Raw genomic sequence first — 72,089 nt, forward strand, 5'->3', positions numbered from 1 at the left:
AAGTCAAGGCTGTCCGTGGCAGGCAACTTTTTGAAGCTTACCAACACTTTGGCCTCCCCTTGGGAAAATCAAAAAAAAAAAGCAAAAAGAAAATGGTAAAGAGCAAAGTGTGGGACAGAAGTGAAGAAAAATGAAAGGAAGGAAAGCTAGAGAAAAGGACATACTACTACTAGCAAGTACATAATTTGAGCATTTAATGAAACCCGCTGCACTTCTATGTAGCAAAATCTCATTTTATTTTCCTCTGTTTCTTGTTAGCTTTGTTCTGGGCCAATTCTTTTCCGCATTTCGCCACTGCTGGCTTTCGTCGGACGTGGACAGTAATTATAAGGCCATTAGCAGGGCGTCGGCAGAGGGTTTTGCGAGGGGGCTCCAACTGGGAGGGGGGGCTGCCAGCGGGAACGCATGGTTATTGTGTAAACGCATTAAGCTTAATGTTCAGCACAAAATTAAACAAGTGGCCAAGAACGTTTCAACGGAATCGGCAGTCGCCACAAAGTGGCCAAATAAATGGAAATGAACAAGAAAAATTAAGGGGTTTGGATAAATTCAGAATGCACTGTCAATTTAAATGATAAACTGCATAAGCGTGCAATTAACATTTATGTTTTCAAAGGTCCTAAAATCAGTGTTATTTTGACTGCAATGGAGTAAAATAAACAAATGTCTTCGTAGTATTCCCATAAGAAACCCATTACAGCTGTCATAAGATCTAAAAGTCTATGTAATTTATGTCATATGTATCTTTTGCTTTATCTTTTAACTTTTTAGTAAGCAATTTTTACCCGCAAAACCTCATTAAGCTCGAGGACAGCTCTAAACTTTCCTTAAATCCTTGCACATCAAATTTCAGCTGTCATTAAATGTGCCATAAAAGAGCGAAAACTGCTGGAAAAAATAATGCAAAGTTTAGGAAAGAAACGGTGGCGGTGTTCATGTTCATGCTGATACACAGATAATCATTAAGCAAAAAGATTTTTTGCAGCTACACTCGAAGAAAAGTTTTGTATGCAAAAGTCAGTAAGCCATCAGAATAAGTACAGTTCAAATGAAATATATATATTTATAATTTTCAAGTTAATGCATATTTATAGATATATCATAAATGTGTTCAACAGTGAATTATTATAAAAATGTAATAGCTTATGCGTTGATTTAGATTTTTGAAGAAATGTGTATCATCTTATATTAATATATATTATATATTTATATGTATAAATTCGTTATTTTAAATTGTTTTTCTAAGTGTGAAATTCGACCTTATGCACATGAGACGCACTGTCGGTTGTTGGGGACAACAGTCATGTGAGATAGACTTTTCGAGCGGATCCCTGGAATAGAAGACTTTATATAATGACCGCATTAAGCGAACAGCGCGTGGGTAGCAACGAAAAAGGAAGTCTGGGGTCCTGTGTCCTGTGTCCTGGCCTTGGGTGGCTGCCATTGAATTTTGCCTGGAAGCGGAAACCTGCGCTTAATTATAGTTTTATCAGCGCATAAGTTTTGGCTTTGTTCTCAATTAAAACGATAGCAAGCACACATGCACGCATAATTAACACATATCTTTAATGTAATGGCGGAGATAGTAAGTGTTGAGTTATCAGGCGAACATTAGATTTGTTCCGCCCATTTCAGTTCAAAGCCCATTTCTTGTATTCATATTGCCAAGAGTTTCTCAAAAGTTTATTTTTTGTGCAATGAGTGTGGGTTTTAGCTGGAAATTAAAAGAAGCTAAGAAAAATCAGGTTATTTTATACAGATTGAAATTAGGTAAGCGTTTCAGTTATTTTAGATAGCAATGTTATCCCTCTGCATTTTCCAACAATTTTCTTCTACTTGGCCATAACGCACCCCTACTCCTTTGTTGTCAGCTGTTTTTTTATTTCTTTTTTGCCAATTTATGCTGCATCATTGAACAGGAGCTCAATAAAATTTGTCGCATCCGATTGCGGGCTCATCTTTAAGGGTCCACCACTCGCTTTAATAGTTATCCCGATTGCCTGTCACGGGTTGCCTCTCCCATATATATATATATATATATTCGAGTGTATGTATGTATGGGTACATATCTGCTCCTTGGGCGTGTGCTTGTGTGTGTGTTTGCAGCAGGTTGATTTATGCGTCGGGCCCGGACAGGAGGCAAAAATAACACAGTCAAGTGCATGGCAAACACTTGGCCCTAGACGGCGTCTCTGCGGCTTGGCCACTTTCCCGCCGTTCCCGATGCACTCTGACCCCCTTTTGGCCCTACACTGCGGCCACTACTTGCTGGCTTTTTGTAATTTTTCACATAGGCAGCCGGGCAAATGCATAAAAAGCCAGACAGCTGAGCATAAAATATTGTTGTTATATGAAAAGCAGCCCAGGCACAAAGGAGCCCGAATGCACGAGGGGGGAGAAGTGCAAGAGTAAGGTGGGAAGATGCTCCTTGGACTGGCAGGACATTCAGATACCCTTAAGTGCGCCATGGACTCCAGTTCTATATTTAGGTTTATGTTAGGTCTAAAACTTAATTTGTTTTAATATTAATATACCAATAAAGCTTCCAATGATCACTGATTAATGCAGAGCTTATGTGACATACTGCAAGCAGCTAGGATTTTTAGGGCTTTAATAATTTAGTTTAGTATAGAGTATTTAAAGTAATAAGGATACAATCAGCTACAGCAGCTGCATTGCGCTGACTGCGTCTGTTGCTTTGTATGAATGAAAAATGAAGTGAAACTGAACTCCAACCGAACTTGGTGAACCCAAGTGAAGGAAAGTGTCGCTTCCCAGCCAGTTAGGCTCTGTTTCGCCACGTCATAGTCGAAGGGTTGAGGAAAAACTGTGGGAAAATGCATTACTCCATAAGAATAAATTGATGAAAAGTGCAAGAAAAGAATAATTAAGACTGTATATGTTATAAAAATCAGATCATATTTAACGCTAAGTTTCTTCTGTAAGCGCTTTTAAGTTTTAAAATCATTTTACCACAGAAATGTAACTGTTGGGATATTTTTGTTTTAGGTGTAAGGAAGAACTAACGCGTTGTGGAAATTCCTTTACAACATCTTTGGCTGCCATAGAAACTTACCAACTGGCTGTGAATGTTTGATAAGAAGCATCCATTGATGGAACCGGACAAAAGTTGTTGCGATACTTTGGCGAAAAAGTACACAGACTGGCAAAAAAAAAGTAGAGGGGAAACTTCCCTATGCAAGGTGTTCGTTCAAGTATTCAATGCTTGGCGCTGCATTTTGTCAATCATTTCAATGAACTCGCATCCATTCAGATTTACTGGCTTGCAAACGATATGGGGTGAAAAATGAAGTGATACGGATATTTATGGGAGCATGTGCATGTTTATTTTTGAAATCAATATGGTGCACACAAACTCTTATTTCAATGAGAATGTTGTTGAATTAATTCAGATTTTATTCGATTTTATTTAGGGATTAATGTTATTTGTCGTGTCTAATTTGAAAATCATAGGTCATTTTCTAGGTAGAACCAGCAGTGATTTAATAATATTTTCTGTTTTGAAAAGCATTTAGATTTTTTCATCGTACGAATTTTTGTTGTCAGGAAAATAAGTGAAAATATCGACTAAGCCGCAAAAACTTATTTCAGCTGAAAACCAAATTGCCCAGCAGCTGCTGATGGATGAAGGTATGTCATATCCCAGCTCTAAATTGACACGCGCCACTATTTAAGGTTTTCGCTCATGATGGGCGTGGGAAAGCCGAGAGTGGGAGGCGGTCGGAAAATTGGGCGGAAAAGCCCGTACAGGAGTAGCAATGAGCTCATTGTTATGGCGGCGAATGCGACTATAGCCGACTGCTGACGCTGCAAATGAGCGGCATAACTCAATGAAAAGCCATTGTTGCCGCTGCTCCCGCTGCTCCTGCTGTTGCTGCTCCTGGTGATCCAGGCAACCGTGCACATATTAAATAAGCAATATAAACAGCCCGAATCCGTATCCGTGTCCGGATCCGCAGTCCCCCGGCGCTGAAAAGGTAAAACGGGTCAGGATCCGGAGGCAACTGGGGGTTTACCGCAACATAAATTATGGCAGTCGGTTGGCTGCCTCATCACTCAGGCATCGCGTAGTTTGTTGCGTATTTTATTGGCCGCGTATGCGCGTCGACAGCCAGTGGCATAATTTCGCAGCAAATAGCTCGAAAAATTTGCATACGCAAATATGTGCGAGTGTGTGATTGGGTGCGGAATTAATTTCGCCAAGGAGGTGGGAAAAGTCGAAAATTTTACGAAAGGCTGGTTGTAATCTCAAGGCGAAGCACACTGCGCCTAATTGGAAATTTGTGGCTGCCAAAGCTGAGACAATTAGAAGCAGCTGAAGATTTGGCAGTAGTGTGCCCTTAACGCAGATTACTCTGCAACACAATCAAGGGCTTAATGAAAACCATTAAAAAAATGTCTATAATAATGCAAATATGTTAGACCTTTTACTAAGAATAGGGGTAACTATACCACATGTTTAGATTTTAAATTGCAATGGAACTCGGCCCGCCCACATGAAAGAGCTTTGGAGAAGTATAAAGCGTTCGGTGTTATTTCAACCCTATCTAGATTGCCAAGCAGTTGCAGAATTTTCCATTTACATTTCATTAACTGCCTAGATGCGAGTGCTTGCAGAGGAAATTAAATAATTGAAAAATAGTGCGAAAATAAATTACACGTCATGCTGAAGCGGAGACAAAGAATCCTTGTGGATGATTTGAGGCAAAAGGAAGGGAACGAAGATTTAGAGGGCTGTAAATCTCTGGATAACTGTCAAAAGGCCCAGAGATGTGTTGACAAAAAATGGGTTACAAAACTGAAATAACAGAAGTAAGTTAAGTCAAGTGTACTTCAGCAGTTTATTAGGTAGGTCGCTTTAATCATAAGCAAATGGTTGCGTAAAAAGAAAAAACCAGTGCAAGATGTTTAACACTCTGACAGTTCAATCAGCCACTCGAAATGTTTATACAGTATCTAGTATATAAACGCAAACCAATTCGAATGTCGAGCTACTGGGAATTTTTGGGTCAACTAAACAAAGGATTTTCCGAGTCTCACGTGCATGCCAGAGAAGCTTTCTGGAATATCAAATTTTATGGTAAACTTTTGAATACACAATAAAAAAATATTGCTTCTTTCATATCTTATATATACGTGTTTCCATTAATTGCAGAGTTCTTACATAGATTTTCTATTTTATTCTTTATCAGTATGTCTGATAGTAATAATTATTGTTCTATTGAGCTTAAAATAGTTGGAAAGATCTTGTCTCAACTTTTATTGGGAAAGCAAGTTGTAAATTGAATACATTTGCGCTTTTTCCGCCTGCATTAGTGCGTTGCGGACCTCTCGGTTTGTTTTCTTTTGCGGCCTTCCCTGGTTCGAAGGACATTAGCATAAAAGCGTTACTAATACACGGATACGGAGAGGCCAACAAGAAACACTTAATGAAGCAATTTTTAGCAGGCTGCAGTAGCAGTAGCAGAAGCAGAATCAACTGCTGCAGATGCTGCATAAAAAGCAACATTTTCCAGCTAAAGCCAGAAAGCTCTCAACATGTGTGGTACCCTCTGGCATCCTGCCGCTCTGCCCCATCCTCGATGCCATCCGGGCTCCCATTCTGCGCGTGGGAGTAGCAGGCTGTGCTGTTTGCTTGTGCAAAAGTGTGTACAGGTGACTTAATCAACATGCAACTCATTTTGTTTTCCATGCAGGTGCATGGACTATGCGACCATGTGAGTGGGCGGGTGGTTCCATGTGGCTTGTTTGCTTAGGCATCCAATGCCGAGTGGGCGAGCAGCTGGAGGAGCAGGGGCAACGGGCGGAGGAACAGGAGGTGGCTCCAGTGGCAGGTATTTAGCTAAAGCTCTGCCTAGTTGCAGGCGAACTGTGCAGCAGCAACAACTCAGGTCGCATGTATAAGACACTAAATTGTGTTGATATCAACAATGAGCCCGAAACACTGCCACTACACGAGGAAAGGTCCTGAATGGGTCGGGTCAGGACAAGGACTCGGAAGTCTCACAGGATGCTTTCGGTAGCCAAGACCAAGATACCCATCCATCCACACTGGGAAAAAAGGAAAAACCGATAATACACATAACCAATATGTGTCTAATTATTTAAAGACAAGGCAAAACCATTTTAAATATAGATTAGAAGCTTTTATTTAATATTTTTCCTTAAAGGATTCCCAAGGACACTGAAACTTCAATATAATAGTTGTAAGGATTTTTTTTCTGTTTCACAATGCATTGTAGATCTGCGAATGGGCTTAGAACCGGGCTCAGTTAGGCAAATGCATACAAATGGCATCTCCATATGCCTTCGGATCGCGCATAAGCTTTCCTCCATTTCCGCCCACAGTTTCCCAACGACCTGTGGAAATTATGCACATGGAAAATAAGGTGTGAGCAGTGTGTCCTCTGTGTAACCCTGGCAATAGATACTTTTTGGGTGTGGACAACATATTGATGATGGTCTGCAACCCAAGTTGGAAGTTGACACCCAATCCCAATCCACACCCCACTCATCGAGGCGCTGGTTGGTTCTGGTAAATTGTTGCGGGGTCCTGGGGAAGGACTCCAAGTGCAGAAGTCACTTAAAGGTGGCCCTCGTGGGATTTCAGCAAATTGTCGATTGCATTTCGGCACTGAGTTGCCTTCAATTAATTGAAGCTGGCCAAGAATGGCTCTTCTTGTGTGTTTTTAGGTGGGCTAAACGGCACATGAATACTTGTCACATTTGATTAGGTTTGGGTGTGGAATTTTAATTATTTCATAGAAGGTGGAAATGTGAAAAGAGTGAGTTATATTTAATGATTAATATTTATTTACTATTCCTTCTATAAAATTGCTGTTTTTCGTTTGTTGAATCTCACCAGTTTGTTTTCCTAGCAAATAATAAATCCTCACTGGCCAAGCCATTTGTAGTCCTTCCAGTTATCCAGTTTGCAGAGGAGCTCCATCAAATAACTCGGCATATTAAAACACTAAAATTGCAATGGCAGCAGGGGAATTGCTAGCAGAAAAAAAAAAGAAATAGAAAACAGAGTCAACGAGCTCGGCTTGGGGTCAAGTGTGACATGGCACATTCTGATTCTGGCTCGTTGCCGGCTGTCTCACCTGTCAGGTGCAACACTTTGGCTATTAGAACGCAAAATTTAACAATGTCGCCTGGGCAACCTCACCGGTGTTACCTCCAGCCCCCGCAGCCGGGGGATCCCCCAGAATAGCTGCTCTGCAGGTGTATCTCGGTGTAAGTGTAGCGCCACAGGTCATAAATTCAATTTGGCTAACAAACACGTTGCACTCACACAAAGACAGTGGCAAGTTGGCTGCAACATGTGCGAAGTTGTTTGCCAGAGCCATTTTTCATTCCAGCAAATGGCTGCTGGAGATGTTAGTCTTACATTTCTCCATCTTGATACCCTGCAAAGGCTTAAAGTGACTTTAGAGAAATTAGATCGCTTAATATTCATTTCGTTTTTATTTAAGTAATAAAGATTCTGCTTTCGCTGTTGTTTTATAGGTTGTTAGTATAACTATACTTTTATTATACATTTTTATGTACCCTCTAAGAACTCGAAAAGGTATATGCTATGTCGATCCATGATTTTATGTACATTCCATTCTTGTTTTTTGTTGAATTTTCCGGTTTCACGTTGTTCCGTTTCGGTGAAATCAGAACCGTAAACTAATTAAGATGATTAAAATCTTTTGTTTTGCTCTGAACGCCAGTACTGGCAAAGGAAAAAAATTGCGGAGGGCATATATGCTGCCCACAAAAAGCAACGTAAATTTGATTTTCACAAATTTCCCATTTAGTTTTTCCTGTCAAATGGAATCTGTAATAATCTATACAAAAAACACTTGGATGGGAGAGAAAAACTTAAATAATATGAAACTGGCAAACGGAAGCTGGAACGGCAACAAACATCCGATTAAATTATGCTCAAAGTCAAAAGCGCAGACAGAACTGGCCAACAAACCACTTTTGGCCAAGTTGGGATGGGGTCTGGTTGCATGAAATAAGAAAACTTTTCGGCACACTCTATCTCCATGGGCCCCTTCTGCAGTCAGCATTCTCCGCTTCTCTCCAAAAATAAATCAAATAATTCAATTTTAAGCTAAACTTATTTTCGTATTAAAAATGAAAATCAAATAGAAGATAAAAAAGGATCAAGCTGTGCTACGAAATGCTCTTATGTCGGGCTCCACCCCCCTCCGCCCCCCTGTGACAGTGGGCGTGGTCGGCAGTCATGCCGACGCACAAAGCTGCAACCGCATGTGAGGCAGCATTATGTACATATATATACGTGCATACATACCTATATTCCGATGTGTGGGGATGTCCTATCTGAAAGTGTTCTTGCATGACACTCCCTACTTTTGGAATTAGGCTTTAATTCTAACTCTGCTCTAAGAATCTGAATAGCCCGGGAGGAATTATAATAGCTAGCAATTTTGATGATTAATATTTAAAATTAAAAAAACTTAAGCGGCCAGCGCTGCCATGGCTATAAAATCTATGACTAATATTGCTATTACGAAGAATCCATTATTAATATTATTTAATAATATAATTCCTTTACTGAACTCCTTTTGGGTCTGTGTAAAATCCCTGCTCTATTCGAGTGTTTGTAAGTCATATCCTTTTGCAATTTTCGTCGCTGTTGGCCACTAACCGCACTCATATACCAAAGTCCAGGGATATGTGCGAGTGTGTTGCCTGCGGCCAGGACAATAAAATTGTTTGTCGTTCAAAAGGACCTCACTGGCTATCTCCCGCTCCGTAGCATGAGCTTAGATTTATGCGGACCAAAAAGTATCCGACTTCTCCCACTCTATTTTTATGTTTCTGCCTGCCTGAAAATTGCACGAAAGTTAAGCAGTTCAGTTCGGTGGCCAAGAGCTAATCCTGCGCCCCACTGCACAAAAGCCACAATAATCCGATGGACTGGCATGAAGGTATCTATATTGTACAAAGGCTAAAGGATCGCAGGACGACTTGGAAACTACGACGGAGCGAGAGACAAAATCAATTAACAGTTTTCGACTAACCGCAGGCGTTCTTTAAAGTTTTTCCCACCCTAGCACCGCATTTGCCAATCACCCCACGCAATTTGCTTGTTGCACTGGACCATTTTCACCCAGGCCATTGTCCTTTGTCTGCGGGTTATAAATAATAAATAAATGTTTGAATGCACCTACAACCAACAGAAAAACCACAAGGCAGGGTGGCAGAATTTGGAAAAAGGCAAAGAGGGAAAAAATTGGAAATAAAATTTTTCATAATCGAAAACGTGACTGTAATTTTTGAGCTGCCTAGCCAAACTGCCATTCGAATGACGGACGTTCTGAAAACCGTATTCTTTTCAAAATCTCAATATTCAACCAACAGTGCGAAAGAAATTACAAAATAATATATTTGTTATTTAGAATAACAACTTTAATAATAGATGGTTTTTCTTATTAGTCAATTAATTTTAAAGAATTGTTTTGCAGTATTATGACTTTTACTCGTTTTTGGAATGTCCTTTTTTTCTATAAGGGGATCTGCTTTCATTTTCGATTTCTGGTTGGTCGGCTTTTGTACGAATGAAAATGCGATTTGCGCTTTTTATGATTGGCATGTGTTAATAAATTTTCAGGGCTCATGGCGATGAGTGGCACGTCACGTTGTCCATGATCCTCTTCCTAGCCCCTCCTCCCATTTTTCTTAACTCCGCCGAAGGATGCGCGCTTGTGTGAGAGCTAACACATGTTTTGTGCCCAGGCATCTATGGCATTCTGTAAATTAGCTGAACACTAATTTTGTGCTTCGGTGAGCAAAAGTATTTTTCAAGAAGTGAGTGAAACGGGGCGTTGAGTTATGAAGGACTTCTGCGTTTGATGCGATGACAGGATATGTTTTTTATCAATCACATAAATAATTCAAGTCAAATGTCAATGGCTCAATTTTTGTACCTGCCAAAAAGGCTAGAACCTACAAATATATATGTATAAAATGAATTCCTGGTTTATTGCTATCGCCGAAAACTTCATGGCAAATTAACTTAAAACGTTTTTTGCATACGCAAATAAACACGATGTGTGGCAGTGGCGGATTGCAAACATTTCCCTGATCTATTTATGCTATGAAAATATCTAAAAAACACAAGCCAAATAATACCAAATGGAGCGGGAATTCTAGAATATCCACACCAACACACGGAAATAAATATAAATAAATTTTCATTTCGTTTCGCATTCATCAAACATTTTGACAATTTTATCTCAATGGGCGTTCGAGTGTCCTTTATTTTTCTACGTTTTTCCCATCTAAGCGTTGCCCGTTGGGCGGCCAAAAAGTAAATTTATGTTATGTTTTCGGGCCCCCGAGCCAAATTCTCACTCCCGAAACTCTTGGTCATTTCGACTGGACATTGCCATGCAGGAAATGCGTGTTTAGCAAATGTTTTTAAATTGTATAACGAGAATTTATGACGAGTGCTCGTGGGTGCGGGGTATCGCAAGGTACCTAATAGGTCAACTTCAGCAGAAAAAGCAAAAATTGCATGATTCGAATTCGTTTAGCATTCGGTTTTATTATTTTTTGTACGTTAAAAGAGACGACCATTTGAATATGTGTATTTTAAGCTTTTCGGGTAAATTTAGAACAGGAAGTTTATGTTGAATAAGGAAACAAATTTTGTAAAATCAACAGATAAAAAGTACAAAATAATGCAAAAAACATATGAATATTATATTGTTTGGTAATAAAAAGTTGGTTTGACATTGGACACGTCGCCCTAAAATGTATGCTACAATATTGTTTTGTAAAAGATACTCAACATTATTGGTATTGGCCGAGGCATCTTGGCATCCCAACTGAAACAACCTTATCCTTTCGAATCATCACTGAGCAGCAAAATGATATGCCGCCCCCCATTCCATCGATGCCCTCTTTTCCCACGATTGCCATTTATTTGAGGCTCGTGGCACTTGGGCCTGTTTGGTTTGTGCAGCATTTCAATGAGCAAATGCAAATAAATTATAAACAAAAAGGGAGACAGAATTCAAATAAAAATATTGATGCTGCTGCTGGATGCCGGAGAACGTGACGAAATGTGTTTTGTGTTTGTTGTTTCTATTTGTCGAGCACTTAAAAGAAATAACCGCCACGTTCTATAAATTAGATGGCGTTTCTCGCTTTCAGGTTCTGGGGTTGCCTGGCTAACGAGGCGTATGCGCCATGTCCTGACAAGTGAAAAATGTCCCGCACACGCATATCCTTGCCACTTCTTAGCCTGACATGTGTGTGTGTGTGTGTGTGTGTGTGTACGTGTGCGCACTAGGGGCGTTGGGCGTGCGGGGGCGTGGCAAAGAAGCCTCGCAAGTGCGAGTGAGTGGTTGCGGTCGGCTGGAGCTGCTTCTTAATCCTGGCAGCGCCAACCGCTTAATTATTCATTGAAGCCAATGCATTGGAATGCCGAAAGCCGCAGGCTTATAAATAGCATGCGAACAGCGGAACCTCACAATTCTGCGGCCACCTCACTCAACATTAATCAGTTTACGGTCGCAGCTAAATTGATTCGAACAAATATTCCACAGCGTTCTCTCTCTGGGGAATTTCTTTTTGAATTCGCACAGTGCCATAACTTAGGTCAGCAAATCGTTTTCGCACCATCAAATAGGCGTTAATTTCACTATTAAATGGAGTTTCAGGCAGCTATAAGCAAGGAATTCCTTGATAGCAAAAATGAAATAAAAGCTGAGATACCTGGAAAATACTTGGAAATAGATTTAAAAAATACTCCATTTTTAGATAAGAAAAGAAAATATGAAAACTGTGTAAAAATATTTCTGCAAACATCTACTTGAAATATTCAATGTGTGTGTGTAGCAGACATATTCGAAATTAACGAAAGTAAAATAAATATTTAAAAATCTATTCTATGGATATAAAAATATTCCAAGCTTGCTGAAATTTTTATGCTAAGATCCGTAGTGATTCTGGCATTTTTTGAAGCCTGCTTGGCAAACATTTCACACCCATCAAACACACATGCATGCATGCAATTGTGGGTGCCTCCTGTGCGTGCTTCCTAGTCCTTTTGCCGCATTCCTATTTTTTCTGCTTTTATTTTTCCGTCTGCTCCCTTTTTGTGCAGCATTTAGCAGCATGGGGCGTGCTTTCGACTGCGTTTTGTGCACCAAATGACCGAGTTCTTTGTTATAGTTACTACTTCTGATTCTGCTGCCTTTGCTGGTGGTTGTAAATGCATTGTATTCATGTGTGTGCCACTGTGTTTTTGCGGCCGCATTTATGAGTTTGCATGTCGTGTTTGCAGCACCCCCTCCAAAGCCTCCCTTATCATCACTGCGCACAGCTGCCAACACTTTCAATTGTTTTCAACACTAAAAATCCTCGACAATGAGCCTGAAGTCGCTTTTTGCTATATGCGAACGAGGGTTTACTTTTTCTTCGCCTAAATTGTGTTTTTCCGGCGGCAAATAGTTGGTGGAAGCGAACTTTTTTTCTTGAGTTCCTTCATTCGGCAGGTTCTTAATTACTCTGGCTATATAGTGAAGTATTAAAAATTAAATACGCCTAATTGCATACGGCTGTGTAAATTTAAGTGAATTTTTTAGTGCCATAAGAGCCATACAACGCCAAGGGAAATTGAAGTATTAATATCCAGCGTATATAAAATAAAAAACAACACTTTAAGCCCGCATTCTGGTAACCGCCATCAAGGCTAAATGCTTCATTTGCATGCGACATAAAAGACAATTAGAGATTGAAAGATCCAAGAAAAGATTCATCCCGTAATCAAATGTAACATTTGCGAAATTATTTTCCAGTCTACCCCGCACTGGCATCATAAACATAAAGAAAATCCATTTGTATGCAAACAAGATACTGCCTCCGACTAAAACTGAGACTCTAGCGAGAGACTCAACTATTTGGCACTGACTCGCATTTACATGCTAAATAGCCTTTTGCTCGTCCTTGGCAGAAGGACCCTCGACTCCCCTACTCACATGACACTCCCCGATTTCGAATCGGACTAGGACTGAGACTCAGTCTCGTCGCCGTGTAATTGAAACGTTAAATAATAAAGCCGCCTGTGGAGTGTAAGAGATTCAATCAGTCCATGACGAAGACAATTAGGGACTGGATTTGCCTGACAAAGGGACGAACTTAACAGGATCTAGAAGGAGAGAAAGGACCCGGAGCATACCGCAAAGGACAGGTCTACTCACCTACACTGAATTTCAAGCAATCAAATTTATGCAATTTGCACAGTTACACACAAAAACAAAATAAAAGATACATGACGAAATTAAACAAACGATGTTACCAAGTAAGTGTGAGGACAAATTGACACCCTTTATATCTCGTCAAGATCTGCCTTGAAAATATAGAGAACTTGTTACGAACAATTACGGCATACTACCAACTTTTTCGTAAGTATACTTACTACTTCGAATACTTAGAAAAATGTTTTAGAAAATTACAACTATGTATGAAATGATCAAATGAATTTGCCTACTGGAAGGTCAAACTTATGTCTGGAACTTATATACTTTCTTATAAAAACTCCAGAGAGCAGAAACAACTTGAAACAAAGCAAGTTGCAGAAAAAGTTGACGCAATCAGTAACAGTATTTCTATCTTTCCTTATCTCTCAATGTCTCTATGCCACCATCGCTTTTTTCCATCCATTCGAGGAAAAGGAAGCGAAATTAGTTGGCTGCAACCTGCAAAAGAAAAGTTTTACGCTTAAGTAAAAGTGCAAATGCTTGCCATTCTTTCTTCGCCCATCAGCCGTCCCTTTCGCATAGGGTCTCCCCATCTCTTTCCCCATTCATTGGCTATATCTGTATGTCCCTCTCTCTTTGCCATTGCCTTTGGTGTTTCCGACGCCTTTCTTCGCGCAAATTGCGCACAAATTAGTTCAAGTTGAGGCGCATTTCAGCGTTATGACTGTCAATGAGCCGATGCCGGCAGATGCACTGTGAGAAATTATAGTGCAAATTTTAGAAAATAAGCTCAAAGTTCATTTTTAGCAACAGACGGAACATTTTGAATATATTTTTATTTTGTATCCAATTGTTGTTTCGTTTAGAAAATATTTGTTGTTTGTAATATATATTTTCTTCACAGTGTAGAAACTAGAAGAGGCGAGTGAAAGCCGAAGATAGAGGGAGGACTAGAAAGTGGAGAACTCCTAGCTGTTGGCTCAACTTCAAATTGCCAGCGGGGCATGTGCAGCACAAAAAAAAAGTTGGAGCCCCTTGAGCTAGGGTTACGATGGTCTAGAAATGATGTGAGCGGTGGGTTAGGGGATAGACGCTTCGGGATAGGGGTTTTCGAGCACGAAATTGGGGGAGTGGCAGGCTCCTCGCCCGATTTGCTTGCTGGCATTGTGCCCCAGTCAGCAGTTTTTGTTTGGGCTAATGATGCGGAGGATGATGTCGATGTTATTGGTATTTTCTATTGATGCCTCACTGGGCAAGGATCTGTGTTGCTTGTCCTACTTCTCCAACTTCCTCTTGTTCTGCTCCTTGTTCTTCCACTTGTTTCTATTGTTTTCGTTGTTTACCAATGTTGTGTGCGTATCAAAGAAAATGCTGTTGGTGCAGGCTCTGCGAGGACTTAACTAGGCATTTGACGAACAACATCTCCGGGTTTATTTGGACGGGTATTTGAGCGAAGAAAGTTCTACTAATTTGCAGTATTTGTGATGGGATCTTAGGCAGTGACCAAGAATTAAATAAACGCGTCGAACGCCCAAGTAAATATAACAAAAATTTTTTCGTAAACGTATTACAACTATGTCGCGAAATGCCATCTCTAGATTGTCATGTCATATATATTGAATAATAAAATATGTTAAGACAATTGTACGAAAAGATTGATTAATGTATTTTATTTAGTTAAAACATTTTACAAAAATTTAGAATAAGAATTAGAAAAATTAATTTTGGCTTAAATTTGAATTTTGTTGTGCTACTGTTAAAATTGTGCTGACATAATAATTTCCCACTATTTCTGCTAACCAAGCAATAGCATCCATAATGTTAACTGGGCTAACATAGCTGTTGAATTACATCGTGGAATGTGGAATTGAAACAAACCAATCTCTCCCGCTTTCTCTTACCTTCTTTCCGAAGAAAAAGTGAGAGCTCTCTCTCTCGCTCGGGACTTCGCAACCTCAGACAATGCGAACCAGTTTGTGCGTTCTGGTCGCTTTTTATCCTGATATCCGGTCGTCGTTTTCCAGTTCGGGAATTGGCTCGTGTGTGTGTTCTCGAGTGTGCGGGGGTGTGCGTGCTGGGCGCCAAGTAAAAACCAGGTAATAAGGAGAGCGAAGCTTTTAGTCTTGGTCGGTTATTGGTGCTGTGTGGTTGGCGAAGGCGACACAAGTCCGTGTGGCGGCAAAATTCTCGATTCTCGATTCTCCGTTCTCGATTCTCCGTTCTCCACTCCAATTTGCTCCAGTCCCCGAGTCCTGAAAATCGCGATAAAACCGAGGACACTCGTGCGTACGTGCGATTGTGTGAGTGCCTCATTTGCGAGGGTGTGTGTGCTTGTGCTGCAGTGAAATGGCAAATTATGAATAAAATGTAAGCGAAAGTAAGGAAAAACAAACTAAAACCACTGCAGTTGGGCGAAAGAAAAAGAAAACTAATCTTCCCCCAGTTGAAATCCACGAATTTATTCTCATCAGCGAGTGGAACTTCCCCATCTTTTCCTACTTAGTTTGACAAATTAAAATGCATAAATTATGAATGAAAGTACCGTTACGTGCGTGACAACCAATCATTTGTTATTATTATGCACGTGGGCCAGCGAAAACAAAAAACGGTGTGAGAGCGAAAGGTAAACTTGGCTAAAACACTGTCGCCACCCCAAACACCCCAACAAAATCGACATCCCACTGGAGTTCTTTAAAGTTCTCTGGAAAAATAGAGCTAAGCCAAAAACAAAAGAAAGGCATCGCCGACAATAAGTGAGTATTATGCGACATAGAATTTTGCTCATATTTCTTCAGGGATTTTCCAGGGCAGATGGAGAGCGAAACACACCAACATAGCAACACACAAATTGTAACTTAAAGTTTTATTAACTTGGCGCGGAACTTGGGGCCAGTTCAATTTGTGCACACGCCTCAGGTGTCAACATAAATTATTATAATTATGAAATTCTATAGCCGGATACGGGCCAACAGCAATATACTACAGGCAAGGGACAGCCAAGGACATAATAATATCGACTAACCAGAAGTTGTTGCTAAACTGTAAACTTGGCTTACTATACTATATAGGTTAACGGCTTCCTGGAGTTTTTATTTTATATTTTTTTAAATCCTAAAACCTTATTTAATTATAAATACAGAAGAGACTTATTATGAACACACTACTTAAAGAATCTCATTAATTAAATTGACTGGTCAGATACAAATTTCTTTTCGATTAAAGGTAATCAAGTTAAAACCTATTACCAAGAATATACCTCGCATTAGACTTCATAGACCCTATAATTTTGACCACTGACGTGTGGACACCTCCATTTTCCGCCATATATATATGAAATGCCCGTACAATGCCAATTAATTTGAGTCGCCGAGCTGGGGCATTCTCTGTCCGGTCTTTGAGTTATGGCCTTTCATTAGTCTCATTTAGTTGAGGGTGAGTCGGGGGGAGAATTCATGGAAGCGGGGACAAAAGTCCTACCAGCACATTCTTAAATTGCGAAACTCTGGCAGAGGTCAGTTCCATGGCTCGCTGACCTTTATGGCCTTATCAATTGACACTTAAAACTCAAATATCACGATAAATAAAAAGATTACCACCCTCTTTATTGAGGGGAACATATTTTTCAGTTTCATGTGATTTATCTCACCCGCTCTGGATTTAATGGTTCAGATCTTGGAAAATACTTTTCTTATTTATAATGATGACAAGAAAATGATACCATATTTTTGGATCGTATTACACGCTTGATTGCTGGCTAAATATTTGTATTTACATTGATTTCTAATGCTATATTGGTTTTATATTAAATTAAAAATATATATTTATTTATGCTTGCTTATGTTTTAATGGCATAGCACACTCGTGCCTTAAATTTTAAAGCCGAACTCTGGTCCACAGCCCAAACGTCAAGGGCTGTTCAAGGCACCAGAACTCGCACACACACCAAAGCAATACCCACAATGGGTAACACACACACTAGCACGCAGAGGGCAATGCCAGTCATTCAGTCAGTGAGGCATTTCACGTATGGCCATTCAGTCAATTCTTCATTCGGCATTCAGAGAGCTCTCGTAGGAGGCGCTTAAGCCCCTATTTCCCCCTTCTTCTTCATTGCCCCCAAAATGTGTGTTTGTGTGTGTTGCAACAAGCTATTGGACATGGCCTTATAGGCAAATCTTTTTAAAGCGTTGGGCAAAAGAGCTCTTCCCAAATGGGCTACCAACCAAAATGAATTTAAGAAGGGAAAATCTAGTAGCTATGATTTTATAGATGTGAGTGACCTGCGGTGTCTAAGCCCGCTTAGACCTTGCTCTCCGAATATTTGCATATTTAACAAGCCAGTACCATGCTTGCCACATAATTAATTATGCAAAAGACTCGGCTCAGGAGCCAACATCAAGTATACGCAGCGTGTGTGCGCTCAGGGTCCGACTCGACTATTTTGCATAAGCCACTCACCGTTCGACATGTGACTCAGTGTATGCGTGTCTCTTAAAATAGATGACAACAAGGTGCTAAAATTATTCATGGCCTCTAATTACAAAACATGATTTCTGAAAATTTTCTGCCCAAAAGGCTTTCACAGATTTTTCCCCCAAGTGCTTTGGTTGCTTGCCGAGAGTTTTTGGTTTTAATTGATTTTATGCAAATTTAATTCTGCCTACCCGAGAACAATTACACATTTTCGGGCCATACAATGGTATTGTTAATTTATGCCTTTGCTCAATGATTTTTGCGTCTGAGCTGTGGGCTTTGCCTTTGGGCTTTTGCTTCGGAGGGCATTTAATTCAAATTAACAGTTATTGGCCATAAATTGTATGATTAATTCATTTGGTTTCTTGTTTTTGTGAAATGACAATTGCAATCGACTGTCTTTGTTGACTTCAGGACATTGGCGACTGGAATGTTGAGCTATGGAGAAGACTTAGGCAGTTCCGAAATGAGAATTTCAACAAGTCCATGGAATATTCAGACAACAACAAAATAACTTACATCTGAAGACGGACAAGTTTCGTTTTAAATGAAAGATGTTTTATGGGATTCGAAGTTAACAATGATCTATTATAATTGACTTGGATAAATTTTCTAAATGTATGAAACGAGAAACTATTCTCGATACAGAGAAACAATCTCCAAATATGTATAAATATATACGAGTTAAGTTAGTTTTGCACAAATAATAATAATAATAATTTGTAAATATAATCACTTCCGTTTCAATAAAAATTTGTGTTGACCAAGCATAAATATTTTATGCAGTTCAGAGGTCTACAAAGTCAAGTGCCAACACAGGTCCAAGTGGGCATTAAAATAGCATTGGGCTTCCAAAAATATGAACTTTATGTAGCAAAAACTGGATACCGCTCGCATTAATTGGTAGCCAAAAATAGGACCAGAGAAAATGACAAATGACTTTTTCTGCTACCAATAAAGGCTATTATACGCAAATCAAACACTTAGGCCAATGATTAAATAATAATAATAGAAAAACTTAATTGGATGACAAAACCAAGCTTTAACCAAGATAAATATTCAACATTGTATTATACTTTCAGATTGTCTTAGGAAAGTTTTGCTGATATTTCAATTAAATTCGGTGCGTTGGGAGACACAAAAAATAACGAAACCGGAAGCTAAACCGAAAAAGGAAGCGAGACTGGGCGCCAAATACAAATAGTTGCAGGATATAACATGTAAATGTGACTGGCCATAGATGTGTCTGTGTGGGCGAATGCTTAATAGGAAAAGCAAATAGCAACGAGCTCATGGAAAATAAATATAAATAAGCCAACGACAGCGACAAGCAAAACAACAAGAAAAGCAATTGGTTGACGCTTTCCCTCGTTGGCGGTCAAGGAAAATTTATTGCATTGCACAAATGAGACAAGAAGAAAACGCAAACGAAGCAAAGGCAAACATAGAAAAGCGCGAGCATGGACAAGAAAAATAACCAAAAATTCCGCAACAAATTGAAAAATTAAAGTTTCAGCAAAAGAAAAACTAGCAGGAAAACGCAGAACATAAAAAGCAAGCTCAGCATGGATCCTGCAACAAGCTGTCGATATTCATTAGCCTATGGCGCCCTCTTCATTTTGCTGCTCCAACTGTGTTTCGGTAAGTTTAAGTTTAACAAATCCAAGAAAATTACACATCTGTTGCCTCTAAAAATGTGATTCATAAGCACTTGTTTCACTGTGAGATAACTTATTTGAAATTCATTTAATAATCGATACTCGAAAGCTTGTCAAGACTTTGTTAAGTTCAGAAAGTCAGGCGCAAAGTCAAGGCTGTCAGGTCGTGGGGATAAATCCTTCCTGGAAATCCCTTCAGCTCTCAAGACTTCGCAAAGGCATTAATAAACAGCAAGTTTGCTGCTGCCACCACCGCCTCTTATTTATTTTTAATTAAGTTCAACAAACTGCTGAGCAAAAACTAAACAAAATTAACTGGCGAACAAGCGAAAGTTGCGGTTCGCCACAAGAAGGGAGAAAGAGTGTTGATTTTCGGGAATAATGAAGATGTCGATTGGGGCTTACTTAAGGCCCTAAATATCATCTTCAAGTGATAAAGGGGTTAGAATGAACGAATATATTATACAATGCAGCAGAATATCTGCACTACTTTTATTACTGACCACAATTTATAACAACTAATTCTTTCCGCTGAAGCGGAAAATCGTTCTAGTTTTTGCTGAAAAAGAATATCAGTTTGAATGACTCCCAATTATTACAGCTAATGAAACTTGCGGATGACTGAACCATAAATTGAATTCACTTACTTGCACATCCTTTATAGGCGCCCACCGCAATTAATATATTTTATTAATATTAATTTTTTGTGTGTGTGTGTGAAAACCTTCAACTTAATTAGCTTGATTGCCGCGTGGCAGAGCAAAAAACAAAAAATATATATATGTATGTATAGAAAACACCAGTGAAACTTTTCTGCTGCCGCATTTAATTAAATAAATAAACATGCTCAAGTTTTTTCGCCATTTCCGTTTCCGTTTCCCTTTGCGGCAGGGTTGTCAAAGCAAAAAAGTTTCTGCGGCAGATCCGTGTTTACTATTTAACTTAGCTTTCCTACCACGCTCAATTGCGACAGCAGAGCGTAGTAATAATAATGACTGACAAATACAATTTCTGTCTAGACAAACGGGAGAAACTGAAATGATTATTATTTGCGGGCACTTAGCCGACTTGGGTTTGGGCGAGCGCTGCCTGAATTATAGATAGAAATCTTATTTTCCTATTATGGGGTCACGTACGCATGCCGCACAAGGGGAAAAATTGGGGAAAACTGGAAGCGAGCAACAAATAATGAAATTAAGTTAACGTGGCGCACACTTCTGGCCAAATTGTAACTAACAAAGAGCGAGCACCGATGTCCGTTGGAAGTACACATTTATTGGCAGCACATGAAACTAATGCTGAGCGACACGCACTCCACTCTCTCCACACTACCAATATTTTCCGATATCCCCTTTGATTCAGTTAATGAAAGTTCCAGCAGACGCCAAACACTTGAGGTTCCTTCGAGTGGAGTTTATTAAAGATTTCGCTCGGCTTGCTGGGGCATCATAAATACCTATAAGGATTATTAAGTGCCTTTTCCAGCGATTAGGCTGAGTTAAAGTGTTCTTGAGGGCCCATTGAAGGGTCCGATGTGGGGAGGTGCGAACAGATTGTCGGCTTACGTGTCGGCTTATTGGCCATCAGTATGAATAGTAAAAAGGTTAGGCCTACACCTATGAGTTTCCCTAATACATAGATCTATGAATAATTATATTACAAACATAGGAGTGAGACAATTAGATATTTTATTATTTGTAAATTAATGATTTTTTGGCAATAGGTACTATAATTTATGATTAAAGTTTCTGTGTTTATTTAGATGTATGCATATGAGGGATAATTGACGACTTATGCACTGACATCTTAGACGTTATTTCGCTTGTCAGGCGAAGTGAACTTTAATTATATTATTCCAGCTGTGACTGGGCGGAGTAATTTAATTGATTTTCTAATTAAAGAAAATAATGTGCATTATGCATGTCCCTTTGATGGACAACCTAACATGACCTGATTAATTTTACGCAGTAGTTATTTCGGTTTGATTACTAACTCAATTTGAGGTAATTATATGGAATAATATAACCCCTGCATAATGAATGGATCTGTTGACACACGAATGTCGAATGATTAAGTTTGTAATCCATACAGCAGTCGCCTTTTGCGCATTTCACCAAGCTGACAAATGACAGTTATAAGTCTTGTCACAAAATTCTTTCAAATCAAATCGATATCGCAACTTTTGACTTTATGCGCGCTGCGATTAACCATCTAACAAGAAACAGACTCAATGGGATTCGATCGATTGTTGCCACGTTTTTAGCATCTCTCATCTTTCCCCTTACTTTATGCCATATATTTTTTGTTTTTCCCTCGTATTTTCCTTCTTTTTGCGAAATATGCAAATGAAAGTGCGCCTGCAATGCAGCAAAAACTAAACTGAACTGAGCTGAGCTGAGCTGACAACTGGGAGCTGTTGGCTTTGGCGGCTAGAAGGGGTTAAGGGGGCGTTGGGCCGCCCAGGGGGAGTGGCAGACGTGCTCCCGTTTCCCCACTGCAATGACAACGACCAGGACAACGAGGATGCACTAGTCGTCAAAGGGAAGTGGAAGACGTTAAGCGCAACGAAGAATTTTATACTCTTGAGATATTTCAAAATAGAAAAGGATCGGTTAAAAATTATCTGCTTTCGAGTTTTAAAGTCCAAATATATAACAAATATAACATATAAGTGGTATAAAATGAGTGCAAATAAATCATAAGTAATAAAATAATGCACTCGATTTATGAAGTTAATAATAAATGTATCTGAATTAAACCAAAATGTTTAGTAAGAGCAACCTTCCTATGAAATGTAAGTCCATGGCTGTTATATTTTAATTTGGATATAAAGTTTGGCAAAATTTTTTTTTTATGGAAAATCACTTTCTAAGAGGCTCAAATTACAATACCCTTTCTGAGGGTATCGCATCGAGTCTGAGGGTGCAACTGAAATAAAGAGGGGACCGGACTCTAAACTAGACTGAAAGACAGACGGACGATGGGAGGAGCAGGCTTAAGAGGAGGGGGGAGACCAACTTCCGCCTCTGATTGCAGATTAAGCACGTTCTAGGCGTCTTCTCTTGGCTGGGAGGAGTGGTTACGGTGGATCTGCGGAGGATGCAGGCGGGGATTGATGCGTATTGACGCTGCTGGCGTCTGCGAAACATTGGAAAAACATCTTTATTTGCTCAAGGCTCCGTATCCGGATACGGACCCGCAACGCCGCCCACAACCCCTGAAAACCCATGAGTAAGCTCTCGAACCCAGCCGCATCATAATTTCCTTGCCTCCTCTCTCCGGCTGTCTGGAAAAATTTGCATTGTAAGTGAAGCCTTGGCCGGGCCGTAAATTCTTGCCTTGACAACCTTCAGCACAATGGCCTCCCTTTTGTGGGCCGATTTTTCAATGAGCTTTCAATGGACTCTAATAAAATTAATTGCATTTTGCATTTGCCTGTGCAGTTTTATTGATAGGAGGAGAGAAATATGGGAGTAGAGGCCAAGCTGAGCCGAGTTGAGCTCATGTGACAGTTAGATGTGAATTGAAAATTGCAATTGTTTTGCCCAGCATTTTCCGGACTTATTTTCCGGATGATCAGGGGGAAAAAAGTGCCGAGATTGATACACAATGTTTGCATTGTGTAACCAATCCGCTTGAGTGAGTTACTATCCTCGTCATTTGACTGCAAAATGGCTTCGATGCCAAATTTGTATATTCAAACAAAATTCCACATAGCGTTAAGTATTTGTGACAGAAATAGGAGCATATCAAAAAATTCTATTTCAAATTTTGTATCATACCTCTTCATATAATTGGTTATTTGTTTGTTCAATAGGAAACTGTCAATTAAAAAAAATTTATTTGTGCATACAGATGAATATATATGGTATAGCTTTCTGCATATTCATCAACCGCCCCAGATCAATTTTCCAACTAGTTCGCTCTTTAAAATCGACCGCCCTCAAACTGTGAAAAGTTCATTAGTTACTTATGAAGAGCACCCCCCTGGCACAATATTTAGGCGACTAAGGACATTGCTCACCCCATCATAAAGCCATAATGATATGCAAAGCTAAACTTTGCCAGTAAAGTTCTGCACTTGACACCCATCCCCAGCAATTTTCGTCTCCCCCTAACATTGAATTAGATTTCGAGCACAACTAAACCCCAAAAAGAAACTCATTTTGGTGAATGGAGGCGGATAACTTTTGTCTGCGGTTGACATTTGTTGCCCTCGGGTGGCAAATGAAATCATTTAAAAATCAACAATAATTAAGTAGCAAACTTTTGTCTGTGACGGTTCGTTTTAAGGTGAGCCAAAGAAAGTGCTGAGTGATCCCTTTTCGACCATAACTATGACGTTTACACGACATCAAATGGAAAACTTTCCGGCTCTGTCAGGCTCACAATCCTGCCTTGGCTTTCTGGAATTGGCTTTTCTTAATTAAGCCCAGGTTAAATGACAAAACTTTCCAATTTCTGTCTTATTAATTAGCTGTTGAAAGACCGGCCTCTGCTGGCGGCAGCTACAATTGCGCACTTGAAAATTTTCAAGAGCAATATACAGTTTTGGGGATATAAATAATCAAACACAAGCGCCTCTTAACGAGCTAAAAACTAGTGACGATCGCACCTGACAAACAACAAACGTGTTGGTATCAACTTTTGTGACGAAAAATACTTTTTTTTATTTAACTAAGATTAAAATATATACAATTCTCTTTGACTTCGAACACACTCCTGGTGCGCTTCGTCACTAAGTGAACTGCCGTTGATAGTTAAATAAAGACACTTGGACGACCGAATAGAATTAATTTAAAAAATTATAATTTTCGATAATTATTTTAGTATTTACTACGGATATTATATTAAAGCATCCTCAAAAGTTTTGCCTCCTAAATATTTGTGGTAAGGGCACCGTTTTTTATCCTTTCGACACGGTCCGCTTGTAAATGTTTCCAAAGCTGAAAATTCATATAACAAATACATATTGAGTAATTTTTATATTTTTACATTTCACCCACGCGCATGGTTTTTATTATATGTAAACTTTTTATGCAAGTCTAATAAACATTTGCTATGCAGTGTGAAACCGCAATCCTCAAGTACAACACAAATTGGATTGTAATCAAGAACGCAATTTGCTATATCACTCTCAGCAATTGTCCCACTGAAAACTGCAAAAAAATAAATTATTGAGACCTAATTAAATTATGAAAGCCAACCAAATAGAAGAATTAAATAGCAAGCCTTCATCTCTAAACATTTAAAAATAGAACAAAACTGAGAAATTGGTAACGGGGTAATCGGAAATCGTGTAATTTAATTAAGGCGTGGGATTAGAAGAGTTATGGTTGATTTTGAAAGTTAAGCTATAATTACATTTATTGAAATATTATGGTACTACGAAAATAATTCTTTTTAAATTTCATAGTAACTCTGAAATGGGCTTAAAAATGTATAGCAAATTAAAATTCGATAAAGTCACCGGCCGGCTAAAGCTCCTTAGAACTTTGTTGTGCCTCAAGGATGTTTTCATAGTGGTTCCTTAAAAATTCTCTTACTTGGCGAAGAAAAAGAAGCACAGAGGAGTCTTCCAGTGGCAGCGGTCCTTTGTGCGATGGAAACCTTTTGGCAACGCACTTTGTTTGTCTACCGCCAACGGAGCAGCAGTAAACAAACTACTGGAGAGTGCAAAATGCTAAATTATACTTAAGCCGCACATACACAGGCGAAATACACTCGTAGATTGCACAAAGTGTCCGCCAAAGCGGAGCCACGCACCGGCCGGAAAAAAAAGGAACTCAAACGACGCCGCCGCCGCAAAGCGGAAATGCACTCAAAGGGGCAAAGCCCACGGAAGGGCGTGGCACCGGCTCCACGCCCACTTCCCGGTAGACCAACATTTGCCCCATCATCATCTACATCGTCATCGGCTTCAATGGCGGCGGTTCTCTTTTTTCTGGCTTTGTGCATTGTGCTTTCTGTTTGCTTGTTTGTCGCTACGTTGGTTTAACGACCACAAAAAGCATGGAATCGGAAAACTGGACAGGCTCAAAACATTTGGTACCCTGTTAAGACACCATTTAATATTTTATTGCCCACAAAAAGGATGAATTAGTTCAAAAACGGATAGAATCGATATAATCTCTTCAAGTGCCAAACAAAAACAAAGAAGTGTACTATTTTAAAAAATTATTAAAGGTACTTTTAATAACTTTTATCTTAAAATCCAAAAATCAAACCCATATGCATTTTCTTTTTTGCAACTTTGAAACATTAATTGTTTAACATTTATATTTCACCAAAGTGCAAAAAAGAAATCCTGGAAAAATACCATATTACCTCATCCTTTTGGGAAATTAAATTGTGCACTTATATTTAGGCACACGTTGTTTTTGTCCTCTGACCCGGCAACAATTGTATTTTTAAACATTATTGCTTTGTTATTTGTGAGCCCTTCCAAAAATAAACTCCAAAGCTGTTGACGGACTTAAGGTTAAGTGTGGGATTTTCTTTGAGTTCTATTTCTGATTTGAGAGCGAGAATATATTTGTACCTCGGCTTTGATTGGACTCCAACGTGGCGTTGAAAGTTGTATAGTATTGTATAAATTGGTTCGGGAATTACATTAGTATGAGTGGTGAATTAGTAAAGGCCTTAGTTAATTTACCCTTTTGACTTCTGTGACGCAAGACATGCAAATTGAGATTGAGTAGAGTAAAGCCTATGAAAATGGGAAATAATTTCGATTTGATGAATGGAGGGCTTTTCGGTAAATGACATGTTATGAAATGGCTCTCGTATGAATGCGCGTTTGGTTTAAATACCCTACATTTAAACACGTTTTCTCGTGGCATAGGAATGCCAGTTATATTTTAATAAATATTTACTAGGTTGATTAGAATGCTAAAAATTCACCTGAAGGATGAACTTATTAAATAAAATAAATACAGATAAATAAATCATTTTTCAGTCCTTTGCCTATGTTTCTAAACTTTTTAATGAGCATTTCAACCCGTATAGATATGCAGTTCTGTGCAGAATCAGGCACATCCTTTATTTCCCCTGGGATGGCTTAAGCATCACAATCCACTTTTCTCCCGCGGATTGCCCCACTTTCCGACTGCTCATTTCAGGCCTGCAATATTAATTTCATATCTCGATTTGCGTGACCCAAATTGCCCTCCCAGCTGTGAGCGCGCGAACTACACACAGTTTTCCGTCATTGTCTTGGGCTGTTAAATAAGTTGGCAACTTTTCATTTCTCTGCAGCATTGTCTCGAGTACTGAGTCATATTTTGCCGAGACCCAAGAGCTTTTCCACCGCCAACACCCAGGCAGCATCTTTGCGTGGGAAAGAACTTCCAAACCAGGACACGTTGCTCAAGTTAGTCGTGTTCACTTTCTCTCCCAGCCAACTAACCATTGTGTTGGCAAAACAAAAGCGCATTGTTCTAGTCTGGGGACGGGGCGGGGCGGCCTTTCCTTCGATTTCCTTGACTTTTATGCACTTGCTGCAAGTTATTTATGTCCTGCTACTGGCATTGAAACCGCTAAGCCAGCCCACGACTAAGGACCTATTAAAGTGGCACATACTACGTCTGAATTTCTAGCAAATAACTCTTTGTCTTTCCTCCGCTTTTTGTCTACCAGAATCCGTGGAATGCCTGACAATGACCGAAATCAAAATCCCCAAGCACATTATGCGCCACGAGGATGCCGTGCTCGGCTGCAAGTTCGATCTGGACGGGGAGTCACTGTACTCGGTCAAGTGGTACAAGGATGGCTTCGAGTTCTACCGCTATGTGCCCAGGGACATGCCGCCCGGCCAGGTTTTCCCGCTGCCAGGAGTGGATGTTGAGGTAAGTGATTTCACATGATTTATAAATTATGACTAAAATAGTAAAATCAATATCACATATAATAATTATTATATATTATATCAAAAAGTATATATAATCGATTAACCAGTTTGTTTATGCTAGGTAAGATAATATTTTCAGATTCAACCCTCAATTTTTATAGAATCATCACCCATAGAAATTGTTGTTAGGTTTAAAACTTTGGAATTCATAATTTTCGAAAAGGAAATTATTTGATTAGATTTTGGCAGGGTTTGAAATGAGCAACAAGAAATCAAAATTGGTGCAATCACTGGAGGAGTCGACGCCGCCCATCGATGAAGAGGACGTCATCCGCTTGATTGCTGACCAAATTCGCCAGCCTACGAGCGATCCAGTAGATATTAATTTAAGCAACAAGGAGAATCTAAGCATTCTGCATCTCGAGGATGCCTTTAAATTCCAAAATTCGATGCGGAGCTTTCACGTGTCGCCCACTGCAGAATCTTTAAACGAAGTCATGCCCGTGAAAGACGAGGATCTGGGCGAGATGCTGGATGCCCTGACCGAGGTGATCCTTGGTGAGGATGACGATGAGGACGATGGCGATGATGATGAATATGAAGAAGAAGAGGAAGACGGTGACGACGAAGAGAATGAATTCGATGAAAAGGACGCGGATGATGTCGACGAAAATGCTCCAAAAACGAACTTAAATTCAGGCTGGATATTTTAAAAAACTGATTTTCAGATGCAAAAAAATAATTAAATTTTCCGTTTAATATTATTCACAGTATATTACTGGTTATATCTGCAATAAACATTTTTGTTTTACCTATTCTAGAATTATTGTCAACGGTTGCATATAATTTTACATTTTTTTTACAAATATATTCCAACAGTTTTATTTAATTAATTAAACATTCATAGATTGCAATATAACATTAGACTAATAACGCCCCGTAATCGTTATGTGAAGGAGCATATATGTTTCATTAAATGAGATTCTAGAGACGCCGAGTATCTCCAAGTTGGTATATCAAAGCCCGCAAATATGATATCAACGCCCTGTAAAAACATTTACTTAAAAAGCTATCTTTTAGTTGACGGAATCAACTATGGTTATGTTTTAAGCGACACTATAATTTAATTGTTTTATTATTATGTAAGGTACTTAGGAATTGCAAACTGTTTCTGTTTGTTTACGCGCTTTCACTTTTGTCCCTGCGCTTAGTGACCCTATTTTCCTTGCGTTTTTCTTGCAGTTACAAAACTCGACGGACGTGGTCGTTGTCCTGCGCTCAGTTAGCCTTCAGTCAACTGGCCGATATCGCTGCGAGGTGTCCGGCGAGGCGCCTTCGTTTCAGACGGTTTCCGGTCATGAGGACATGATTGTTGTGGGTAAGTGAAAGTGGCCAAAAAAAAACTTACACAGAGAAAGAGAGGACGGAATATGGCGAAAACGGAATGGATACATTTAAGGGAGAGAGAAAGGGACAGCTAGAACTTGGCGGAAGAAACGCGCCAAGATTAATTGCAGCTTGGGAACTAAGCGACGAAAAGTAATCTGTTATTGTGCAACAATAGCTATCTCTTTCTCTCACATACCCCGCCTGTCTCTCTCACTTTCCAACACCCTGTCCCTCTCTGACCCTCTACGAAAATGTATAAAATATTTCACATTTATTTAGTTTATGCCCGGCATTGTTTCTCGCTGCGATTTACAAATTCTCGAGGAGAAAACCTGTGCCAAAAAAGCCAGCGGGCTCAGGGAAGCGGAGATAGGGATGGCGGGGTAAGAGGAGAGGAAGGATTTCGGCCATCCTTTTTCCTGGTCGACACAGAGCTTTAATGTGTGTGTGTGTGTATGTGTGTTCTTTGTATTGTATGTATTCCACTGGCAAATTGCCCATGTACGTGATGCAATTCTGTTGCTCACTACAGCTTGGGATTTTTCCACAGCGCCAGACTCGGTCTGCATCTCTCTCTCTCTCGCTCGCCATCTTCCCTCTCTTTCGCCCAGTCTGCAACTTAATTTGAAATTTTTGCGCAATCCAACCAAACATGGCGTAAAAATATGGCCGAACGCAATATGAAAAACTGCTGCGGATGAAAACTTAGAATAAATGCGGAAAACGAGCTGGATTCTTTACCGAGGTCTTTAAGATAAGCTTTAATTGGAAAGGGGCAGACAAAAACGAAGTAGAAAGTGTTTAAACTGATAAAGTAACTAATCTTTAAATAACGAACATTATTATTATCAAATCATAAACAAACATAGCGGGCTAAACCAACCAAAATCATCCTTCTATCCTGAAAGAGGATTATATGCGTATCGACACATTTGACCCAAATATCCCAATGGTAAGCCCCCTTTTCGATAACTATGTTTAACAACAACCCTGAAGCTTGAAAACGGTAAATTTCACCTACATTTCCGTATACTGAAATGTTGAGATTGTTCCGGCGAGAGGCTATCAAAATTGGTATATCGCATAATTAGGCTAACTAAATATTTCCTCGATGGAGGAATAGAGAGAAGGGAGCGAAAGTCCACCAATCAGAGCTTCCGTTTTCAGCTGAAAATTACTCAATTACGTTTAGACTTTAATGGAGAAAAATCGGAAGAGAAAAAATTCCCCATGGGTTGGCTAGGAAAGCGGCTCTTCGGTTCAGATGTAAGCGGATTAAATCAGAGCCATAATGACTATGACGATTTGCGGATCAATAAACCTAATGAATTTCTGGGCCAGGAATAATAAAATTAGTGCCATCAAAAGGCATTCAAAAAAGTGAGACAAATATGGTAGAGTAAAAGTGAAAAAGAAACAGATAAATATAGGCTTTAGTACAATTAAATTGCGTGCTGGAAATCTCATTTAAATTGTTGAATTACTTAAAATTATAGATTGGTTCCATTATCTGCATTGTGGCCAAAATAATAGCATGCAATTAGGGGGAAAAGCATTTCTGTCGTGGCCAAATGCATTTGACCCACTTCCTTGGATTAGACAGCATCAACTGGGGAGTCAACATATGCGATAATTGCCGTGTACGCGCGGAAATTGAAAATGTGTGTGTGTGAGGGAAAAAGGGGCTTCCCCAGTTGGCAACGCGCGGGAAATGGTCGGAAAATGCTGTCGTCCCCGTTCAGCTGCATATGATAGCCGCATCCGGTTGGGAAAATTGGTTAAACGTAATCCCTGTCAGAAATTCAGTTTCACATGTAGAAAATACTGAACCCAGTAGGTAAAAAATGTAGTTACACTAAACCATTATTGTTTAACAATTAAACAATTTCGAGTTCTTTTATATTTTAATTATCTTAAAGTTATATTTCATTTCAAATATCTTTATTAATTAAACCAACCCTTTTCTAAAAAGACACATGGGTGAGCTTAATTTTTCATCAGTAGAAAAAATGGTGCGAGTTCTCGTTCCTCTTCAATCAATTGCTTTCCTTTGACCCTTTTTGTGTGGATGTGTGGGCCAAAAAGCTATTATGGTGAAAAATGGTTAGTTTATTTAGGCATCCGATTTACTTAGATATTTGTTTCAGTTGCTCAATTGAATCCATTGTTCGTCCAAGTTCGGGACAAAGAAAAACCCGTGGGCAGGGCCCAAGCAAAACAAACTGAATCCATGTTGATCCCTTGTCTGAAGGACCTCGGAGGCAAACAAAGCCGGACAATGGCGGCTGAAGAATAAAAATGCCCAGCAATTATTACCAATTGATACTGGAGCGGAGCACAACAGGGGCTATAAGCCCCGGTCCCCCAGACCCAACGACATGGCAAAATATGTTGAACAGTTAAGCAAATATTAAAGGGGGGAAATCGCAAAGGGAGTGCCACAAAATATCAACCTCTTAATCAATGTCAGGGGAGCATAAAAATATTCGCTGAAAATAATAATTTATGCAGTTTAGTTCGGTTAAGCCGAACAATGGAAAAAAGCAAAAAATAAGCAGAAAACACAAAGGAATTTTCCAGGAAGGGAAAAGCAATTTATTTTGACCTTATTCGGGACACTACTATAAACAAAGTCACCTGGTAATAAATCTACTACATTCTTTATTAGGTTAAACATTAAATTTCCATTAAAAAAATATATGTTTTCAACAGAATGTACTAGAAATAATAATGTGTAAAAATGTAATATTTTTTAGCAAAAAGATAAATAAATCTTCTATATATATTTTGGGTTTGATAAATTTTATTTAAGAGCAGTTATGAAAAACATGAAGTAAAGATATATCATCAAAATTGCTTTACAGTGTAACCTTTAAAAATTTTCTCAATCTGCCTTGGTTCGTATTTGGCAAAGTCGAGGAGCAATTATTGCCATTATTAAGAAAGAGATGAAAGTGGGAAAAGAAATATTCTTTTGTGCGATAAACGTTGAAGTTTCCTTTCATTTTCCCTAACTTTTCATCAATGCGGAACTATCGATTATGTTTAATTGAAGTTTCGCTTTAGTTTTGTTCGATTTTCGCAGCTTTTGGCCCAATTGGCAAGCAGCCAGTTGGGCCAGCAGACATGGCGATGGTCCCTCCATTCCGTTCTCTTGAACCTCCACCGCCATCTGTCCAGCAGCTGGACTTCATGGCCAGGACCAACACTGTGACCTACAAAAGGCACACAACAGCAGAGCGAAACAAATCAATTGCAACTATAACGTGCAAAGATTGCACACCGAGGAGATGCTTTTCGCCATTTTCGTATATATATTATTTTCCCTTTTAGTTGAGCTTAAACTGCATTTGCATGTCCTCATTGTTGCGAATGGGAATTGATTTAATTGCACAACTGATAGCTCACGCTTAACAGCTGGGTATAGAATTTGGCCGAAAACTAAAACCCAATTAAGCATCAATCTTGTTTGGCAACAACAACTTCATTTTAGATATGCCTTTTTGTTTGCTTTCTTTTCGGTTTTAGCGAAGAACAATTGGCTTATATTTCTGCGAAATGAGCAATTTGGTAGTGTTATTGTTTTTGTGATATTCCTGTTTGCAATTTTCAGACGCTGGCTTCTGAAGCAAATAAAATTTAAATGGCAAAATAGAACCCCGAGCTGGCGAAATAATATTATAATAAATACAAACGGTTGCACACCAATACACGAAGCTATTTTTAAATAAGGCCATTGGTCATCGAGCATATATATAATATATTTTCAGTTGGAATAGCTATTTTGGCCAACAGCTTCTTGATTGTTTAAGACTTGGGTTAGAGATAAATCGATATTTAGAATATATCTGATTGGGAAATAAAAGGTACTCAAATAGTTATAATAAAACTTAAGCTATTAATAATATATTAGATATCAAAGAAAATGCATCGGGCATCTGAAAGCTTATCAAAATTGCCTTCTGGCGTTCCAATGAACTCCATGGACCAAGAGTTATCCCCTTATCCTAAGCCTCTGTATATTCGGCATTTTCAGTGACCCCGAAGCATGGACCACAAATCACTGGCGGACAGCCGCGGTACCAAATTGGCGACATGGTCCGCGTCAATTGCACCTCGGCGGCATCCAGGCCGGTCTGCCATCTCAGCTGGCTGATTAACGGGATGCACGCGAACCGTTCGCTGCTGCGACCTTATGAACCCCTGATTGTGGGCCGCGAGGGGTTGGAGGTCGCTCGATTGGGTCTGGAGTTCCGGGTGAGAGGATGACATTTCAAGCATGGTGACATGAAACTAAAGGTAAGTTATTGGTTAAGTTTTCTCAAGGAAGTTGGAAAATGTCTCACTTTTAAACATGATGTATTATGTTGTTTCTAAGAAAATGTACAATGTATTGGCTTGTAGTTGTTATCATTTTAAGGCAGAAGTTTGAAGAATTAAAAGGGAAATCAAACAGTTAAAGAAAGAAAACTTAAAATGATACCACTTTGATTAAAAGTTAAATGTACCCCATTCAAGAGCCACAATAAAAGTTCCTGCCAAGGATATGCAATAAGCAGCTTATGGGCAGCAGGACAGGCCATGAAAATTGATACATTCATCAGCTATCCATCTCATACATATTTGCCAGCGTACTGTTGCTCTGATTCAATTTGCGACAACATAACATGGCAGCTCATGTTGATTATTATCCATTCGGACCCAGTTGGCCAGCCACTCACCCACCGGCCATCACATCCCGCTGATCCGCTCCACAGAGCCACCGAACCACCCAAACCACTGCGAGTGCAAATGTGTGTTGAACAAGCCACAAAATTTCATGCGAACGCGGGCGGCAGACGAAGTGCTCTTATGACATGTCCAGTATGCACAGTGGTTCCAAATAAAGTCACCAATTAATAGTCACAACTCTTATTAAATTTAATATTTAATTGATCTGAATCAAGCATTTCACTTTCCGTAAACTTAAAAAAGGTATTTGTAAATATTATCTGGAGACATGAGCACCCACTGTGCAACGACCTTTTGGTCACCGTGTGGGTCACAGTCCGTTTGCATATGTGGTGACGCAGGGGGTGCTGGTGTGCATACTTGTGTGGGTGCTGCGGAGATGTATGCGGGTCATTTTCGGGTTATTTGGGCGAAAACGGGGGGAGTTAATGAAAGCATAAAACTTTTACTACGCCGTCAAAAGGATGGCCAATCCGCCATGGTCCCCAATTCCCACAGCCCCCCACACATTTATCAATGTACACAGATTTGATGAAAGTTTTCCCTGCTCGTTCGTTCTTGCATTTCCCGGCCATAATCCGACTGCAGTGTGTCGCCAAAATCTCCTCCGTGTACTGGCAGAGCAACGAGGAAAGCGTGGAGAGCGACAAGCACCAGAGGATTCCGGTGCTGGAGTCGCGGGAGACGGTCATGTCCAAGTCCCGTCAGTCCATGGACAAGGCTCAGCTCGAAGGTGAGTGATCATCAATCATCCGGCGGTTAGTTGGTCAACAAGGGCTGTGCACTCCAAGAAATAGCTGTTGCAGATGACGTAAAATAGGGTAAATTAAATCCTATAAAAGAAGCAATATACCATATTATTTCTTTGTCATTGAATGTAACCATTTTTATTAAATTCAAAAAAACAAACTTTTAGAAGTTTTTATACAAACAATATTTCCTTTATGCTTTTTAAATTTAACAACCTTAGGCAATTCAATTAAAATGTAATTTTAGTTGTTCTGTCAAGAATGCAAATACACTTGTTTCAACAATTTCACCAACAAAAGGTAACTTTCCAAATAATGTGTTGTTTGTTAGTATGATAATCAGATTAGGAATTTAGCCTTTGGTAGATCAGAAGATTAAAGTTAACTCAATCAGAATTGGGATACCATTTCCAATTTTGTTCGAGTACATCAGCAACAGTTGTGGCCACTGTTGTGGCCAACCTTCCGCACCGGTCTCCATTTCGTATCCCCTCTGACCTCTCCACCCGCTTTGAATCCACAAACTAGACAAACAACTGAAGAAGAGCCGACGCCCTGCAGCAGCAACTTCAGCGGCCGCAGCTGCAGCAGCAGCAGCCTCGTCCAGCGCCAGCAGAGCAACGGTGGCGCCATTTGGGGCAATGTGGGGCTCATCGGTGCCCTGGTCACGCATATTAGCTTCCAAATCAATTGCACGCATTTCCCTCTACGCGCTGCCAGTCTTAATAGCATTTCTGTGTAGCTTTCGACCGGCAGTTGGGCAGGGATGTAGCTGTCAGAGGAGCAATGGCAGCCGTGGCAGCAGCACAAGCAGCAACATCAACTGCTGCAACATGGGATACAGCAGCAACATCAACAGGAGCCGCCTGTCTAGCCAATTAAGCTGCGAGAAGGCTGTTCAGCGTAGATAACAATTAACCTGGAAGCAAATGAACAGTAGAGCCAGCTACTCGGCCTAGAACCCCATTAAGTTCTGTGTATATATATTTCAATTTTTGTCACATCAAGTATACGCCGCGTGTGCGGCTCGCTTAGCTAGTGTATGTACATATCCGTAATCTAACTGTATTTATATATTACACATTTATTAGTGAAGCATTGAAATGTCGTTGTTCCTCTTTGGCCTTTTTTGCTTGTCGTCTAAGGGAAAATGCTCAAAGTTGTTGGCTAAGAAATTGCTTTAAAAGTAAGAGGCGGTCAAATATTTTCAATGGTACGCATAACTGTATAAATGAACTCAAGTAAGTAGCCAAAGCCATAGAATTTAAGAAGCTAACGTAAGACTCATAAGCTATTAAAATTTTAGGATATCAGCTGTACACATTGAATCCATTGAAAGAAAATAACAAAATTACAATTAAGGCTCTGGATTTTAATTAAAGCTTAGAAAGTAAACTAGCCAACAAAATCCTAGAATAAATTGTATTTGGTACAAGTAAAATGATTTTTAAATTGTCATATATGTACGTACGTATTTTTCACAATAAAGTCATTACATTATATTTTATAATTTCTTTTGGAGGTGGTAAAAATGATTTAGTTACTTAGGACCCCTTTTCATAATCGAAAGTAATAACTCATTGATTATTTAAATGATTCACACTCCAAAAACATTGAAATGATTTTGCTGCACTTAAATGTATGGCGCACAACTTATGGCATATCTCTGCTGAGAAAATCTTTCTCTCTCTTGAACGACGAACAGATTGTTAAATGTTACCTAGACTAAGACCATTATTAGCGAAATCATATCCAACCATAGAAAACTTAAGCCAAAAACCCTGTGTAGCGTAAAATATATGCGGATAATGAATGTTATTAAGTCTTTAAAGAAATAAAGAATGCAAAAAAAAAAGGAAATTAGATTGCCTGATTGTTGTTGGCACTGCCCCAAGGAAGTGACTGCCAACATATTTTTGAGGCCTCTGCTCCGTCTTCTAGGATACCCTGGATATGGGTTGTATGGAGAAAAACTTCCGTAAGTATAAACTGGCGAGATTGGTGGTTCTTACTGTTTTGTGGATAAATATTTTAATTTAATTGATTTTTTTAAGTTTTCCTAACAGGAATCCAAACGATTAAACCCTTTTCAATAGCTTATTTGCTTAGCAGGGTACAAGGTATTTGCAATCATCCTTTGTTATTTCGGCTTGAATTTTCCCCGCTCCGTGTCCTCGTGTCCTCTTGGCCATTGTGAGCGCTCTTGACCTGAAACAGAAAACACAGAACGGGGAACAGATTCGTGCCGGCAATTGTCCTTGCGAGGCATTCTTTTCGCTGCTATATTTTTTTATTGTTGCTGGCTGGCAGTGTCATAATATCTCGCCTTGGCGCTGCGATGGCATTCATGTCGTTGCTTCATTTTATTGTTATTATATTTACTTGTCGGATTTGCTGCGTGTACTCTGAGTGCACCCTGCCACCCACTCCAATGGGTTTCCCTCATATTTTTCGTATGGCTGGTTGGTGGGGCACTGGGTGCGATGGAGACCTCCTTGACTTGGCGATGCGTGTGCCATGCACTTAAACATTTGATTACGTGTCATATATCAACACATTGTACGATTGAATTCGCTACGCATGCGGCGGTTCCTCCGATTCCAGTCGTGATTGGGTGCTATAAAGGACCGGGTTCAGGGCTACGAACCTCAGTCGATGCCTGTGTAAATGCAGTTAAGAACATTCGTATCGCCAACCATAAATGTGAGCAGCTCATATTGTGCTCTGGCTTATCCAGACGGCATTTTTTTAACGGCGGTCTAATGAGTTGGGGAAACTGCAGGCCAGCACATGGAGTGACGGATGTGAGTTTCGATAAGTTTCATGGATACCAAGAAAAAGTGGGAGTTTGGGCCAATTGTATTGCCAGAATTATACTAATATTGTTGTGTTTATTCTGTTGAACTCAAGCTAGCTTTAATGCTTTGTCACATCAATAAATATAAAAACTGTTGTATTATGTATACGCCCCATATTCCGAATCAGAACAGTGATTTTAAGCATAAACGTAAGATTTATTTCTAATGGGAGGATGTAAACGATTTAGAAGTCGAAAGTATTTTTTTTATTAATAATAATGGTATACATCGATGCACATTTTCAGTAGCTTTTTGAATTTTTAAATTTTTAGTTATTGATCAAAATTTACATTACAATCAATTTTTTTCAGGATTGATAACTTCCTGCAGTATTTCTGATACCCTTGACCTTCTTATATTAATTAAACCTCCCAATTTCGAAAAAAACATTCACGACTGATCCGATTTGCTGTCGTTGAAGAGTTTTGTGGAGTTTTGTGGCACCCTTTTCAATGGTCAACTTTGTGGCGCCCTATAAAATTTGTTGGACACTAACAAGAGCTGAAAAGGGTTTCGTTGAGCTAACAAATTTACTTGAATCTCCAGTACTTTTTCGCTACCCCATATTTTGTTGCTCTTTGCTCGGGCTTATTTGCTTAATTTCACAGCACAAAAGGCACCGAAAAGGGACTGGGGGGAGCCGAAAGAGATGGCGAGATATGTGTGTATAGTCCACATACAGTGACATTCATTCCGAGGCCTTTCAGGGCCTGGGCTGTTGCTTTTTATATTTATCACAGCCACTTGCATTGCATTTTGTTTATATGCTTTTAATGCAATTAGCACGCTTTTCACTTTGATTTACGCCCGGACGGAGACTCAGAATCCGGATCGGAGGGCGTGAGTGAGACGTGGCGAGGGGCACTTTTCAAAAGGGACGGGTACATAGTGCCGGAGTGAGCGACAGAGACAGCGACAGAAATCAGACAGAGACACACACGATGAGTGCAGTGGGTTTTCCCGCCCCTCGCGTTTTCCACTTGTGTCACCCTATTTATGAGTGGGCCGCTTTCATCTTTTGTGCTGCCCATTTCAGAATTTGTTTTGCAGTCGCTAACTCCTTTCAGCCACGCTGCATTCCTCATTATCCTGTTACTCCTTTTTGTTGTCACCCTTTTTGCCGGCCGAGTCCTTCAACTTCTGACGATCGGTTACGGTCATAGGTACAAATGTTTGGGTGCTTAAGCTTTGCGTAAAACATGTCCTTTTAGTTTTTTAAATTGATTTCTTTTTTAATTCAAATGTGTTGAATTTGTGAGTATTCTAATTATATTATTTGTAGAATAATAGAGAATAATGTAGAATATTTTGGAATATTATTTATATTTTTATTATATTTCTTAATGTAATAACTTCCTTTGGCGACTTCCAGTTTCCCATTGCTGGCAGTAATACTCCTGTTTATAGCTTCGCTTTTCCCTCGACTGCTGCTGCAACTGGTTATGCATTTTCATTAGTGTCTCGTCTCTGTCAACGTCATTGCCATCAGACAGCCGAGTGCTTTGACCCGTTCCCTCTACCGCTTCGCGACCCACTCTGCCACGCCCCCCACAGCGTTCAGCCCTAATGCATATTGTTTGTGTCCTCGAGCGTACTTTGCCGCCTCGATTGTTCCTGTAACGCCCGCCCCGCGCCTCTGCAGCTTTGTTTTTGCCCTTCTTGGCGCTGATGGGCGCAATTTTAATTACGATTTGCTCACTTACATTTCATTCAGCTGCTAATACATGGCCCGCAGCTTCTCCGATTGATTGACTGAGTGAAGGAGCGACTGAATCGCTGACTGACTGCCTGCTGATTACACTTCAATCAGGCGAAGCGCGTAAATATCAATCAGGGCCTGAAGGGAGGTGAACGGTTAGGATGGCATCGGGTTAAGTGAAGCACTGCCGGCAGCAAAACTCATTTAAAACTAATCAAAAAGTAGCGAGAAAATTAAGAAAGAAACATGTTGAAGTGAATCGAAATTACCCGACGAGCTAAATGAGTGCTGGATGAGAAAACTTTGTTTTTTTAAGAAAAGTATTAACAAATATGTCGAAGAAGTAATCACCATACTTAATCTTAAATATATATAAAGCAAAATACATAAGAAAACGTAAGTATGGATATGTAAAAACTAATGAAGTAATCGAAATAAAAATTGAAGAACCTATAAACTTTGTAATTCTACACATAAGATATTGATTAAACAGCTAGTGCATTCATAGAATCGGTCAATTCAAATTTTATTGAGTCGCAAACAGACACTCACTCAAGAACCTACTAGGCTAACCGTACCTGTAACTTAAAATCTAATCCAACCTTTCAACTGCCCTTAATTCCTTACTTAATTCCACACAATTTCTGGACCAAGTCGTGCGCTTAACAACTTGTCCGGGAGCCCACAAGATCCCCGAACACCCAGCTCCTGGCTAGTCTTTTATCGCACCCAGTTCCGATGCCTCAGTCCCTATTCCTCTCGCCCATTTATAGATAATTCCAATTGAATGCAATCGCAGGCGAAGGCAGGACATGCAACAATTACATGGAATGCCTTCAAGTCAGGCCTGCTTGTAGTTTCAGTTTGCCACTTTCAGTCCGGCTATTTGTTAATTTTTTAATAGCTCTGTCCTGCTGCTCATTTTTGCTTGGACTGGGTTGGATTGCCTCGTACATTGTGCAGAGCAATTTCCATTAATTTTGTGTGCAGCTCCAGTGAAACGTAAATGAACAAAGGATCTTGCCTTCAGGTGAAACCTTCCTTACCCATCAGGATGCCAGCGGGCCACTGGCAGAGAAATGTTTGCCATTGATAAAATTTACTAAGCTCTCTCCCAAGTAGCAGGATATCCCTGCATAGCCAGGATGCTAAGACAAAGGGGGAAATGAAATCGGGGCAGGGGCACTCACCATCAGCGGCATCGGGTGTTGATTGTGCTAAATAACTGCACAACAATGGCCTAAGTACGTTGATAGAAAAGTAATGAAAAGCCAGCGGCTAACGAAGGGGGAAGTACACAGAGAAAAATACCAGAGGGATGAGAACCCTGGTCGCCGGTTGATTGGTTGCCCAACAAAGGCTAATTCGCTGGCTGGCCCCGGCACTAGCAATAATTGGTAAAAGTCAGGGCTTCAGCTGGCCAACAGCACCAGAGCCAACGACTGCAAAACAAGCAGCGAAATCAAAACGGATATATGTTTTCCTCAATAAGGACCTTGCAATACTCTTATTTTTTCGGAAACAGAACTTGTATAAAATGAATTCTTCTTATAATTAATAATTAAAGTATTTCACATATACAAAACATCTTAACAAATATTTTTGTATATGATTAGTTTCCAAGACTTGGGAATATTTCGATCCACTTTATTCCAACCTCCCAAAACCAACCATTCAGTAGCTTGAAAAGAACTTAATTTCAATAAGAGCATTAGAGGAACGAAAGAAGATATTGCCGCAGAGCAACATGAAGAAAATCGAAAAACAAAAGACGAAAATTGTGTAAAGTGGTTTTATAGGGCAACAAAATAGAAAAACAGGATTTACCACACACACAACACTCGGCAATGGCAGATGGAAACGGGAAAGCTGGACTGGGACTGGGACCGGGATTGGGATTCGACCGCCTTAAGGTTAAAGTAAAGATTGCAGCAGCGGCTCAAATGGATTTACGTGTTGCGAATTTTAATTAAACGATAAAAAAACGAGGAAAAAAACAACGGACAGCAGACGTAGACACATCTTTCAGGCCAGGGAAATAGATGACCAAGCCAGCAAGGGAACCACGATTCCATGGTACAGACCACGCCAATGGAGAGCGCACTGCGTGTGCTTAGTAAAAATTTATGGGCCTAGTCTGGCAGATGGAAAAGTTGAGGGGAAGCCCAGTAGCGGCATCATTTGGCCATTGTGAGCGGTCCTATTTTTCACACCCTTCCTGGGGCTAGACTCCAAGTAAGTATGATGAAGCATTGTACATGAAAAAAAATAGTTTGCAAGGATTAAAAAGAAACTTGTACTATAAATTTTAAAATTTATATACCTCCAGGAAAAAAATATATGAAATTAGGAAGTGAAAACATTTATAAATTGAAATCAATAAGTTGTATTGTTGGATTGTAGGCTTAAGCTTATTTTTAAAAAAATTTTTAAAATTAAAATTGTTCTATTTATATCTAAACTTAAGTTTTGTTCAACTTCTGGTTAAATTCCCTATATTTGTCTACAATTTTGTTTGCTATTCATTGCGATTCGCTGGTGTTAAATTTAATTTACGAGCTTTTATTTTCAATACGACCGTCCACTTCTCTTCGCTTTCCCTCCCTTCCATTCTTTTTTCCACTGGACGCCCCCATTAAATGTGATTAACATTAAATCATATGGACGAGGGGGCACGGTCATATCTCTGACAAACACCTGACCACACGCCAGCGGGAAAACTCCACGCGAACATCGCCAATCTCTTTGGAACCGCAACCATCTCGGAAAGCATTTTCCCATGCCATTGCCGGACAATTACACTGGGCTCCCTAGCCATTCATTTTCACGCACGTACGATTTTTTCGCACACAATTTTCACCTCTGCGGAAAACCCAAAATGAAAAACAATAAATGCAAGTGGCGAAGGAGGAGGGCGAAGGCAAAGGCATTTAAGACTACGCACATTGTTTGCTAATTTTGGAGGTCGAGCGGCTTATCAACGAGCCAAATGCCATTAGCTTAGTGGCTTCTTTCCCCATAAAATGGGGATGACCCTGCCATTTTCTCGTGGATAGAAACTTTTCAGCAATTTGTTTGATTTGCCGCTTATTGGAATTTGCGCTTTGCATAAGCAATAAACATAAATTATCAATATGATGGAGGATATTCACATTTTAGGGAGTGGCACAAGGCAACTAAACCAGAAGGGCAGTTTTAAGAATTATCGAAAATAACTTGCTGCCATTAGTCATTAGGCTAATAAAGAAAAACCAGTCGCGTTTATAAAAATCAATAAGCTCCTGTTATTGGCGCAATTAAATTCAGTTTCCTCATTAATGAATCATTAAAAGTGCAAATTGATTGATTCGAAACTGAGCTGGGGTAAATTCCATCAGCCAAGAAACCGCATAAAAACACCTGCATAAAACTCGCGCTGAAAACCCACAAAAAACGACACGTTAAAACTCTGCTAACAATTTAAATGAATTAATATGCGAAAATCCGATACGCTTAGAGCCGAAATCAAAAGGCTTAGCGACGACGACCATACTAGGTGATGAAAAAAAGAATTAAAAACAGCGCATGAAAACCTGCGAAAAGAGCGAACAAAATCCAAACAAAAGCGAGAGTTCCATCGATATATGGGCAAATTTGACCCCCACTCCGTTTGGCGCTTGTGTGCGTGATATGTGAACTCTTGTGATATACATGAGCAGTTTCCAAACTGCTTAAAATATTTCGTGGAAGCTTAACAACAACAAAATCAAGGGAAACCCAAAAGTTATCCTGCCAACACCCTCTTCTCGAACTCCTCAAACGGTTGCTGGGCGTCTAAACGAGAGGTATCGGTTTCATATGTGCTCTGATGCACTTGAAAATTGTTACAAATACAGTGTATTTCTCTAGGCTACTAAAAGTTAATAGTTGTAATAAATGTAGCGTTGTAGAAAAAACCTTTTTTATAACTTTCCTTACAAAATCTACGCTTACTCTTTTGATTTCAGTCACACAAAACATTTAAGTTTCATTTGGTTTTCGAAAATGCATTGACAATTTTTGACTTAAATATTTTTATTAATTTTATAAAAGATATTTTAAGAGACAACTTCATTTACAAGATTCGAGTAAATGAAGTCCGGCACACTTTTTTTCTCTCTCTGCCTGAAACAAACACACCCATTGAAAGTGAGCTGCACCTGTATGGCAATATATCTTTCACTTTTCCTGCATGTGGCAATGAACCGTGAAACCGTAAAATGTTATGTTCCGAAAATCTGAAAATTTTTAGCGCGCTTCAAAGCGTCCGCCCTGCCACGCCCCCTTGAGCTACCTGTACGGCTGCTGTTTCCACCTGCCAATAATGTTGTGTGCGCTGCGCTTCGCTTGGCATCTGCAGCTGAATTTTGCCGAGTTTCGGGATCGGAGCTCTGCCACATCTCCACTTTGCGGTGTCTGCCCCATTGGGTTTGCCTCCTCCAATGTTGCACTCGATGCAGCACTTTCCTCCATCCCTTGGTATTACCACACTTATCGTTTGAGGAGGGCACCGTCTTGGGTAAACCTTTGATTATATCGATTACAGAAAACTAAATGCGGAAAACTGATCATCTGGGTGGGAAGCCATGAAAGGAAGGAGCTCATAAAGATTAAGATAGTTATAATTTAGACTGCTTAAGATGTTGCTTGAAAGGCAAATAACACAGTAAATCATTAAAATTTCTGTCTGGTGGATTCTTTAATAATATATCCAGGAGTGATAAAAATATGTTTCCATCCACTGAGACACTTGCTTATCATCTGGTTTACGTCCAAAGGAAAGGGAGGTTGGAGAGCACTCCGCCTACGGGCAGTGTAATTTTTAGAACCTTGTTAAATAAATTTAATATGGCTGCGGCTATCGATGGACATGACCACTTAGGACTTGTGCATTTTTAATAAACATCCTGTCCCAAGGGAATCACCCAGGCACGTGCCACACCCGCTCCAACCGCACAAGATGCATGCGCCGCGGTTACAACCCAATGCGCTCCCTTTTTGGCCAAGTTAGCCAGCGATTTGCTTTCAAACTTTCAAAGAGCAACAGCCCCAGCACACTTAATTTACGAATAAACGCGCATAATTTTATATCTACACAGGACTTGGCGAGAGCCCGGTGAGCCGGGTAGCCGGAGATCCGGAGATTCCTCCCAACCAACTTCGCCCTCGTCCTGTCCAAAGTTGTTGGCATATGAAAAGGTTGCCAACGTGGCGTGTTATAATAATTTCTCAGGCCACGCATGTGTGCGAGTATGTGCGTTAGGTAGTTGAAAAGTTTGTTAACCAATGTCTGCTTGCGGGCTATGCGCACAATTTTCCTCAAGGTGTGCCTGGCACGCAGCTACACCCACACACGCGCACGTGCACTGGGAGAAAAAAAGGGCAGACGCCTTGTTTGCTTAGCAAAATTAAAAGTGCATTTGAATTACTAACGGCAATGAAAATTTGAAAAAGAAGTCTTACAGACTTGCTTTCGTTTACTTGTATTTAAAAATAGTATTTTGAGAGTATAGTCTTAACGTAAGAAATACTTTAATTAAAATAGCTTTATATGTTTATGCCTTGTAATAAATAATTAAATGTGTATGTCTGTATACTGATTTTTTTCCATGCATTTCTGGACTGCTGTCTGACTGCTGGTCTTTTGTGCAAGTTTTGCCATTCGCGCTTGCTCGAGCCGCTACCGTTGGCGTTACTTTGCCCCGCCGATCTGCCACGCCCATTCCGCCTCCTTGGCCGCTATGTCTTGAGGTGTATGCTAAAAACTTAAACCAAACTTACACACACATAGATGAGTGCACCTGCACGCATGTGGAACCCTTTTTCGCCTCCATTGGCATGTGCAGAAAAACTTTTTTTTTGGGCGAAAGTTTTCGCCGCGCTCAGAAATTGCTTGTTGCTGTTGTCTTTGATGATGATGAAAATGGTGAGGAGAAAGCGGGAAAGCGTAAAGGCGAAAAAGGAGGCGGTGGGCGGGCGCGTTGAACCGCAACTGAGGAAAACGCGAGCAGCGCAAACAATTCGCAATGACGGCAACAACAATAACTAGAACAATAACAACAAATCAAAGAAAAACACCGTGGTAAAGGGAAAATAACAAAACTCGGGCAAACCAAATGAAATTTGAGTTATTCAAAAAAACATGAAAAAACATAGGAAAGTTGCTCGGTTCGGTGGCTAATTCGATTTAAGAAAATAAATTAATAAATTTTTAACTTAAATGTATAACATTTGTAAAAAAAAAACTATCGTTCTCTGTTTCTGAATATTATTTATTGGGTAAATGTAAGAATTTGTTAATGACTATAATAAAAACGTATCAAAGAAAATAAAATATACTTTGATTACTTCCATCATCTAAAGCTATTTATTATAGTGTGTTTTTCCTATATTTTTCACTTTTCTCTTTGGATTTTTAGCGGTACGATTTCTCACATTTTCTGCATTTTTCCTTTTCCTTCTAGACGCGCTATAGTTGGAAAAGTTTTGCAAAACCCCTTAAGTTTTTAAGTTATGACGCACACACACGAAGCATTTGATTTTTGACTGATAGATTTGTTGAAAAAGACGATAGACATACATACCCCGCTTTTCGTTTTACCCCTTGCAACAAAATTTGACTTGGCTCATGTAAGCCAATGAAAGCTTTCATTGATATCATTTTATAAGCAATCCATCACTCAATTAATAACATTATGCAAAGCAACATTACCCACCTGACAAGGCCGTTCCCGAAGAAGGATATGTAAGGAAGGGACTTTCCAGGATACAAACCTTGAAATTAGTCGGTTGCTTATCCCTCTGGACCAATCACACTGAAGTTAGATTGACGGGCCCAGATTATAATGTTGGGTATGTGGAAAGAAAACACGAAATGTTCTTTAAATGTATTCAATGGTTAATACCCTAGAGTATAGAGTATATAGAAGCAAAAGGAGACTTGGAGTAAGACCAGGTCTATATTAACATAAGAAACTTGAATAATAATTTTATTAATAATATCTGCAAGCAATTCCGGCCAGCCCTGTTTCGATTTAATTGCCCAGACCCCATATCCTGCGGAAGTCTTTGTTATAAAAAGTGGGGAGACTCGAAGGAAAGACACGTGGACAGATGTCAAGCGCAGCATCAATGGGAGTCCCACAACTGACGAAGAAAAAGCCAGGGGCTGTGGAAAACTGCGGAAAAGCAGTGTGGTGGGCGCAGATCGAACCTTTTGTGGCACTCTGGCAGGCGGTAGTTTTCACGTCAATTAGATGATGTTTACTGCATTTGCTACAAATTGACAAACTCGTCGATGGCACAAAGGGATTTTCCTACTTGCTCCCTCGGCCAATAACCACACAAAAGGCAATGAAAATGTATAAAAAATATGTAAAGCAAAGACAGCGGAGTCGAGGGAAGTCAGGGAAAAGCCAAAATGAAAATTCAAAGACAAAGAAAATGTGCCAGAGCAGAGACAGAAATTGTTGCTGCTTTTGGTTTGCGGCTATGTTCAATTCTGTTGACGTTATCAAAAGTTGCGGCACAAATAACAAAAACAAGACGAAGCAGCCAGACGTTATATATATGTATTTGTATAAATATAAAAAACGTAGTAAAGGAAGAAAAGGATACAAGTAATTTGCCAAGGGCAATGTGGGCACAGCGGAAGTTAACATTGAAAAGGATTACGGCGTGCCAGAGACTCGTCTTTTGTGACCAACTCTCCCTTTCTCCATTTCTCCGCTTTTCCGACCTCCTTCCCAACTTTCTCCGTCCGTATCTGTGAGTCTCTGTCTCTGTGTGTTGACAACAACCAGTTGGCATTGCCAGCTATTGGCCCATTTGTCCTGGCCCCTTGGGTCCTTTGGCTGCCACTGTCTTCGTCGCTGTTTCCCTCGGCAGGCGAAGGTAGAAAGTCTAAGATTTTGTGCAATTGGGACTTCGTTATTATAAGCATTGTTAGCTTTCACACGCACTCCACATTTAAATTGCTGAGAAACCAATAAACGGGCATCAGATTTTCTATAAAAGCACTCGATGTATAAGTATAATATACAAACATATAAATCTAAAATATATATTTAGATTGTATTAATTTTCAAACATCATCTGCGGTGCGCAATGTGCGTTCCCCATTGTATCCTTTCTACTTGGTTTGTATGCTCATTTTCCCGAACGGGTGTCTTCCTCCCTAAAGTTGGCCAATTGAAATTTGCATTTTGATTAGCCAACGCTGAATGGCAGTCCAAGGTGTCCTGCTTCTCACATTTCATCTCATTAATTTTCATTTGCCGGAAGAAAGTGAGAGGGAAAGCGAGAGCTCAGGCATATGTGTTCGTAATGACTTCGTAATCCCCTCTTCATGCACAAAGCTCTTTTCTACTGGCTTCGGCAAATTATGACATTTACTTACTAATTTCCTTCCTAAATGCATTCTCTGTGCGAGATGTCCTTCGGATCGAGTCCCGTGTCCTTCGACCCGCCAGTCGAGGAGCTGAGCGCCAGCTCTGCGGCCATGATATCTCCACAACTGGCATAAGTTGTTAACTTAAGCTCCAACAGCAGCTTTTACTGTCGGGCTCCTCCGTATTTCTCTCCGATTTTCCCATCGCATTTCCCTCGGCAATCCTTGTGCTTGTGCTTCTGTGCTTCCCGCAAGCATTTCGAGTGTGCGGAAGGAAATGTGAAATTTTAAGTGAACTAGGATTTGGCTATATAGACGCAGTCGACTCCTGACTCTGAATCTGACTCTGACTGCTGCCTTTTCCGACGGTCGACTGTGTTTCGGCTTGTTGGGAGTGCTCCATGTACCAGGTTGTGATGGCTATACACCTGCCAAAACCCATTTTCCGCCCACCTCTGAATCACAAAGAAATAGACCGAATAAAGATTTGCCTTGACCGTAGAATCAAAAGTTGGGTCAAAGGTTAATTAGAAGTTTAAGTTTGGATTTTCTTGAAAAGCGAATTTTAAATCAAGTCGTTGCGTTATGACGAATTATAATCAATTCTTTAAAGAACATGGTATATATATAATATTTTAAAACGCAGTCAGCTATTAATTTGGATATTTAAAAAGAACTAGGCCTCTAAAGTACTTCTTTCCCGAACTGTTTGTATTTATAAATTTATTTAGGGCCGTATTTACTGTGGTCTTTCGTTTGGGGGCTCATTAATTTGGCAATTTGCATGCAAAATGCACACGCAGTGGCCAAAAACCAGGCCCATTCTGTTTGTCCTCGAATGTCTGTTGGCTGTCATTGTCTAATGCAATTAGAAGGATGTTAATGAAATTCATTTGTTTGTCGGACAAAACAGCAAACACGCCTAAAAAGCGGCCAACAATGCGACAGGCCGCTTTCTAGGCGTGTTTGCTGTTTTGTAAGCTTTTGTGCTTGTAATTCAAATTTTATGGAAAATGTTCAAATATATTGATAATTTATTTATTTAATTTTTTCATTACAACTCCGTAAAATAAAGTCTACTGAGTGGAGTTATCAGTTCCAACATCCTTTCAGAATATTTAATAATTTACCCAACTTTATTTGGTATATATTTTGGCAAGTGCTGCCCCACTGCCATCTGGTTGATAGTTATTTAATTTTTAATTACTAATGACGGTCGAGATGGAATGGTAACGTAGACATTTGATCTGGATTCGGTTCTTTGGGCTGGGTGTTTGTCCATTGAAATGTGAAATTAAATTTGCTGTCGCGGACTTTTGCGTGGTGGCCATGTCTTTGGCAATTAATTGTTTAATTTGGTTATTTAAAATTAATGATATGTTTTTCATATGTCATTGCACATTTGTGCACTTATTTTATATAAATACATGCCCGGTATATATCCGTTTTTTTACGCACACTTTTATCGGTATTTAAAACTGCAAATAACGTTTTAACATTCATTTCAATTATGCAGATAAGCGCAAATGTAATGAAAACTGAACAAGAGGATTAATGCGGCCAAAGCGCAATGCGGCTTAAAGTCAACTTAATGAGAGCCAGTTCCAATCTGACTGGATGGCCATATGGCATATAGGAGCTATGTTAACTATTTTGTCAAGATAGAATATATTAAGGCACTGTAATAAAAGGGAAAAATACCTTATTTGTAACACTACTACGAACCAAACAATATAAGCTAATTTAATTACATAAAAATAAATTACATAGTTCAACTGAAGTTCAACATTTTGTTACCCTAGATGTGAATTAATTTACTCAGAAAAAGAAAATTAACTTCCTATACCACTGAAACGAATATTTTTGTTGTTAATTCTTGTTTTTCCGGATCCTTTCACTGACTTGATAGTCGCTGCAAACGGATAATTAACCTTTTTGCAGTGCAGTAGTTTCCAATAGATTTTATTGCCATTAATGCGGAAAAGTACTTGACTAACCAATGGCATAAAAGCTCTCAATGCGGGATTAATGAAATCTGATTACAATTGGCATAATAGGTCGCATTGGAAGAACGCAAAAAATAAATTAATTTAGACCAATAGGCGATGATGGCATACAATTATTTAATGACACAATTCGTTGGAAATATTTGAATAAATACAAATGGAAGGACAGGATTAAAATACGGTAATATTAACACTTGTAACTAACATTATATACTTTGAAATTTTAAGACTTTCTATTTGTAAAATTATTTATTTTACTATAAAACATTCAATTAATCTTTTCACTTAAGCTATAAGTAAGCTAAGCTTAAGTTATAAAGGTGGTGCTCACATCCTTTATTGAAAATATTCCATTTCCATTAGCTTTTCTTCCGCCACTGGAATTTCTGTCTCATGGCCTGAAACTCGCTGATCTTTTTATAGTATTTACCACATTAAAACAAAAATACACATCACGCAGTCACTAACATTGCGGATCCACTTCATGCAAATGTTTCTGTTATTGTAATACATTTATTATACATAATTTGAGCGCGTAAATTTCAGAGTTGCTTGGTGGCAGACGTAGAGAGTGTGAGTGAGAGGGGTAATGAGCGGGAGAATGAGACAGCCTACCATTGCAATTAACATTCATTGTCATGTGCGACTTTTTGTGTCTGCATTTTTCACCATCGCACAGTGGTTCCCATTGTATTGGGAAAGAAATTATATATCCAGGGCGTGCTTAGCGAAAATTGTATGCTATATCATATAGCTGCTATAGGAACAATCAGTCGTGATCATTTTGTTGCAAACAATATTGGATGAACATTTTTCATTCATTTAATAACAACAACCACAAAATAATTTTTAGGTTATATACATTGATATACTTATACTTTAATTATTCAAAATTCAAAAAAATATATTACATTTTATATATGTGCATATGTACAAGGTGAAACCATGTCTAATTTAAAAAGATTTCTCAAGTATCAATGACTGGTTTTAAAAACTTTGACTTTGGTTTGCATGGAAGTTTTCTTTGACCAGTGATAAATGGATCAGATCTCAATAGAAGTCTGTTCAAAAGGTTCAAACTTCTCTTTCCAAGCATACATCTAAGTTCTTCATTTACGTTGGAGTTGCTTAGCATATATAACACCTGGGCACCTGTCGGCACTTGAATTAAACGTTTTCTTCATTTTAAAATGTTAATAAACAATGCACAAAAAGAATTATTAAGTTAAGTGGAAATGGACATAACGAAAACTCCAACAAAAGATAGAAAACATAAACAAAGAACATATATACAAATCACAACACTAATTTAGGCAAAACACAGAACGTTGTACATGTAATACTAAATACCATTCTTTATTATACGAATGCCTTGTTTGGCCTATGGGAACCACTGTGCATCGATTGAGCCTGAGCCATTTCCAGCGATAATTATGGCCACAAAAGGGTCGGAGTTCAATGGAAAAGGTGCTGTGGTTTCATTTGGGGGTTGGTTCATATTTAAGTGCATTTAAGTAGCATTTAAACTGGCAACAGTTCGCACTGCCTGACAACTCTTAATAAGGGAATAATTGCAACTCAGCGTGGATTATCTATGTAAAGCATTGTGGATTTTGCAGGATTTTTAATTTAAATGAGTGTTTTAAGCACATATAATGTGTACTATTTTTACTAAAGAAGTTAATATGAGCTGCAATTTTGTAATAAATTTGTTTTATTACGATTTATATAAAGTGAGGAATAGCAACATAACTCAAAAACTACTTTTCCTAAAAAATTATTTGTTTATTTAAAGAAATGTAAGTTTACCATCTACAAAAGTTATAGGTTCAAGTGTCAGCACCTGAGTCTTTTAAATTTGTCTGGCTATTGGAGTTCGCCAGGCGGCACTTTTCGAACTCCCAGCGATGGCAATATTTCAACGCACTTTTCACAGCGCTGAGCCAGCATCCGCTGGCCAGGCTTTGATGATGGCTAAAGTGCACACGTAAACACTTAACCTGGCCTGATTGGGGGAGTTGGGTGGTTCAAAAACATGGCAGGTACAGGTGCCCAGATGGTTGACTTAATTTCTCAACCGGCAGCTGCACGACTAATTTAAGAGTGAAAATCATTTTCGGGGCTCTGGCTTGCTGGCTAGTTGCCAATCAGGTCACGAACTGTCGCTTCAGTCCAGTTTCAGTTTTCGGGGCCCCTGATTTTTCATGTTTTTCATGAAAGGGTCACAGCGAACATGTTCATAATGTGCGCTAATGTGCATAATGTATGCGAGCCAAGAACCAGACACGCATACTTCCACAGCGACAGCACACTCGCACACCCTCACACACACAGGGACATTTGAAAATAGAGCAACATTCAGGTTACACGTGCAACAATAACAACAACGGGAACAGGTGAAACAGGCAATTTAACAAGCCATCAACGCTGATGGTGCCGACAATGATGTTGATGATGGGATGGCCCGTTCTCCGGCAATAACAACAAACAGCAGTCAGCTGCAATAACAACACGTCTAAACAGGAAACATGGGGCAGCTACAACAATCGGTGACAACACGGCAATATTATGTTGCACCTTTGCCCACACAAACACGCACACACACCCTCTTTTCCGAACCCTTCCGTCAGACGACAAATTTTCACCAACAAAAAAAAAACAATATGCTGACAAGGAAACGTTTGCTTATAAATTGAAGAAGTAGCGTTGGCTAATTAAAAAAATGTATGTAAAAAAGAATACTTATTTTTCGAGTTATTTGTTGTCTTATGTAAAGTTCTAGTCGAAGGTTATACAGAGGATAATTTGATTTCCCACGCTCATGCAAATATAGAGAACATGTTGTTCGAATGAAACTAATTTTAACCACCATAAACTTCACATGGTAGGCAAAGGATTGGTCCAGCCCCTTTTCGCAAGCAATGCATTTTACGAGGATGAAAAATAAGCAGCCTCCTTTGAACTTTGCACTTTCCACTTTGCACACGGCGGCGGAAGCACGAAAATTAAGGCAATTCAGTGCGGGCTCCGCAGCTCGTCACGTCTTCTTCCGAGGATCACGTAGTGACCCACACGCCTGGCCAAAAAGGGAATACTTGATGCAAAACTTTGGCCTTTGCCGGCAAGAGCTTATCGCTGGTGCTGCATTCAATATTTATTACGCATACGACCGGGTGACAAGCTGGGCTAGGGAGAAGAAGCTGCCATGGCCTTGGACCACCCATAAGTGGCTTAATTAGTGCGACAAAGTGTTTGCCAATCGAGCTCCTGCTAAATTTTCCCCTTAAATCCACCTTTTGTAGCCTACAAATTTGCGGCCTTTAATTAGCTTACACATCGTGCGGTATGTGAGCCCAGCTCCACGGATTTTCGCTTTTAATGGTCCGGCAAAAAGAGGATTGACTCAACTCCACAATCTATCCAAAAAGGTAATATCCCTTAATTCGTTAAGCAGTGGATTAAATATAACTCAAGTGTTTTTATTAACTTACAAACATTCGGGAACAGGAAACTATTTCGAATAAATACTAATATAACGTTATAGTACACGACTATATATTTAGAAAACAAATATACTGATCAGCCCTCTACAGCAATTGGATTTTGTTTAAAGGGAAAACCAGGCATTTCATTTACTCTGAGAGGCTTTTCCCACTTTACTTGTTCAGACCTCGAAATGTAACGATTGAGGCGGCAGACACGCCCACTCCCCGGCACCCACACACACACACCCCGCGGAAACACACACATCAAACCGAGCTGTTGATGGCTTTCAGTCAGCGGAGGGAATTCGCGGATTCGCATTGGCCGGGCGCACATAACTCAACCGAGCGACTGGCAATGAGGGCAATGCATCCGGCTCCTCGTGAGCTGCCAACAATTAACAGCATAAATTTAAATATGCAATTAACGCAACAGCTTGGAGCTGAAAAAAAAAGTTCTGTAAAAACAATTAAACAAGCACAGAATGAGTGGAGTCAAAACCTGTGGCACGCTGAAGAATTTTCTGGAAAGGATATTGGCCAAAATAGTTATAAGGTTGCTTCATAAGCATTTATTATCTATACTTTATTTTTGTTACACTTAACTTTATTAATTAAATCAGGGACAATGATATATTGCCACTTCTATATGGTTAACTTTTCAAAATATCTTTTTTTATTTATAATTGATATATCCAATATGGAATTGTCATTAACATCCACTGTGCATTAAACAATATATCGACAGCGAGGGAATCCAAGCCGACAAACTAAGTGAGCAGGGAGCAGGAAAGGTCAAAGAATTGGTGCGAGTTGGAGGAAGTAAAGTGCAGCAAAAAGCGGGCGACAATAAAAGCCAAAGGTCATTTTAACACATGCACAGACGCACGCGGACCAGTGAAATGCATTTGATTGTTTCTACTTTTTGTGTTTTACTCATTGTTTTTTTATTTCGAACACGCAGAAAACAAGTCCGAAAAAACACACAATTTTCCGCTTTATTTGCGCAGTGCTGCCCGAGCCACAACAACAGCAAAAATGACAAGGGCAATGTCTGTGCGTTATATGATACTGCCACTGGACCCCTCCCCACACCCTTTTCACAGCCCCCCATTTGGCGGGCATTCCCATGACCTCCGACCTCCCCCTGAAAACCCAGCAGCAATCGTTGCCATAGCCACATGTCAATATTTTTGCGCTTCGGCCTCAGTTACATGGGCCCGCAGGGGATTCGTCCTGGAAAATTTATTTCAGTGCACCGGCGGACTCTTTACTGATGTGTAAATTGCTCCCTCTCCCGTTTAATGAAATTAAAACAAATTTTCAGTGAAATTTAATATATGCGCACAGGCTGCGAGCTGCGCACAGTAGGCATGATAATAATAAGCAGAATAATGGCATTAAAATTATTGCACCTGGCCGTTGCAGTTGACAGCAACACCAATAACATGACAAAGTACGGTTCTTAATTACGAGGGTCAAAGTGCAAAAAGCTGAAAAATGCCAACGCGTTTGTACAGTAATAGCCAACAGTAATAAATGTAGAAATCTTAAAAACTAGACCATAAGTTAGCTTTGCAAACTTGAAATACGCATTGCAGTCTTTTCTTTATTTGAGACATTCAAGTGAAGTGATTGGAAAAAGATGAAATGTTTTTTAATCAATAAGTTCAAATTAAATTCGAATCTTAACGATTAAGAAGGCGAATACACTTATGTAGAGCCCCTAAATGAATCGTACAGAAATCCCAAGCCTAACAGGGCCTTATCCACATGAGGCACTTCCAGTTCTTCTGGTTGAGGCTCCAAAAGCAGCAGTTGTTCGATGCTATAGCGCTGCACGATCTTTCCATCTTTATTGCACAGGTTCTTCAATGGAACCTGCGGATTTCGACGGATTGTCCAGTTGTGGAGGGGTCGGAAGTGGGTGAGATTTCCCCTGCGCTTCTCCGTATCCAATTGTTTAGCAGGTGGACTACAACGAGGCTGGGCCGTGGCCCTCAGATCGCCCAGACGAATAATTCCCGACGGAGATATGTTCACCACACTCATTGGATTCGATGGCACAGCAGATTGCGAAGGGTTCCCATCCTGAACACCCATCTGATTCTTCTTTTCAGCTTCCATCTTAGCCAAATGTTTGGCACGACATTGCTCGTCCCATTCCTTGGTGGTGGGTATGTACCTCTTTTTGGTCACCGTGGGCACTTCATTTGTCTTCTCCGGATGCTGATTAGGTTTAGCAGGTTCATTGGGCTTATTAGGTTCATTGGGTGCATTATCCTGCTTCTTCTGCTTGAGCTGCTCTTTCTTCACTTGCGCCTGCTTGCTGTTTGTCATTTCGCGAAGGATACGCTCGATACGCTCCCTCTTCGCTGCCCTCAAACGGTCCACTCTGATCCTTTCCTCTGGCGTGAATTTTATTGGAGATCGTGAGATATTTATAAGTGGTCGCACGTTCTTCGAGTTTTCATTGACCTCCGTCGGGGCAATTACAGGATCCCTCATTCGGCGCTGTTCGGCCAACTTTAAGGCTTCCACAGCGACTTTTCTTTCGTGTTCGCGGCGCCTTTCCTCGTGATCAATGCGATTTCCAGCTGGAGCCGGATCATTTGAGTGGACTTTTGAGGGCGCAGTGGAAACATTTTCCACGAGTAGTTGGTCAATGGGCTTTTTCAATCTTTTGGTGCTCGGTAGAACTACGTAGTCCACATCGTTTAATAAAACCACCTGGGGACTGCGAGAAGCTAAAACAAAATGTAAAAAACGTAAATAAAATATTATAAAAAAATTCTATTGCGACGTGAAGAACTTTACGTTTTTGAGGTTTATTGGGAAATCCCTTCCACGGCAACATAAGGTTAGTCTTTGGTTTTTGGACGTCGTTAATTGTGTTGTCCATGTTACTGTTACCAACTATAGCATCTTCTCTTGCTGGCTGCTCCCTCTTGAAACGTGGCACGAATTCTTGGGCATTGGCGTTTAGCTTCACTGTACCTTCACACGCCAGCTTTCTAGTATTATCTTCATTCTCCCCCTGGTATTCATTTATGTGTAGGCCCTTAATATGGTTGTACATGGTCTTTAAACTTCTTCGCTATATTTTTGTTTTTTGAATTTTTTGTAATAAATGTTTCAGACCAGTACCTGTATATTTATGAGTACGATTAGACCTTCTCGACATAAAGTGTTTTGAACAATTTTTCCAGGCCAACTGGATACTGAGTTCTCACACCTTTCAGCCTATTACAAACTGAAAGAGTATGTGATTACTTGGTATTCATTCTTGGATTAAAGTGCATGTCAAATTCCTTATAAGCTACCCAAGAGAAAATTCCGATCGAGAAGGTGGAGATTCTAAATCGGTCGGCAATCCAAGTACATTTCTTCATTGTTGACATTTATTCGCACAATAAACACAAAGCCAATGCAGGCGGAGAAAACATTGGTAAGATATGTGCATGGAACGAGGAAATGTGGAGATGAATCTCAAAATGGGTACCTGGCGAAAGGAAAAGCCAGGAATGGCAAGCAGTGCTGTTGGTAAGCGACATTCAATAAAACGTTTGAAAATATTACAGAAATAGAGGAGGAGGAGTTGCAGACGGAGAAATAAAATGAAATGAAAGAAGCGCACAGAAATATGCAATTTCACCTCAATCAGAGTTGTAAAAACAAACAAACAATGGCCAAGTGCAGTGAGCTTAGCTCCGCAGGAGTTCGTCCTTGGTGGAGCCCCCCTGCATCACGACTGCAGTGATCACCCCCTTGGCCAGATGTCATGTGAGCCACATGCTGGGGCTCCTTGAATCCTCGTTACCAACCCAACCCATTCCTTTTCCATTTCCATTCCCGCTCGTGTATCGTTTTGCAAGCTCGAGCGAAAATGCAAAGAGCTGAAAAATGCAATAAGTAAAACGTAATAACTGCTCAGGAGCTGTGAACGGTTGGCTATATAATCAGGTTGTTTGGCGGGGCTAAAAGGAGCGAAGGGAGTTATCCACTTGCGTTTTCGATAGCCTAAAGCTGAGCAAATCCAGACGAGGGTGCAAATCGCATAAAAATGGAAATATAGCAAGCTCCGATGAGTGTAGAGGGTAAATACCAAGTGATGTAGCTCTTTGAAGAACAAAGTGTCACTTGCATTCAGTCTATTCTATTTAATTAATTTATTTCTCATGTAACATTTGGAATATCCATCGCCTATAGAAAACTACATTAATTAAATAAAGCAGCAAAAAAAGGGTAAAAGTATGATAAATTATTTAAATCAATTAGCCCACCGAAAATAAGCCGTGCGAAATTCTACAACATTGTCCGACAACTTGTAGGTCATCTGGGAATTACCACAGAGATTGGCGTCCACACATTCTCCTATTTATCTATGCATGACATGGAGCTCTGCAAATTTTTGTGTAATTCGCCTTGGGAAGTATGTAGGTGAAAGTGGGGGGCATCCGCACCACTAATGCATTTGTGGTCAATTGCAGAGCCACAGGAAGAGGGCGGCAAGCGAACTGAGGCACTGACATCATTTTAATAATAAAATTGTTAACAGAATTGCTGTGCTTTCTGTGGAGCGAGCCTCACAACACAAAAACACGTGTTGGCCTTGTTAGCAGCAAAAGCAACGCACATGTGCACTGCAAAACGAATCTGATTTTTGTCCTTTTCAATTCAGTACAACTAAGCGTATTCTAAATACTCACCCCAAAGGTTTTAATGTATTATTAAAGACAAATCCTTAGTATGAAAAAATAAATATTTAACATACAGACTTTGAGCAAAGAATTTATCAACATAAACCGTTTGGAAGAATTTCCCTATGCCAACAGGGAACTAAGTTCTCAGACCTTTCGCCCTATTTACTGAATGATTATCCTTCCCATACAATTAAAGTTCTTGGCAATTTCCTTATAAATTAACCAATTATACTTACTTTAAAGCTTTCAATACATTATTTAAGACAAAACCTTTTTGAAGACAAATAAATATTTAACACACAATATTTCGGCATTAAGTAATCCTTACAATTTGAATATTCTGTAAATAAATTACCAATTTTCTTTGCAATATTGCATATTACACAATATTTTGAGTTTTTGAATATTTTCTTCCAGTTAGTCAAACATTTTTGAGGGCCCCACGACGACGACCTCAATGTTGTCCTTGTCGTTGCTCCTGTTCCTGTTACCGCCTCTGTTTTTGCCCTCCTGCAATCTAAATAAAATGGCCGACGTGTGTGTACGCACAACTTTTGCCATATTTAATCGTATTTGCAGCAAATACAACGGTAGAGGGATACGTGTATATACATTCTGAAGGGGACTTTTAGTGCTGGCAATTGTGCCGCAGTGGAGACAAAAACAACTGGATCCCACTGCTCACTTTTGGGCATTTGCTTATTATTGTTAAAAACTTTTGCGCCCCCACCACACGGCAAAAAAGTCCGAGAACAGAGCTCACACACAATTGGCCTGGCCTCCTTGTTTCCCTTTCGAGCTGGACAAATGTGTTTTTAGAATATTTTGTAGCACATATTGCTGAAATCCAAAATGCTACTAGGGATGGTCGTCTGCAAAAAAATAACAATTTAATAAACTAATAAAAAGAGGAACGAGTTTAATAGAATTATAAGAATTATAATTATTATAGGTTAATCAAGAAAACATTTTCTAGAAACTGTTAAGCATTATTTGTTTTAAATTGACAAAAAAACTAGAAAAAGTCTTCAAAATAATTATATTTTTTTATTTTCAAATTAAGAGCAAATGTATCCTCTCAATATTCCATCTCGAATTTGGAGTTGGGAATAAGTGCGGTTTATGCCAGTTTGGGTTTACTCACAATTTTTAAGCTTGTTTCGGACGGTTACTCTGCAGGGGCAGCTTAAAACGTGCAAGCCAAACTTTTGCCTTGGCCAGGTGGAAAGTTTTAAGACACAAATTTATGCCGGGACGGACAAAAAGAGAGCATGTGTGCTTGGAAAGTGATTAAAAATTGGGTCAAGTGTTCGTGCGAAGGGAGATTAAGCAATTTGGCATTGGCACGCACACAAATCAAAGGATTTGGTCATCTTTTTTTATGAATCCCCTGCACATGCAGCACCTAAAGTTTCTCGCCCGCAACGATTTGTCATTTAGCCAGGCCAGCAGTACGGCTAAAAGTATGCATTAAAACGGGGAACTTCGACTTAATTACAAGACGAGACCACAAACTATCCGTACAGGCAATTTCAGCAGGGGCAGGTTGAAGGAACAACGACTTAACCGAAAGGTGGCATCAACATCACCTGCCCCTCAACCTCAATGAAGTCAACCAGAGATTGCAGCACTGTGCAAAACATTACCAAGAAAGTGGGCTTCAAAATGCAGTTCCGCGATTACAAATGACAAACCAATAGAAACTGAATAGTATCTGAATAACATTCAGAAACCATGAAAGGAATTTAGATTTGAGCGCTTTAGTATGTCTGCATTTTGGTATTAACAAATAAATTTAAGAAGGAAAGATTTCGGCTCTTATTCTTCAAGTGCAGGTGCATATTTGTTCCAGGTCTGACAGTCTCCGTATCACCGTGTGCTGCTCAGGTTTGTTTGTTTTGACTGTGGTTTCAGCGGCATCCCCGGAAACGGCACAGACCCAACACCAGAATCACAACCATGCCCCTGCACCAGAAACAACGTTGAGTGGGCATCACTCCGGATGGCATTCCAAGAATAGTGAATCTCCAGTGGGTCTGTCGGCTATTCGACGCAGTTCTCTCGGTGATTAAGTCAAGCATTCAATTCTGGGAATGCTTAATCAATCAAAAATACGACTCCCAATAAGTCATCAGTTCAAACTGATAGGGGAATGTTTATATTGGTATGCACTTATAAGATAAAATCTAGAATTAAAAGCAATAAAATTTGTATTTCATAATAATTTTGAATATTTATTTTGGTAAATGTAATATTTGATATTGCTTTAAAAAAAGTAGGCTCAAACCATACACGAGTTGTTATATGTTTTTACAATGTTTTCCTGTTGATTTATACACATCCTGATTTTGTTGTTTTGTAAGCCCATAAATGGATTTTGTTTATTAATTTCTAAATGGCTTAAAAGTTGTAAAACGTATTACATTTTTATAAATATTTAAAACTGTACACTTTTCACGCTGACCATTATGCCATAATGCATTCTCGGTTATTGGAAATGGCGGAAAAATAAGTACATTTTCGCCACCTAATGTCGCCTTCTTGTTGGTAAGTGGAAATAAGTGGGCGGTTGGCGAATGTGAGGGGCGTGTGCCTGCATATTTTATGGCTCCATTGGAGATGGACGTGGACGTGGACGGGGTGGAAGTGGAATTGCAGCTGACCGCAGGACACGACTCCACTTACGAGCGTCCGTCCGATTGGCTCTAAATTGTTGTTGTCTGAGCTTTGATTGTGGACCGGAGGATACCCCCCCCTCTTGACCATTTTGGAGCACACATACAGATATATACGCGTGGATGGAAACGTGTCTGTGTGTATTTAACGTGCCTTAAATCACATTTGGTCTGTAATCAAGCTAAACAAATATGGGCGCTTCGGCTGCGGAGGAGGTCCGCTTGTGTCAGGCTTTCGTTACGAATGGGTAAACTTGAATTTGTGCCACCCAACGGAAATATACACACGCACACACACACTATCGGTGTTTGCGAGTGTGGGAGAATGTGAGTGCTGGTGTGCGTGGCTAACTGGGTCAATTGTTTCAGCTGATTCGGGCTATAATATTGTTTGAAAGAAAGGTATAACAACTGAGTTAAACTAAAAGTGTTATGCTGCACCTTATACATTTTTAAAAGATTTTGTAATTTTTTTCAGCAGTATTGTATTAGTATGTATAAGTAATTGAATTATTGAATTATTTTGATTCTTTAGTGCCATTTTCTTCGTCATTTAATAGAAATACAGGCAGTTTTATAGCTTTAGGTAATCGACTTAAAATCCCCGCATTTCAAATCATCAACTGCATTACACTTATGCAACGCACTGTCCATAAAACCAGGGTGAACTGCAGTTAAAGCGCTTATGCTCATGCATCCATGGCTACATTTTATGGCCATGGCCAAACGATGGGCACTGCGGACATTTTATTGTCACATCGTCATCATCATCATAGTCATCGTCCTTGTCGTCGTCGTGGGGGGTTGTTTGGTTGGATTTTGATTTTGATTTTTTATGCAAAATCAATATAAAACTGACAGTTCAGGCTAGGGATAGCGCACACAACACAACAAAAAAGGGAAATGTTACGGAAATCTGATTGAAAAATTGCCATAAATCGACGTCAATTCAATTAACATAAATTGTGTGATTAATGATTGACAAATGCTAAGCAGACAGACGGAGGAAGGGCACTGGTGCTTCGATGATTCCCGCAAGTAATTGCCGCATAATTCGATAACGATAACGATGAATGATGCCCACGCGTTTTACACCCCACGCCCATCTCTAATCATTTTTTAATTCCTACGCCCCAAATGTCGGTGCCTAAAAAAGAGCCCAAAACGTCTGCAGATCATTAATCATGCATTGTACTTGCGAGTCCCTGACCATCCATCCACTCACTCCTCCGCCACTCGGCAAATCAGACAATTGAATACATTTCAATCATTAATGGACCGACCAAGGTGGAATCGCCGATGCCCACCCCCACCCACCTGACATCAATTGATTCGACTTCGCCAAGCGGTCAGAAAGTCCACAGACGAAAAGAAGCAGCTTTCCGCTCACGTCTAATTGATGGACAGTCGTTGAAGTTTTCCTAATGATGGCCAGGGAATTATGGGTTTATGACTGCTAAGGTGAGCGGATGGTCAATGGAAAAGTACGGAATTGATCGGTCAAATATAGAGTATACAAATGTTGAAGTTCACTCACTATAGTTACACTCACTAACTATAGTTAGATGCATTCATGTATATGGATAGAATATAATTATAAAGCTTGTATCAAATGGTCATAGCTATATTAAATGAAATATTATCTTACTTTGATTTGTATTATAAATACTTGGATTTCACTTAATCTAGCTTTTAATCAAATCTAAAGTGCATAACTTAATAAGAATCGCCCCATTTTATAATGGGAGCCACAGCAATTATTTAGCCGCGATCCATTTCGAAGGTCGTTAATTTGCGAAACATTTTAGTGGCGCTCTAATCGATGTTCATTCATCGTCCGCGACATGAAAGTTTGCCACCACCGCCAGTCAAAAACTATAACTACTCTATATTCGTTTTATTCCGGTCCGAAAACTTGCGGAAATTTATGCGAATTGCGAATTGCGTGTGGCAAATGCATCGCATTGACCAGACAGACAAATACGAGATATTTTCGCTGGCCTGTGCCCAAAATGTTTTTTGGCAACATAATTACAAAAGGGGCTTATTCGGTGGGGTTTCGGAATGAATAGAGTGGTAAGTGCCGTTGTAATTAGCTTTTGTAATAACTGCCCGAATTATTTACGTCCATTGAACAACGCAGGGGTATGGAAAACAATTCTGTTGGAGGACTGAAATGCAAACAGAAGAAGAATATATAGTATAGCATCTAGCATCTAGCATCTGACTAGATGGATGATTCATAATTCTGTGCGTATTTTTTGTTGATGAGAACTTTTTCTCCATTTTTTTAGAAAAGTTTTTCGAAATATAAAAAAAGTTTAAAGAATTTCCAATTTATTTTCTTAATATTCCTTAAAGGTAAGTTTTGCTTCAATAATATCTATTGGTATTCATTTTCAGGGTGCTCTATGACTCGAATATATTTTCGTAGCATCTTCCCAACTTTTCTACGCTGCCTAATCATTTCACCCCTTTCAATCAGCATGAGTTTTGTTTTTCTTGCCCTTTTCCCGCTAATTTCCTGCGCTCTTTTGTCAAATTAAAAACACACAGTGGAGACACAAGGAAAAGTTTAGCCCGTTGTGAAACTCTCTGTTTCTCGCTTTGTTTGTTTGTTGGTCGGGTTCATTTATCATGATTTTGTTTGGCGAACTTTGTCGCGTATGTTCGGCTCCTTGATGGGCGGGAAAGTGTCTCTGTTGCTGTTGTTTTTGATGTGAATGCCAGCAGCAAATGGCAGCTGTTGATGGTGGGAGCCCCCTTTTCCCAGACTTTCCTCAGACTTTCCTTGCCACCGCCTTTCAAAGCAGCGCACTTTCTAACTCTCTTGTGTCAGGCTTTTTCCTTTTGGCTCACTTTGTGTTTGTCTTTTTGTCGAAAAATTGCAAAGTGATTACTTTTGATTAGTTGCAAAAAGAAACGTAATTTGTTTATCGCCATCGCCGTTGCTGCCGCCTTGATAAATGTAATTTTGTCAAGCTCGCTGATTACAACAGAAAATTCTTGCTAAAACAATGGAAAACAACGGCTAACGAGCGCGTGTTTGATGTGAGTTTCTAATCTGAGTGGTTGATTTTTTGCATTGATTCGTATGATAATATCCTTGATTGCACAAAAAAAAAAAAAAACATATCATATAAATGATTTAAAATCATTAGGTATTTCCAAAGTATTTGTAACTTCAATCAATTTAAGAACAACACTTTCTGTAGCAGAAACATGTTCACATGTTGACCTATATAATAGTATATAGAATGTGATTAAAAAAATTCTAAAAAGGATTGGGTACGTTCGAGAATGTAAAGGAGTAAATGTAAAATGGAACAGGAACAGAGCAAACTTAATCTAGAAGCAACCGAGCTTACATTTTTAAGCAGCTGTCGCTGCTCGCATGCAAAATTATGACTTAAAGCGCAGCTGGGACTGGGATATAGTACACACAAATATATATTATATGGGGTGTGTGCCTCGACCCAAGGACCAACCCACTAACACACACACACACACGCACAGCTGCAGGAGCAGTAGCAGCAGCAGCAGCACAAAAGGATAACATAGAAGTAAGTTATTCATTGTGCACGCAAACATTACGGAAGTCATATGTTTAAGGCACTGGGGGAGGCCAAGAAAATTCGAGGAGCGGAAGAGACCTGGCTAAAAGGTTGCAAAAGGTGAAACCAGCAGGCAGTCTAAAGCCCAGCCCAGCACAGCACCCCATCCCCACAGCCGTTTTGGCCAAGTTTTTACTGAGCCAAAGAAAGAAATATGAAATATGACTCCAAGTCGAATTGTGAAAACTTGCAGAAAGGTACGAATAAGCATATCAAGATCATAAATAAAACACAGTGCTAGGTAGAGCTGGGAAATTAAATTTTCGACTAGGCAGCTAACCAAAAAAGAAGGCAAAAATAACATCCCTATGCGAGTGCACCTTGCTAATATACGCAGCTCGCTGCCAACTTTGATTTGCAAATAAATTATTCCCTTCGCTTTGCTCTATGGGCCAAAATGAAAGTCCTGCCAGGGAAAGCTGAAGGCAGCCAAATGTAACCAAAGTATGAAACAATAACAGGTGAGGAACCGCTGGTAGGTGCACAATAATGTTACCTATATAGTATTAGTTTTCCCATTTTCAACGATTTAAAATTATTTTTATTTAGGAAGATACTGGTTTTTCTTTTCAAAAATAACTTGGATTGTTACAATAAGAAACTAAACCGAAATTACTTCGATTAAATGTTTTTCTATTTATATAAAAATCAGCAGAAACTAAAATGTTATATTATAAAATATATATAATAGATATCCGTAAAATGAGGGGTATTTATGATACCATATCTTTAGTGGTTGAATGCACTCCTCTACCCCTTTTCCCTTTTGCCAACAACCTTTGCTCAACATCCCTCCGCAGCATTCTAACCAGAAAGTTAACTTGAACTTAAAATAAAAGTTTGCTTCGCTTTTTTTGGTTGGCATTTTTTGGTTTCGTTTTTTTTTCGTGTGATTTTTTTCTTAGCGTCCCACAAAGTCAAATATCATAAAGTTCGCTACGCCTTTTTGCATATTTTATTTGCGCTTATTTTCAAAGCGAAGGACTAAACGGGGTGGTGGGTTGGTAAAAGGAAAAAGTTTTTTCTGGCATTGCTGCTCGGATGCTTGGGATGCTGTTGATGTAGCCGTTAATAAAACAGGCTGTTTTACGCAGAGAAAAAAACTACATCAATTAAAACTAAATAGGGTATTTCTTCAAATTTAACAATTGGTTGGTCCTAAAAGCATCATCATGGAAAATTAAAACTTTTAAAAGGCATTTTGTTGATGTCTCCTTTATACAAAAACGGTATGTATTATTTTAAATGCTTTGCTTAATTTAGCGCTGCATGCAAAAGAATTTACTAAAAAAATCATACGCTTTCGCAGCACTAACCTTCCGTCATTCAAGGTTTTTCCGCTTTTCCCACATTCCCACTGCGCCTCTCGCTTTTCCGCCGTCCTCTTTTTTGGCAACAATTAAATTATTCAACCGAAATTTGTTGAAGCTCCCGAAAAAGTCACGCGCACTTGACGGCAACAACAACAACAAAACCCAGCAAGCAGCAAAAACAATAACAGTTGGGAAAACTAAGTTTTCCTTTCGCCGCCGTTGTTGTTGTAGTTGTAGTTGTTGTTTTTGTTGCTTTTGCCGCTTTGAGTTCCAGTGTCTTTTGTTTGCCGCTTTTTGGGTTCAGGTTTTATTTTCCAAATGAAATGAGTTTGAAGTGCATTTGACGGCGGTCGCCAAAGTTCGCCGAACGCCTTCTATTCGCCAGTGGGCGTGGTCGTGGGAAATTCGGTAATTTGTTGTTGTTATTCCCGTTGTATTAGTCATTCTAATGAAAAAGTTTTGCAGTTAAAGGCGCTTTTCCACAAATAATATTTTAAAAGCCACAAAATAAACAGAAAATAAAAGTTCCAGTCTCAAAAACTAATTATACAATTTGTGACATTTGCAATGAAATAACAATTATTTGATTAACCAAAAAATGGCAAATAGTTTATTTGTACTTTTTCCTAATAAATTCATTTTGGGTCTTTAAAAACATAAGTTTGCATATCATTTAAATTGTCGATACAGCAGTAAGAATGCATGCAGAACTTAAAGAATAAATATAGCTGGCAAAAAGATGTGCCCTCCATGCAAAAAGGTTTTGTGCCAGTTATTTCTGTGCTATATCAAGCTATCCATTGATGATTTTTCTCACCTGAGCTCATCCCGAGACCCGTTCTCCTTCTCTATTCAACATTCAGTTCAGTCCCCTTGGCCCGTGTAACATCAAGCACATATCCTTCTTGAAAGGATCTGCTGCATGTGTCACTCGATTCCGAGCGACATTTTCCTTCGGCTCGACTGTCTGTACTGCACTTTAGCACCAATTTAAGCGCAGAAAGAGAGCACAACTGTGGGGGACAGGGACGGACAGCTACATGCATCTTCATCTTCGTGTAGTTTTCTAGTTTTCTAGTTTCCAGTTTCTAGTCCCAGCTTTTCCCGTTTCATTTCCTGGCCTAATGGCGCATGGCGTCCTAGGCCTTCCACTTCTGCCCGTCTGTGTGCCTGTGCCACCTCCGTGATGGCCAGCTTATTTACGGCTTTAAGCCTTTCGCTCTGGGACTTGCTCATGAAGTGGTACTCCAGAAACATGTGTTAATATTTGAGAGCCCTGCACAACGCTTGATGTGAACTCAGTAATTTGTATTAGTCACAAAAAAGAACTGAGAACTAAGACTAATTTCTTTCTTAAGAACCAGTTGGATCCATAGATTAAAAAGGACATCCAAGTTCCTAATTCGGATACTTTTTCTTGCTGACTGTGAGACGAACAGTCTTGTATATAAATAAAGTTTTAATGAAATGTTTTTATACATATTGTTGCCGAGCTTTTAATATTTTAATCCAAGGTCATTTACACTTACATTTTCCACTGTATTTTCCTGTCCTTCATCCATCGATTATCTTTGGCCAATATGCTGTTGTTTTCCTTTATTTCCCCTTGAATAAATTCCCTCGGCCAGTCAAATAAAATGAACTTAATTTACGCATTTTATTTATGCGCTTCATTAAAACTTTAAGCCGCCTTATTTATTTATAGCTTGTCCAGCCAGCCAGCGACATTGTTAATATTAAAATTAAATTTATTTTATATATTATCCATATATGGCTCGGAACAATAACTTCACGTTGATGATGTCCTTGTTTACTGTTATTATTCTGCACATATATCTCTCTTTGTATTGGCAATGAATTGGCTGACGCCGTCTGATGTCGCCTGCTGTCGTATAAATCGCACTCAATAAACCATATAGAAGGCATAAATTATATTTTGCCTGCTCGGAATTTTCATTAAGCCCGGCCAGACAGTCGGAGCATGAGACGGCGGTAAGGATCGAAAGACTATTGCGGAAAATTAAAGCTCTTCAAACTTTAATGCAATTCCTGAGCGCTGGGGCTTTCGACTGCTGGCAACTGCCATTCCAATTTTTATTGTGTTGGCCAAAACAACCGAAAACAACAGCTCTTCAGAAAACAACCGAAAAATTAATGAGCGCAATAAACATTTTAAGTGGAATTGTTGGTGAAGTTGTTAATTTTTAGTGCAATTTATAATTTTATTCGCCGCTGCGTGCGGCAAGTGTAATAAAATTCTGCACACTAACTCTTTCGTAGAGCCCACGATTGGCATCATAAATAATCTGTTTACAAGTTAGTTACGCAGTTAATTTTGCTTCACCGAGGAGGCAACGTCTTCGTTGACCTTTTAAACTAATTTCCCAAAAGATTCCTTCCGGAAAAGCAATCGTTCGTTGTTGCCCGAATTCCCAGGCACGCAGCAAAAGGACCTCATCCCACGATTTCTCGGCCCAACCAGAAGCCTTGTTTATTGTTGTGTAAGCCAAGCACGACACCTGTCGAGGCATTTTTGGTCTAGTTTTGTTTATTAATATTTTATTTCCACCCTGCCCCAGCAGTTAGTTGTTATTTCCCCCTCGATTGGTCGCCAATCCAATTCGCATTGCATACACCTGCATACCGTATGACGCTTTCATCTCCTTAAAAGCCTTAAAGCCTTGAGCCAACCCGCCCGTTTTGGCCAAAATGTCAGCGTTTGCCCTCTGGGAAGCTGTCCGTCATAATTGCGCAATCGGTTTCGGGCGTTTATAGCATTAGCGGTTTGCGCGCAGCCAAAACAGCTTGAACTTGGCCGCGGAAAATTGAATATCGGGCCATGGGCGGGTTAAAAGGGTCCTTTAAGGTTTCTCACGACGGAATTTGAGAGCTCTATAAGGCTAAAAACTAATATTCTCTAACTGCATGTATTTTGCACATCAATAGATATTGGGAAATAAGTATATTATAGTAGCAAACATATATAGTAATGAAAATGTGGCATAGGTACTCATAGTACCTATTATGTAAATGAGGTTTTGTACATGAATAAAATGTCATAAGTAATCAATGGTCCATCGAGAGTTTTTTTATTCGGTGTAGTTTAGTCAACATTCTGGACTGCCAGCCGGATCTTGACTTTTGAGTCCACAAAATTGCACTTTTATGCATTTATGTATGAAGTCAATGCATTAGGAGCACTTCCACAGAATATGAAAAAGGAAACTGTAGCTGCCTGAGCATAAATTGCATGCCAAGCATGTTTTCGTGTGTGATCTGGTCCACCTGGACGTGAACTTTAAACATGCGCGAAACACTAAAATAACTTGGTTTATGCCAGGGGAAAAGCGGAGTTGGAGTTTCGTGCACCGAAATAAAAACGGCGAATATTTAAATGTACAATGAGCAGCTGAAAGCTTTTTAATGGCTTTTCAATTAGATGAGGTCAAGCCAAGCCGCAGCCTGCGTTTACCTTTCCGTGTGTGTTTGTGTACATTTTCGGCACTTTGTTTGAGTTTCAGTTCGCGAAATTAGCATAGCATCTGATTTTGTGCAACGGCTTGAGCATAATTATCTTAATTATACAGCAGTCGGGGCACAGGCAGCCTATATATGAAATGTAATTAAATTTCAATTTAAAAGTTTATTTGGTCTAATACCTATATATACTTTTGCCTTAAGTTCGGGCTTTCGATCTTTATAATTGAAATGGACATGCTTCGTCTGGTGAAATCTTCCTCCATCTTTGAACATTTGCTCGGTTTGGGCTGATCAAGAATTTACACCGTCGCTAACTCTTTCGTTTGCCATATATTTCAACGAATGTAGTATACTCACTTGTAACGAGAATCTATTATTGGTTACATCTTTCAGAATATTTTATATGTCGAGAGGATTTAGTTTCCTTTTGTATAAAAACAATTGAAAAATATCTACAAAATCTTTATGTATCACAAAATAATCAAATTAGCTTCAAGATTAAATTTAGCTTACTCAGCAGCCAAAAAGATTCGATATAAAAGAGCAATACTGAATGGAAACTGAGGGCTCATATTCAACGGATTTTGTGCCATTTGAGCAGATTTTTGATGCTGCGCTCTTTGTGGCATTTTGACCCTTCAGTTCCGACCTAATATAAACACTAACTATTGAATCTATGAGATGGTTATATTGTATGTAAAATCCAATCTCCCTCGAAAACCCGAAACAAAAAATGCCCTGTCGGCATTTTTGCGTGCGTCAGGATTTTGCCGAAAATATTTTGCAAGTACAAATAAATCCATTTCAATGCAGTTCGAATGTATGCCAAAAAAAAATTGGCGAATGATATTGAAACTCAGCGAAACCAAAGCTCCATAGCATGCGTATTAGTGGATTAGAGAAGAGGAGAGAAATGTTGGGTGTATGGGCGGAAAAAGAAAGGGGTAGAGCATGTGAAACCGCATAAACAACAACGTAAATAAATCAATGTAAACAATCGAAACAGTTGTCGGTAAATGGAAATTTGAAATGCAACGCTGCCACTGCCAATGTACTCAGAGTGCTTCCTTTTTTTTCAGTGTGTCAGCCGCAAAAGCACCGACAACACAAAATCACATGTGTTGAAAGAGGCAGGGAAGTGAAAAAAAACGAAAAAACAATCACGCACATGAAGCCTGCAAACTCTGCCTTCACTAAAGTTGGCAAAAAATATGCAAAAACTGGTGGAGATCGAATACAATAAGCGTTAATTGACAAATACTTGGAGAGAGCGAAAGAGGCGGCTAGAGAAATTAGAAAGAGACGGACACCAGCACAGGATTCACTTATTCCAAAGCCTCTTTAATTGTCAATTAAAGTTAAACATTTATTGCTGAAGGAAACCCAACCACTGATGAATCATATGAGAGTTGCCGTTCCTTTCAACCACCAACAAATATTTTTAAATCAACACCTTTACTTAATTAAAAAGTGTAACAACTTTTGCACGGATACAAATTTGTATTCTTATCAAAGAGATAACTTAATCATTGCAAAAATCCATTACCATTGTCGACGGAACAAAACTTTTCATCACCACCCCGACTTCATTTGGAACTCCATCCCAGGCTCCCCGGAACCCCGAACTCAACCCTTTCGTCACTTCTTCCTGCTTGTGGGCGCAGCCTGTGACACGTGTCATGTGTTGTTGTTATTCCTGCTCTAGTTGCTGGTAGACAAAATACGAGCTCAAAGGATACTTGGACCGAAGGACGAACGGAGGAAGTTGGAATGCCAACGCATGTTTCGTTGAGACGGGGAATGATGATGGAGCAGTGTGAAATGAACTGCGCCCGGTGCCGAGGAAACAAAAGAACATCTCGAGCGGGATCTGTCTCTGTGCTTACGACTGTGATGAGAAATGCACTTGAAGAAATATTTTCCGAATAGATGTTTATCCCTCAGACTTAATGCAGAAGTAAATGAAAACAAATTGATATCAATCATAAGGCTATGTTGTCTTATTGCCAATATTTATTCCAATTTTAAAGTTTTATTTCCTACAATACTACCTGCTGCCTCAGTTTTTTCGCAGTGTATGTTGACTTCCCATGCCTGCTTGGCAATCAACAATGAATGGATGCCAGAACTCTCGCCTCGGACCATGTCCAAGTGCCATGTAGAACACATTGTTGGCTGCTCCATTCATTTCACACCACATAGATTTTATGTACTGAGGAAATCTTTACCCCAAAAACTTGGCCAATAATATAAAGTAATTAAAAACCGCACAGACAGGAGGGAAAATTTGGAAAAAGGGGAATTGCGAAAGCAGTGTGTACTGAAGGCCAATCTGGTTGGACTTTTATTGAGGAAATTATACGAGTCTAGGTGGAAAACAAATGTTAATGTTACTGGCCACAGGATGTGGCAGCACCTGTTTTGTCCACCTCCACCTCCGATTTTCTCTCATTTTCCTAGCTCATCCCACTCTGTTTTCTTCTCCTCCAAAACAAACAAATTTTTATGATGGAATTACAAATTTTAATGTTTGCTGTTTTGTAATTAAATTTTCTGCTGCTGTTTTGGTGGCAAAGGGTATGCTCATTTCAAAAGCAGGCTCACGTGGCCCTGTAAATATAGTTTAAATAAATCTTAGTTAAAAACCTACTTATAAATTAACAAAAATCTCTTTAAAATCGTTAGTAAATACATTAGTTTTAAACCTACACAAATCAAAATATGTAGTTTAATTATTTGCCCTATAGGGTATTTCACGGCCGACCCATGCAAGTCTTGTTACTCCTCCTGTTATTTTTTGCTGTTTTATGTGTGACTTTTATGGGCGTGACACGTGAGCTATTTTTATTACCCAGCCAGCGGAAGCGGAAGCAGCGGAAAGCAAAAGGCAAAGGAGACAGGAAGTTGGCCGGAAGGGAGGAGCGAAGGAGAACAAGGACAATGCCTGTGACCTTTAAACTTTTAATTACCCAACTGCCCATGCGGCGTGGTAAATTTTTAATTAAACCAAATTGCCATTAAATTAAAGGCAGAGAAAAGTTTACGCAATAGATTTACTAGCAATTATAGGCGATACAAATTGATCTCTTCGGATAACTTATGTACGCACTTTATTACGGGTTATTATATATTTAATTATTTTGAAAAATGCTACCATTTGTGAAATCACTGCTTACCATATATTATGTCTATTAAAGAGCGAGCCCCATAACTTTGGCGCTAAAACTATTCCACAAACCGATATGCAATCGATACATATTTGTGGGTCAGCTACGCTTATAAGTGAATTATAACTTTTGGTTTGCCCTACTGTTGTTATACCTTTTTGTGATCCCATTTTTTGTGCCGAAGTGTGGCATGTGGCAAAGTTTTGCGGCCCCCAACTTATCCACTGAATCAACATTTATATTGGCGCGTGTGGGATAGGAAAATGGCTCAAAGGTTCAATTCAGCCAGTCAACCGCCGAAACAGGGCAAAAACTTGGCGGGAGGAACAGGAGCAGTGTCAGTCCAACGAAAACTGTCAAAAGTTTATTTCGCTCTTCTTTTTTTTTGCAGGGGTAACAATAAGTTTAACTTATCCTTGGGTTATCCCACAGAACTGTGGCAGCGGAAAGCAAGAACCGCTTGCAAAAAAAGGAACTGGGAACGCAGTCAGCCAAGTGCGACAACCTAATCGACTGATGGACATTGCTGAAATGCCTGAACTCATAGAGTAGAGAGATAGTGGAACGAAGGAGGCATAGAGGT

At 39.5% G+C, this 72,089-nt stretch overlaps 4 protein-coding genes across 4 annotated transcripts; 2 read left to right on the forward strand and 2 right to left on the reverse strand.

Annotated features, from left to right (window-relative positions):
* Positions 1 to 15,362: 15,362 nt before the first annotated feature.
* LOC117150441 lies at positions 15,363 to 35,935 on the forward strand. Its single transcript, XM_033317326.1, is given in 7 exon segments — positions 15,363 to 16,006; positions 18,809 to 19,367; positions 27,023 to 27,231; positions 28,476 to 28,611; positions 32,659 to 32,921; positions 33,942 to 34,086; positions 34,631 to 35,935. Coding segments are annotated over 6 exon segments (1,212 nt in total). The 5' UTR covers positions 15,363 to 16,006; positions 18,809 to 19,291; the 3' UTR covers positions 35,014 to 35,935.
* Positions 24,230 to 24,622, reverse strand: LOC117150443. The gene is made up of 3 exons (XM_033317328.1): positions 24,592 to 24,622; positions 24,391 to 24,543; positions 24,230 to 24,330 (listed from the first exon to the last, which is right to left on the reverse strand). The coding sequence occupies exons 1-3, from the start codon at positions 24,620 to 24,622 to the stop codon at positions 24,230 to 24,232; spliced, it is 285 nt and encodes a 94-aa protein (XP_033173219.1).
* LOC117150442 (calsequestrin-1) lies at positions 27,413 to 28,028 on the forward strand. The gene has a single exon (XM_033317327.1). The coding sequence runs from the start codon at positions 27,491 to 27,493 to the stop codon at positions 27,944 to 27,946; it is 456 nt and encodes a 151-aa protein (XP_033173218.1). The 5' UTR covers positions 27,413 to 27,490; the 3' UTR covers positions 27,947 to 28,028.
* An 18,202-nt stretch (positions 35,936 to 54,137) lies between the features above and the next one.
* On the reverse strand, positions 54,138 to 55,747 carry LOC117141959 (neurofilament heavy polypeptide). The gene is made up of 2 exons (XM_033305741.1): positions 55,372 to 55,747; positions 54,138 to 55,301 (listed from the first exon to the last, which is right to left on the reverse strand). The coding sequence occupies exons 1-2, from the start codon at positions 55,631 to 55,633 to the stop codon at positions 54,268 to 54,270; spliced, it is 1,296 nt and encodes a 431-aa protein (XP_033161632.1). The 5' UTR covers positions 55,634 to 55,747; the 3' UTR covers positions 54,138 to 54,267.
* Between the last annotated feature and the right edge of the window lie 16,342 nt (positions 55,748 to 72,089).

The sequence above is a fragment of the Drosophila mauritiana genome, chromosome 2L, assembly GCF_004382145.1.
Source record: "Drosophila mauritiana strain mau12 chromosome 2L, ASM438214v1, whole genome shotgun sequence".
In the NCBI taxonomy this organism is placed as follows: Eukaryota; Metazoa; Arthropoda; class Insecta; order Diptera; family Drosophilidae; genus Drosophila; species Drosophila mauritiana.

Coding starts and splice junctions, on each gene's coding strand:
- LOC117150443 (XM_033317328.1), bottom strand. CDS start 24,622: ATGAAGGCTTGCTATTTAATTCTTCTATTTG. Junction 24,544..24,591: donor CTATTTAATTCTTCTATTTG/GTTGGCTTTCAT, acceptor ATTTTTTTGCAG/TTTTCAGTGGGACAATTGCT. Junction 24,331..24,390: donor ATATAATAAAAACCATGCGC/GTGGGTGAAATG, acceptor ATGAATTTTCAG/CTTTGGAAACATTTACAAGC.
- LOC117141959 (XM_033305741.1), bottom strand. CDS start 55,633: ATGTACAACCATATTAAGGGCCTACACATAAATGAATACCAGGGGGAG. Junction 55,302..55,371: donor TCCCAATAAACCTCAAAAAC/GTAAAGTTCTTC, acceptor ATTTTGTTTTAG/CTTCTCGCAGTCCCCAGGTG.
- LOC117150442 (XM_033317327.1), top strand. CDS start 27,491: ATGAGCAACAAGAAATCAAAATTGGTGCAATCACTGGAGGAGTCGACG.